At 45.4% G+C, this 72,089-nt stretch overlaps 1 protein-coding gene and 1 pseudogene across 1 annotated transcript; one reads left to right on the top strand and one right to left on the bottom strand.

Annotated features, from left to right (window-relative positions):
* The first annotated feature begins 12,399 nt into the window (after positions 1–12,399).
* On the top strand, positions 12,400–40,657 carry LOC146202269 (kinesin-like protein KIF18B). The gene is made up of 6 exons (XM_084600551.1): positions 12,400–13,109; positions 13,205–13,414; positions 14,805–14,914; positions 16,113–16,203; positions 37,910–38,053; positions 40,639–40,657. Exons 1-6 carry the CDS (start codon positions 12,400–12,402, stop codon positions 40,655–40,657), a joined length of 1,284 nt encoding a protein of 427 aa, XP_084456677.1.
* A 161-nt stretch (positions 40,658–40,818) lies between these two features.
* On the bottom strand, positions 40,819–41,749 carry LOC146202268 (protein roadkill pseudogene; annotated as a pseudogene).
* Between the last annotated feature and the right edge of the window lie 30,340 nt (positions 41,750–72,089).

The raw sequence follows: 72,089 nt of genomic DNA, 5'->3' as shown, positions 1-72,089 counted from the left end.
TTTTTTCTTCAAGTAATGTCTCAAATCGCGCGAGAACCAGCAAGCAAATCTACACTTCTTCGATTTACGGCGTGGTATACATGTTTTCATTATACCCTGTACAACTGATGTAAGTAGCTCGACGCCTGTGTTTACATCATCAATCTCAAGCAATTCAGACCAGTCGTAGGCCTGAAGATCATTGTACAGCTTCAGGCAATTGCCATACGCGTATCTAAATTTTTCTGGCACCATCTCACGCACTGGACGAAAAGACAAAAAGAATGACTAGGTAAACGGGCAATGATATTTGTCTATCAGAACAAGAGGATCGCGCACTGCTTGCACGCCGAAAAGAGGCACATTAGATAGAATTAGGTCTAAAATGTTTCCAGCACAGTTCTTCATTGCATTGCAGTGATGTAAACCATGGAAATTACTAAAATCAATTAAACATTCGGCTTTTTCTCGAGTTGCTGTGCAGTACTAGTGACCAAACCAGTGGACCAATCGACCTTAGGAAGATTAAAGTCTCCGTAAATGTGAACCTTGTTTTTTGAAAAATCGATTTTTTCCCCAATATCTAAGAAATGATCGGTAAAAACGTTAGGAGCAGAATTTGGTGGAAAGTAGTAACAGCCAACTAGATATGCAATTTGTCACACGTTGGAATTTCCAACCACACACATTCTTCGTATGTCTCCAGGTCTGGTCTCCTAAATGCATTTATAGTTTATAGCTTTATAATTTTCTTACGATGCAGATTTCAATACAGCCACGTGTTATACGCGCACCTATGCAGCAGTTACGATTCAAAGGACCGTATTACCCCGCTCCTATAAGGACTAAAAATCTCAGTTAGCTGGCTCGCGCAGCGTAGAACCTACCAATATCACCTTCACGAGTCCACGCCTGTACTTACCTCTTCTTTCTAGACCTTTATCCCTTAAGCTACCAGTCACCTTTTTGTAACATGAAAAAGACACCCAGTTCCCAGTGTAGCTGCAGCCCTTCCATATAACCGTGTCTTTAATAGCAATCTCAGGTGAATATTACGTGGAACCAATGAGCCGAAAAGGAAACACAAGCGATTCGTTTCCCGCATATCATCAGTAATTCCATTCGCTATTTTCTATGCCTCTTCTTCGGTAAATTGCGGAACGATTTCCATTCCAAGTTTGTTTTGCAGTTGACAATCAAATGTTTTCAGCGCTCGCCGCAATCCGCCTTTTTCACAAAATGTGGCGCCCTCTGGGAGTGTTTGAAAATTCGTCTGCTATTGGTTGAAAACGTCCTTGGGAGATGCAGCTGCCAGCGAAATGACGGTGTATGCTCTTGACAGCTACCGCCATCTATCGTATACACCTGTCACTAATATTAACTACACATGGCCTCCGAGATAAGCTACGGACGCGCCGAACACGGAGGCTTAGAACAGCGCATGCACAGCTTGGGTTGGTGGTTTGTTTTCAACCAGGGAAGATTGCGGATAGGCTAATGTCCTTCCGCATTTACTAAATGAGCAGTCAGTAATTGAGATGTCTAATGCAGGGGGCTACCCAAAGTTTCAAGCTCGTCTACCAAGCAGGACGGCGACTGCGACGGCGATTGCGACGGTGATTGCGACTGCGACTGAGACTGCGACTGCGACTGAGACTGCGACTGCGACTGAGACTGCGACGGCTACTGTGACGGCGACCAGCGGTCATGTAGCACCCAGACAGAGAAGGACGCTGAAATCAACCTCGGCACTAAGTGTGTTCGCAGCTTTCGGACCGATGAGCCGCTGTTCGAATACGAGTATGTTGTTCATTCCTCCTTTTCCTCTGAAAATCTTTGTACTTGCAGACATAAAGTTCTACAAATTGGAACATAGCGGGTACAAAGATCCAGCACTTCGTATGTGCACTGCCCCTTGAAAAATCTCTACACTGAGATAATTAGGCATCACAACGTTAAAAAGTCTGTCCGCGCTTCACAAGCGCAGAATGGCAGCTACCCTACCATGAATTAGGATCTATCGGGCACGAAAATTAATTTGGTACACGCATCATTTACGGTGGAAATAAAGATGACTCAGTTTTGTTTTATAAAAAAAGACTGTGTGGACACCCACACCACACATTTTATTGGATGCAGACTAAAGCGTACTCGTATGACGATTTCATGCAAGTGTGTGGAGAGACTTAGCGCGCTGCTGAGCACGATGTACAGATACTGGCGAAGACAGTATGATGCCCTGCAGCGAAAAGACATGGGTGAGAAGATGCGAGATCCATTCAAAGCGTGCAACTCGCAGCATCTATGGGCGATCCCAGGATGTGTTACGTCGGTTCTGTATCGCAGTTCGTGCTCAGACCTGTACATAACGGTGACAGCGTCTGCTTTTTATTTCTTCCCATGGTGTTGCCAATTAATCCCGCTGTCGTCTTCTGGTACCTTCTTCTGCGCATAAAATTGGAAATGGAAGAAATCGGCCCACGTTGACATTTTCATGATGCAGCTAAGTCACGATGCAAGAATTCAGGACTTTTCTTTCGACGCTCGCTCTGTTACGAAAGGGCACTTCAATAATGCAATTGCAAGCGCAAATGTTTCCCCCGCATAAGTTACGTGTACTCTTTGTTAAAAGTCAAAAGTTACAGCAGAGCCCAGAGGGTCTGCTTCTGAGCCACTTCGGGCTGCTCGTAATGCATTTCCAATGTTCCAAATCTGTTGATGGTAACAATATCTTTTGTCGTATACCCCTGCAATAGGAAGAACCTCCAGTAATGCTAAATCAGCGCCACTTCAAGGCTTAGAAACAAACGCCCGGGCTCTACACTTTTGGCAAAGGCTCTACACGGGCTAAATCCACATGGCCTAGCTACTTCACTGAAATAATTTAAAAGCATGGCATTGGACAATAACGCCATCTGAAAATTAAATACAATGCAGACAGACATAAGAATAATATCTACCAATTGACTTAGCTATGCTTGCTTGAAACAAAGGGTAACAAAACTATGCTTACAAATTGCTTTTTGCACACGGCTGATACGAAGATCTCTATAACGCTGCCTATCGCCTCATTTTACCTCGAAAGTATTAACGGACCGTCAAGGTGTTATTTGTCCATCATGGGGCTTGGTTTTTCACTACCCAAAGTATTTCCCTGCTAAGTTGCATCGATGATACCAGCTAAGCAGGTTACTCACTATAACTGCACCTTACTTTCATACTGAGCAATAGTTGGGCTCGCAGTTGTCCATCTGGCGGCTCCTAGACGTCCACTGAAGAGGTCCTTCCTGGCATCCCTATGACTGCTTTCTACCATTGTACTCTCCGTGGCCGTAGTAGCAACCCCCTTGGCAACATGTAAGCAGTCTCATGGTGACTGCTTCTGAGAAGAAAAAACTTGCTCTGTCCTTCGGGAAAATAGGTTTGAATTGATTGGCCTCATCGGCAAACCCGCATTTCCTCGGAAGTTTGACCCAAATTTCCAAATTCCCAAGAATGGGGGTGACAGGCTCACCACTTCTACACTGCATTGCTCTGCATCACGAGCTGACACCGCAAATAATGCTATCGCAAAACATTGGGTATTCATGACACTAACAAGCTGAGTAGCCCTATTGATGTTGTGTCAGAATGTGTACGTACTCCTCTTTTTACGTGTTGAGTATGGGCATTTTTATTAGGTTAAGTTACCACGAAACAGGACTTTGGTCATGAAACCTGTTTATGCTGTTTTCAGATAAACCAGCCAGGCTGATGTGCTCCTGTTGTGGATATAGCCGACAAACTTGAAATGAGGACCTCTTAGCGCATATCGAACGAGGAGGCTTTCGTGAAAATTATTGCATATGTCCTGCTTTATTAATAATACTCTAAAATCGTATGTACCAGCTTTTCCAAAAGCAATGGATCAGCCCCGCCGGCTGGGGGAGGAGGCGTGGGGCCGTGCTGTGGCGCGGTGGTCGCCTTCGGTGGCTGCTGCGCACTGGCGACGAGTGTAAGCACCTGACGTAATTCAGCTCCCCCGATATCTTTCTTGGGACGATAAAATGTAAGCGAGTAACATGTGACCCCTGATTTCGCACCTTCAGACAGCAGTGCTACTAAGAAAAGGCGCTGCTAGCAGCAAAACGCCCTCAACGATCTTTTTGAACTGGTGCCGTGAACCATGCGCTCTTTGTTGGAACACCTTGCGCATTTAATATCAGTACGCAGCTCCTGTAGTTGCAGAACACCTGCTGTTCTCCTTTTAGGAGTGCTGGCAGAGTAAGACAGAGTACGGTTCTCAAAAACATCGATGTGGTTCTTCTCACGATTCTATTATCTTCAGCTGTCACGCTCCAGTGATCTTGAGGAGAGAGAATATCTAGGCATTTTTTTCCCTTAGTTCCAAGTCCCGCAATTGCTACATAACTAACGAATCGAATCCGCCATTGACGCATTTGCAGCCGCTTGCAAACGCACAGGAGTACTGTCTTGACGATTGTAATGTCAAACCGAATGCAGGAAGGTTGAGTAGAGAGTATGCCTGCCTCAAACATATTAGGCATGTAGCCAATCCGTGATGTAAACGTAAATGTACCCAAACATAAGATCCCTAAGAATGCATGAAAAAAATTGTTCTTCTAGTTGGCTTGAAGCTCCCGCTGAACTCGAGCATGCTGCGGCAGAAGACTTCAGCAAGGGTGAGAATTCAGGTATCGAAAATGATTTGGTGCGGCACTTTAAGGTTGCATCCAGCGTTATTTTAGATGAGTTACACATGTTACCATTCTGCTAGCGAGCACTGCGCCATCAGTCAAGTGTCTCAGTAATAAGGAGTAATACTAAACTAGTTCGCAGTCCTTGTCCGGTTTCCTATGATCTCCGGAACATATTGCTAACAGGCTCGGAATATGTTTCCGTAAAGAAATGGCCGCACGTGTTGTGAAATTCAGTGATGTAAGATTGAGGCGCGAGAATGACATTGTTTTTCGCATTATGAAAATGAGTGGTGAAAATGAAAGCAAGATTGCTAACCCAAAGTACATTGCGCTCTTTTCTGCGTATCAACAGGGGAACGAAAAATGACTGGAAATCATGCCTCAATTCTTGTCACCTCCAGCGTAACGTGTGTTAAGAAAAGGAACGTCGACGAAAGGTTGTTCTTAATAATACGAAGACGTTTCGGCGTTCATACGGAAGCCTTAATCACACAGCGGAAAGCCCAATGCACGAAGTTTAAGTGCGTCGTAGTAATCTGCTCCCAATAACCTAGTAGATGAATCTACCACTCGACCAAACGCATTTTCGTCAAACATTAGATTTCTCTTCTCCAGCATTACGAAGCGACACAACAAAGCCGGTCATGTGCAAAGAAGTATTGGAACCGCCGGAAACGGTGCCGCGAATTTTGGAGATCCCTTATTCGCAGTTACTTTCCCGATATTCCAATTCTAATTAAGAGCGCAGCTTCACAGCGCCAGCGTAAAAGGAGCGTTGAGCGAGTTATACGCTATGCGGACGCTCTTCCTCAGAAGCGCAACGCTTCGTAGGCGCCAAATCAGACGCTGCACACGATTACGCGCTTACTTTTAATCACCCCACGAATGAGAGCGAGGAGGCAAGCTTACGTCAGCTAGCTTACGCTCGCTGCCAGAGCGCTGCGTCCAGCGACAGAGACTGTGACGCCGCGACTCTGTCCTGCTCCCGTGCCAAACCCCAACGGCCGTCGGGGCTGCTCGGTTACGCTTGTACCGCGTCTTCAGCGAGTGTGGCAAAGCTAAACAAATTGGGGTCATCGGCAGCGCCCTACATGTCTGAGAGAGAATCAAACTCAGCGGAGAGCATTAATTGTTGTCGCCACAGAGCCCATATCACAAGTACTCAGTACAAGCTGTGTACCGTGTCTTCAGCGAGTATGGCAACGTAAAACAATTCGGGGTCATTGGCAGCACCTGCTTAGTGCTATAGGGGTCTGTCCCATGCTGACGATTAAATGAAGAATCTTGCAGTAGTCCACGCTTAGACATCGAGAGCTTATATTGGGACATAACATATGCATCAAACTCGAGCTGTTTGAGGGCGTGAATGGGCTGAGGTCTTCTTCGAGCAGTACTGTGCATGTCTGACGACAGCGTGGCTTAATGTTTTTTATTCAACCGTACGTAGAAATGACAAGAGACGGCATCGAATTGAGAGCTCACTCACATGGCCGGTATCGCATAAAAATAGCCATGTAATTTACCACTGTCTACGACTGGTCCGGCCCCGAATAATGAAAGAGAATGAGACGATAGCTAGAGTGCCGTCAGTAATGAATTCAGTTTAGCTGTGCTTAGATTTTTCTTTGTTGTCTCGGGCTTGAGCGTGCTTTCTAAGTATTCGCGTGATTCTGTGATTGCTCCTAATACAGCGCCTCCCTTACAAAAATGAGTTTTGAAACTCTATTGTTGGACTATTGACCGCCTTTTGAATTTATTGAATTTCGATAGACATTCAACCCCAGCTGAATGCAATCTTTACAGGGCCAACAGAATTTTCATTGTGTTCTACCCAATAGACTTTTTGTGCAATTTTTTCTATGTGCTTTTTGTTGTCAGTTTTCAACGTTCACGAACAATTAGCGTGTACTGTTCATGCTGACCCATGTTTTTTAGTAGCTTTAGGCACAAATGATAAGAGCATGATGTGACAATTTCGTTATGAATTTTTGGTCTCACTTGTAATCAACTATTGGCCACATTCTGCAAAGGGAAATATAAGAGCAGCATGCAGTTGCGTGCTCGTTCATGTTATATAAAAGTACATATTAACGGTGCACACTTAGCTCAAGCTTCGCAACACAGTGAAAATATGTCCTAAAAACTTCATGATGGCAAAGCCTCCACTAATAATGCAAATACATCGTTGAATGTCAATCAGAATCCGTAATGGATCAGCTTCTGTATGTCGCAGAAGGTAACTTTAGTGGTAGGACATATTTTATATTTATCATAAAACAAGTTCAGTGAGTCATCATACTAACAAACAGGATCCTAGATTGAACCTACCATGTAGGGCAGGACAGAGCTTTTTTAAACCAGTTCCAAAGTTCACTATATATATGCTTCAGGGTCTGACATTCTGCCCAAGCATAGGTATTTTTCCCGTAGCTTATTGCCGCAAAATGAGGTGCAGTCTGTATTGGAATCCTCCACCGCTCTATGTCTTTGGAGAGTTTTACTGTATTTTTTTTCTTTTCTTTCCTTTCTTAAAGTGGACACCATGCTAAAATGAAGTCACTTTAAACATTGAGGGGTTCTAATAATCACCGATTGATCCCACGGATACTATAGAGTTAACACGCATAGCAAAAACATTCGCGTATGAAAAAAAAAAGAAGAAAAAAACAAGATTGCATGCGTCTTCTAACGGCGACTCTTCTTTTCAAGGACGCATTCGGCCTCCGCCTTGCTTCTGTCCGCATCCCACTTCCCCCGTGCCCCGCGAACGGCGCCAGCATGTCCGGAGAGGTCGAGGGTCGCTTCCTGTCGGCTGGGGGGAAAAAGGGGGGAGGGAGGAGGGGTTGCTCCCGCTTGGTCTGCGCTCTGTGCCTTCTCCGTGGTTTGTTTTCACGGAGATGACCTTGGCTTCAGCAGTCGCGCAGTGGGGGTGGCGGCTTTTCACCGAAGCTGTTCTTCTGCGCCCCGTTTTCTTTGCACGCAGACGCGGGTACGCTGAGTGCGGCGATGTGCCAGTTCAGTTGGCGTTTTCCCGCCACCGTGGTCGCATTTTGCACTGTGAACGAAGCACCGTATGTAGGTTTTTCGCTGGTGATTATCACGAAGATCGTTTTGTCCAAATTGGAGCGCGAACGTACGAATTTAAGTCTTCGGAGGACTCCGCTCTTGGGCGGCAGCTTCTGCGCAAGGAGGACGTGTTTAAGAAGTTCAACAGTCGCAGGCATTTTGGATTCTAAGCGAAAAGCCGGCGCGGGCGGAGGGAGCGTCTGCACTTTGGTGAGTGTTTTACTTTTTCCTGTTCGTGTTTGTGCCAGTCTTGTACAGTGTGTGTTACAAGGTGAAGCCCGCATGTAAATATTTCTATCAGACAAACCAGCCTCGTCGGAAAAAAAAGGAGGGGGAGAGAGAGAGAACGAGGCTTGTCTCTACGCGGACGCTGGGGCCGATGGAACGCCAGCTGGAATGGCGACATTTTCTTTCTTTTTTTTAACCGGTGACCGTTTTTGACGGATTGTTCGGCACAGTGCTGTACTCTTTCGATACGCTACTCGCGCTGAGACGGACACATTATCGAGATCATAATATGCCTCTTTCACACATTGTGGATTATTGAATCTGTGCAGCTCCGCCATTTTTGCAGTGTTTGTTTTTGTTTCCACTCATTTTAGTGCCTATAGTTGGTAATTTTGCTTCAAGTTTTCTGGGTAGTAATGCTTGTGACCTGCGCTTTGCTATTTATATTCACAATGGGATCTTTGACGGCAGCATATATTGTTTATCAGGGAGAAATGAACGATGTGGTAGTGCTGCCGAGCTGTGGAGGCGGCGGTCGATGCCGTCTAAGCAGTGAAAGACAGTGACAACTCATTTTAGACAAGAAATTTCTTGAGCTATGACGTGGAGCAGCGCACAAATGCCTTTGCTCTATTTTTAGGTTAGTATATACCGCAGCTTAATTATGATTTATATTGTTTATTTCAGCATCACATGCGAGGAGTTCCCGGACGTATCAGCGTTTTACGCAAAGAACAGCCTGGCGTCATACCTTGCACATGAATTGAAATAAAGCAAATAAACAACCCAGCTCATGTTATGGGTTCACCAAAGATGCATATTTTTACTTTCTCATTAACGCGCATTTTTTATTTTGTGTTCCCTTTCCGCTGCGGATTAACAGAAAATGCTGCGTGATCAACTGTTAGCCAGGAGCAGGCACGAGGTGGTTTACATTAATGCAAAAGTAGCACAGCACATATCCTTGCTGCGGTCAGTCAACACATTCTATGTTCTGCTCGACCAATCAACAATTTAGTCAGTTTAGTGTAGGTTAATGAGTGAGTAAGTATAATGGGGCTTAAAAGATCAAGATCTGTTTTGTTCTTTTATGCCTCACTATGCTTATCATTAACCAGCACTGATCAGACAGGATTGTTGATTGGTCGGACAGAACATAGAATGTGGTGACTTATCGCAGCTAGGAAGATGTACTGTACTATTTTTGCATTAATGAAAATCACCTCGTGTCTGCTCCTGGCAAACCGATGGTCGTGTACTATTTTCTGTTGTTCAGGAGTGGAAAGGTAGCAGAAAATCAAAAAGCGTCACTTGCAGAGTTTCTGAAGCATTTGAGCCTGAAATCAACAGAATTTCAGTCGCGCGAATTCCAAAAGCGCTCTTAAGAAACACATGGGCCACTATTTCATAAGCGCTCAACAAGAGGTCAACACTGCATCATCCAAGATGTTGCCGATTATCGACAGACTTTCAACAGCGTGTATTGACACAACGCTTTCGAATTTCTATAGAAACCCTACATGCATTTTTGTAAGGGCTACAAATCAGGGGGGGTCTGAAAAAGCCGATATGAAGAAAGGTGATTAACCGCGTAAATGCAGTTCAATGTAAAAAAGAAACCAGCGCCACATAAGTTGACCGTAATCGCTACGCAGGTCACAAGACGGTGACTGATCTTCGATCGCGGGGTGACGCGCACGGACGCATCTACCGTAGAGCAGATCGTGAGGCCCGAAGGAAGACTAGAGATCCGCGCCGGTCCCCAAAGAAGATGAACTATCACAGTGCGCTCCCTTCACCGGAAGCCAGCTCACACACGAAGAGTGGGAGCCAGTCGCCGGCACTTTCCACCGTCTGGCGGCGAAGTATGTACTATAGTGTCTTAAACTGAAACGTGTGCCGACTGCCAGCGGCGAGCTGGTCGTTCCAGCGTATCCTCGGGAGCGCAATGAGTGCCGAGCAGACAGCTGGGTGAACTGTCTCCGCCACCGCTAGTTCTGCGGATCCCGAAGACGCACAACATATTTTTGTATAGCTTTAGCTCCTACACGCTTGACTAAATGCGTTAAATCGATTCTGTGCATGAATAAAAGACCTAGTTCCGTATAAACGAGGCCGTCGTCGGGGAAAATGTGTATTTGCGGCAGTTAAGACACATACATCCAATGCAAGATATATGCAGATTGCCAATTTCCAGAGCGTATTGGGTAATATATTTCTTGAACCTTAACGACGGGTCCAATGTCTAACATATCTTTATTACCACAAATATTATTGGACGCGCTAGTTTATGCAGGCTACACTGAAGTCCATCATCGACGCTCGATTGGGATCTTGGTCTGGGCTAGTTGGTCAAAGCTTTCAAAAAAATGAACACACCACAAAGAAACCGGACACCTGAAGAAGACAAAACACAAGACGTGACGGGCGCTGACTATAAACTTTATTTCACGTACAGCCGAAGCAGATTTTATAGCTACTACAATGAACCACGTGGGCACAATCACCTACTGCATAGTCAGAGTGAACACTTTCAGAACACGTTTTGTTTCTCAACTTAGACATTAACATGATGACGGGTACACTCAAATCATAAATATACAATCAAAACATAAATCTGAAAAAACGTTTGCAAGAGAAGCTGCAATCAGACGTACTCCCCGAAGTGCATAAGATGACATCGGAAAGGCGTGTGTTTAACAGTGCGCATTCGAAGCTGGTTAAGCGGGCAGTTGTAACCGACATGCTTCAGGCTGCCCTGACGAATTGTTGTGAGCACTTGGCTGATTCTAGCCTTAATCGCCAGATTGAAAGTCTTTATTCGGCTGCCTATTCGCCTTCTCCTATACCAGGCTTGTGTGAAGTGCTTTAACAGAAGGTGAAGCAAAGTGCAGTAAGTCATCAACCTAAGGAAAAGAAACCTGTGGTAGTTGTTCCATACATACATGAACTGTCACATAATATCAAGAGAGTAGTGGGAAGGTACGATGTGTATGTTGTGTTTTTCGCCCTTTATAAGTTAGAAAGAATAGTCCCGGTGGTGAACCGGCAGAGAAGGGCGAGTTGCGACGTGAAGCATTTGACGCCGTACATCGAATGCCGGCTAGGAGTGGTGTACCAGATCCGACTAAGGACATTGGCCAGACGGAGTGATGTTTTAACCCAAGAGCTGGAGAGCACTGAACGTAATAAGACTGTGAGCCACATGGCACAGCATTGTAATCAAGCCGACCATAAATGTCGGCCTTTATTATCCGACGAAAAATTTTTCGCAACAGCAAAAAGCAAAATAGAAAGAGAAGTAATTGAAGGTTTTAACATTGAAGATACTGCAGACGCGTGCATCAGCACCCTTCAATTTCTCTTTAAGAGAACGAAGTGGCCTTTTTGGAGAGTGCTAGGGTCTTGCATTTTAACTTCAGCTAGGCATTTTGGTGTACGCGTATGGCCATTTTTTTTTTTGCGTGCGCTTGTCGCTTAATTGTTCCCGTTTGTGTAGATTTTTTTTTGTGGTGTTTTGGAAGCATGGTTTGGTCGTGCGTGTTTTCTGTCACCCGTCTGTCTTTTTTTCATCTGTTAATGATTTTCACTGTTTAGCCGTGTTAAATGTTTGGCGTTGGTTACTGTCTTGTTTGTTTTTAGCGGTTTCATTCACTCGGTACGTTGTCGCCTTTCGCATTTATTTTATGCGCCTCGGGGAGTACGTATGCAACTTCTCTTTCAAACGTTTTTTTTTTTGTTTTTCAGATTTATGTTTTGATTCTATCTTACATGATTTGAGCGTATCCGTTATCATGTTAATGTCTAGGTTGATAAACAAAGCGTGTTCCGAAAGTGTTCACTCTAACTATGCAAGTAGGTGATTGTGTCCACGTCGTCCATTGTAGTAGCCATAATACGTGCTTCGGCTGTATGTCAAATAAAGTTGGTAGTCAGCGCCCGTGCCGTCTTGTGTATTGTCTCCTTCCTGTGTCCGGTTACTTGGTGCTGTGTTATGTTTTGAAATCCACGCTCGCTCGCACTGAAAACACAACGGAGCGTGTTTCAGGCTAGGCTAGCACGAATATTTTTGCCAACTTATTTTTTTTTCGGTAAACGAAAGAAATCAACTGCCCGCAAGTGTAGTCAATGTCCCATCCATCATTTTTTCATCAGCCCTGATTGAGTTATCTCTGAGTTTCGTAACTATTTTCACTTTTTTTTGTGTGAATTTCATTGTATATTGGAAGCATTATTTTTTATTATTGATATTTTGGTGATTGGTGTTTTTTTTCCTTCGCTGACTTCATACTTATGAGCCACAATGTTTGTAATCCCCCAAAAATAATGCCCCACGCGAGCGATGTAGGTATATGCGTAAATAAATAAATAAATAAATAAAACCACGAACGAAATCGTAATAACGCTCCTGGATGGCTGGCTGCAAATGTTCAGTGCGTACGGGGCTACCGGTGCAGGCACGACGTTCTTTATGGTCGACATGGAACACTGCCCTGGTGTGGTGTCCCTCATCGTGAGCCACTTGTACGACCACGTAGATCAGCTGCGCTTTGAGGGCCAGTCGTGCGACGTTGCCGTGGCCTACCTCGAGGTGTACAATGAGGTGGTGCGTGACCTGCTCTCTGCCGGTGGAGCACCGCTCGTTGTGCGCGAGGACCCCGCCAAGGGCATCGCCATCTCCAACCTCTCCATCCACAAGGTGAAAGAGGCTGATGCTCTTCTAGATTTGCTGCTGAAAAGAAACAAGAATCGAACTCAGCACGCCACTGACGCCAACGCTGAATCGTCACGGTCACATGCCATCTTCCAGGTGTATGTGCTGCAGACCGAGACTGTGACAAGCACCAGCAAGGGTATCCGCGCTTCAAAGATGAGCTTCATCGATCTCGTCAGCTCAGAGCGCGCTGCAGCGCGGTCAACAGGAACATCGGGGCTAGGCTACGCGAGGGCACCAAGACAAAGCCTGTCCCTCCTGGCATTCCGCAAATGCGTAGATGCCCTTTCCAAGAATGGGACGCAGCGGGCTTTGTACCGAGGCTCGAAGCTGACGCACATACTGAAGGACTCTCTGGGTGGGACGTACCGGACGCTGATGATCGCCGCTGTGACGCCGTCCAAGCTCAGCTACACAGACACGTACAACACGCTCAAGCATGCTAAGCGCGCAATGAATATTGAAATGCAGACCAAGAACAACATCCTGAATGTGTCGTGCACATGTCGAAATACAGCGCACTCATTGAAGAGTACAAGCAGAAGCTCGACTACCTCCAGAATAAGGTCGACAGCGCAGAGCCGGAAAAGGCTGTGCTGGCGGCCAAGGTGCAGGCGCTCGAAAGGAGCCTGGAGTTGGCGCTTGGCAAGTGTGACGCCTTGCCGCCACCTGCCTCTCCCGCAATCCGCAGCACTGAGAAAACGAGGCCGGTCACAACCGTCATGTGGTGAGATGATTTAATTATCCGCGGCTGGCCTTGCGCGAGCGCTCGTCCGTAACAATATGAACAGTTGTATGCAAAACGAAATAGATCAGTGAGAGCTCATTCGACGACGCTACATAGCGTCGTCGACGCTACATAGCGGACAATTTCAAAAACCAGCAGGATTAAAAAATTGTGCCTTATATGAATATAAATAAATAGTTCTAGCATATGGTTTGGTTTTAGAGGGTTAACGTCCCTAAGCGTATCAGGCTATGATAGACGCCGTAGTGAAGGGCTCCGGAAATGTTGACTACCTGTGGTTCTTTAAATTGCACTGACAACGCACAGTACATGGGCTCGTGGTTAGCAGGGACAACGCCGACGTCGACGCGAAACACAGGAACCGGCGCCATGGCGCTGCGCTCTAAAAAAATTTGAAAGACCCCTCCAGCGTATCTATGAGCTAATTAGCTCCGAAGACGGATAAAGAAAGCCCTCGCGGTAGATGTCTGAAATGAATATATTTTCTTCGTTTTGTGCCGCGCAGATTTACTCGAAATGAGATACGCAGAGTACTAAATTCTAATTTGCACATGAACTTTCCAGCCACATACAATGCAATATAAGCTCTGCGACTGTTAGAAGTGTGCCCAGTGACGTAGTTATGATCATCTGGAGGACGGGCATTCAAAGTAGCTTCGACGCCTCTAGCCTTCCCTCATCATCAAGCTTATCATTCGGACTTGAAAGAAGCAGGTTAATTTCCTCGCATGAACGGCTAACGTCATTGCCCGAGCGTATTTCGAGAATAGAAGAGCTCGAATGGGGAAGACCGGGAAAAGAGCGCGCAATGAACAAAAAAAAAGCGTTCAGGAAAGGGGGGGGGGGGGCGAGAAGGCCCAGCCCGCGCTTTGTGGAGACATGTGTTTCCCTCTTTGATCAGTAATCAACAACACACCATACCCGATGCATTGGAACCGACGCAGGACACGGACAGCAGAAGCAGACGCCCCGAACAGCGACACTACGCTTTTCATTGCTCCGGCGACCACCTCGCTCTCATTGCCGCGCGCTGAAGGCGGCACACTTCTCAATTCTAGAACACTATATATGTACCACTTACACCCATCACTAGGACATTACTCTCATGACGGTGTTGCTAGCGCTGCCTTGATTTAACCGGCCACAGAACGGTGAAAAAAAAACAAAAAAAAAAAACACCATCCCTGAGCTCCTGAACAATACGCAAAGGATTGCAACCTCAGTGATGAATTCACGTTTCAATAATGACTGCGTTTGGGTGAATTCGTTAGCCGTGTTGATCGTGAAAACGCATATAAAACACGCCAACAGAAAAAAGCGCTCGTGTGTCTGTCTTTTGCGGTTGTCCGTGTTTTGTATGCGCTTTCAGGATCTACATTAAAAGCATCACAGCAGCGAAGGCATCCAGCTATGAATTAAAGGATCAGCCTTCTCCTTTTCTTGGCAACTTGCACAACGTATACCACTCAATGCTTGGCTGTACCTATAGGCGGCAAAGAAATTGACGTTTTTCGAGTATAGCATTGGCCTACCAGATTCCAATCCATGGGACGCTCGCATGCCTATATTTACGTTGCCTGTGCATAAAAGTTAAAAATCTACATCTACGCCTTATAATGTCTTACACTGGCAGAGGAAAGGAATGAAATATGGAGAGCAAAGGGGAAGGCGCGCAATCGCGGTTAAGTTCGGAACGGCGTAGTCATTTGTGTCATTCAAACATCCGTGCTGGGGACGCAGCGGGTAAATCGGGCGCGCCTTTGCGTAATTTGCACTGGCGACGACATCCTCGAAAACTCATTGCAAAGTTCCGTTCGAATACTTGAAGCTCAACCCTTCGGGCGACCACTAAGCGAAGCACCTGAGGACTTCTCTTTGTGAAGTGAAAGTTATAAAGGAGCACCTAGATGACCTTTAGTACTGTGCTTTCACCTGGTCGTGATTTAAAGTGTTGCCAGCCGTAAGCAGTGGCTGCTCATTTTTCAGATACTTAAGAATACTGAAAATCACTGTAAACAGAGGCTCTTTTTACGCCTTGTGTCCATTAGCATATAAGGACTGGTGAGGGAGTCTTGTTCTCTACGAATGTCAAGAGGTCCATACAATCAGCAGGACCTGAGCAAGCACACTGCCTTGTGCATGAGAGGGAGACAAGGGAAACGAAAATATGTACATTCCAGCATCCTCAAGAAGGGGTTTTGTTTATAGAGTAAAGCGTACCAACAGACTTAGGCTATAAAAGACGCCGTATTGAAGGAAGGGCGGAGTAAACGGGTGCCTTGCGCCTCGTCTTCACTGTAAGTCGCCACCGCGACTGGGACCGAACCCAGACGTATAGAGCTTAGTTATCGAGTGCCCTAACCCATGAGTCAGAGCGGTTAGGTGGCCAAGTAGTCGTTTAGAGCGATTAAGGATCCTGAGTCACGTGGAGCTCAGCAGCAAGAAGGCGTGTGACACACCTTCACTGACACGCACTGAGACGGCCACTGATCTTATCACCGCAAAATATTTCGTAGCAGTCATACCTTAAACCATCTCACTTCCGTTCAAGGCCTGTGCTTGTAAGGTTTGTAAGTTAAGGACTCCCTTTGCCTGATGGTACACGATGCGTTGAACAGCCCTGTAGAGAAGTGAATTAGTGCCAAGTGTAACAGAGAACTCTTTCAATTCGTTCCAGCTGCGGACGCTTTGGCAGTATACGGTATCGGACCACTCGGACTTGAACGGCATCAGGTGATCAGGAAGAAGCCCGGCCTTGTCATCATCAGGTAAGACTGGACTTTGATTGCACTTCTCTTGCCTTGACGAGTAAGCATCATAGGTGCATATATCAGGAGTAGGGGAGGAAGCGATGGAGGTGATGAAGGGTTGCAATGATCCCGCACCCTCCCCTCTGCCAGGAATTTCTCATAGATAGAGCGTGTTCAACCAAGCTTTGTATGCAAGGAACGTCTTTGAAATACATGGTTCATATGCGACCACCCTTGTCACTGGTCTCTTCTAAGCGCCACCCATAAATACGCCTCTAGGAAAAAGTGCACATATTCTATAAGGCATGTGCGCCATGCGGTTTGCGGTAAGCGACGTTCAGGGTTATTCTGATCGTAGTCTTTCTTGTCGTGCTTTTATATTTACGAACTGAGAACTATGGCGTTGGGTAACGATCAAGTGCCTAATTCTCAATATCATGTTGTCACGTAGTGGTGACAAGGCCGTACACGCCGAAAGAAAACACAGACGTGATGGTACTGAAATAACTCTTTATTGGGGCTGACTTGCGCCCGAAAAAGAACTAAGCAACTCGGCGGCGGCGATAGCAACAAACGTGCTCGTCGGTCGTCGAGCAAAGAATGCACGTCACACTCGGCAACGCTCAATTTAAAGGCTGCACAGAACAATCTAGATAACGTCGCAAACAGCTACCAGTACGGGCTGGAACATTGTGGAAAGACACCCGAGTGGCCGGAACCTTTGAGACAGATCTCGGTGCATCTTGCGCTACAACAAAACTGATAAAGGTGTGACTCGCGACATCGAGCATTACCAAAGATTATGGAACTGATACGCGGTCCAGAATCAGAGTGATAAGCCTGTATGCCGGTGGCTGTTAAAAAACAACAAATACTGGTTTGAAGGTTTAACGGCATTACTCCCCCCTTAAAAAAACATCGCCTCGATGTTCCAAAACAAAGAAACTTAAACATAAACACTGCGAAGTTTAAACACCACAGATTCTTTAACGCGAGTAATATGGCTTCAGTCGTACAACATGTACAATTTCTGGGCGTGCGCGTCGCCGTTGTGATGCTGACGTTCCATCGGGAATGACTTCAAAGCCCAGTGGTCCGACGCGGCGAAGGATTTTGTATGGCCCAAAGTATCGACGCAACAACTTTTCACTTAACCCGCGACGGCGAATTGGTGTCCAAACCCACACTTGGTCTCCTGGATTGTACTCTGCGTGGCGTCGTCGTAAATTGTATCGTCGGCTGTCGGTGCGCAGTTAGTCTTTAATACGCAGCCGTACGAGTCGTCGGGCTTCCTCTGCACGCTGCAGGTAGGCGGCGACGTCAAGGTTGTCTTCGCTGGTTACGTGCGGCAGCATTGCGTCGAGCGTCGTCGTGGGCTCCCTGCCGTACACAAGCTTAAACGGGGTCGCTCTGGTCGTCTCCTGGACTGCCGTGTTATACGCGAAGATCACGTACGGCAGGCGTCCCAGGTCTTGTGTTCAGCGTCGACGTACACAGCGATCATGTCCGCGATCGTTTTGTTCAGGCGTTCCTAGGGCCATTGGTCTGAGGATGGTACGCAGCTGTTCCTCGATGGCTTGTGTGAGTATTCCAGGATGGCTTGCGTCAACTCTGCCGTAAACGCCGTTCCCTTGTCCGTGATGAGCACTTCTGGGGCGCCGTGTCGCAAGAGAATTTGTTCGACAAAAAATTTGGCGACTTCTGCCGCGGTACCATTTGGTAGTGCTCTTGCTTCGGCGTAACGGGTAAGGTAGTCAGTGGCCACGATGATCCACTTGTTGCCCATAGACGAAGATGGAAAGGGGCCGAGGAGATCCATCCCAATTTGTTGAAAGGGCAGGATTGGGGGCGGAATCAGGTTTAGTAGTCCTGCTGGTCTAATCGGCGGCGTCTTGCGTCGTTGGCACTCCCGACACGTCTTCACGTAGTGGGCAACTTCGGCAGGCAGTCGCGGCCAGTAATACTTCTCCTGGATTCGACGCAACGTGCGCGCAAATCCGAGGTGGCCTGCTGTGGGCTCATCGTGCAATGCCTGCAGAATTTCTTGCCGATGGGGTTTAGGCACTACGAGAAGCTGCGCGGTCTTGTTGGGTGCGAGGTTCTTCTTCACGAGGAGGCCATTGCTTAAAGTGAAGGATGATAAATGTCGCCTGAACACACCAGGAGGGGAAGCGGTCTTTCCTTCCAAGAAGTCGGCTAGCGCTTTCAGCTCAGGGTCTGATCGCTGTTGTTCTGCGAAACTGCTGGCGCTTACCGGTCCCAAAAAGGCGTCGTCGTCATCGTCCTTCGGGGGAGCATCGACGGGAGCGCGGGATAAGCAGTCTGCGTCGGAATGCTTCCGGCCCGACTTATCGACTACAGTCATGTCAAATTCTTAGTCGTAGGCTCCATCTGGCAAGGCGGCCGGAAGGATGTTTCAAATTAGTCAGCCAGCAGAGCGCGTGATGGTCGCTTACCACCTTGAATGGTGGGCCGTATAGGTATGCACGAAACTTAGAAGTCGCCCAGATGATTGCAAGGCACTCCTTCTCGGTCGTCGAGTAATTGACTTCGGCTTTTGTGAGGGACCTGCTGGCGTAGGCGATTACTTTCTCCTGTCCGGCACTCTTCTGGACGAGAACGGCTCCTGGGCCCACACTGCTCGCGTCGGTGTGAATTTCGGTCTCCGCGTTTTCATCAAAGTGGCCAAGTACAGGAGGGCATTGCAGGCGGCGCTTAAGTTCCTCGAAGGCTTCTCCTTGCGGTGCTTCCCATTTAAAAGGAACGTCAGCCTTTGTAAGCTGCGTCAACGGTTCGGCGATCCGCGAAACGTTTCTGACAAATCGTCGATAATAAGCGCACAGCCCAAGGAATCGGCGCACAGCTTTCTTGTCGGCAGGCGGTGGAAATTGTGCGATTTCAGCTGTTTTCTGCGGGTCTGGGCGAATACCGTCCTTGCTAACGATGTGACCTAGGAACCGGAGTTCTTCGTAGGCGAAGTGACACTTCTCTGCTTTTAGCGTTAGTCCCGATGACTTGATGGCTTCCAGCACTGTCTGCAGTCGTTTTAGGTGGTCTTCAAAGTTTGACGAGAAGACAACAACGTCGCCCAAATATAACAAACAAATTTGCCACTTCAAGCCTGCCAGGACTGTGTCCATCTCGTTGAAACGTGGCTGGTGCGGAGCAGAGGCGAAATGGCATCACCTTGAACTCATAACGGCCGTCCGGTGTGATGAATGCGGTCTTCTCGCGATCTCTTTCGTCGACCTCAATTTGCCAATATCCGCTCTTCAGGTCCATCGATGAGAAGTACCTTGCATTGCAGAGCCGGTCGAGAGTGTCGTCGATGCGGGGAAGCGGGTAGACATCCTTCTTCGTTATGCCATTGAAGCGGCGGTAATCAACGCAGGAGCGAAGTGTGCTGTGTTTCTACTTGACCAAAACGACTGGTGCCGCCCAGGGGCTGTTCGATGGCTGGATTACGTCATCACGCAGCATTTCCTCAACTTGATCGCGAATGGCCTGCCGTTCTCACGGCGATACACGATAAGGGCTTTGGCGCAGAGGTCGGTCGTGTTTGTCCGTTACAATGCGGTGCTTGGCCAGTGGTGTTTGTCGTACCTTCGTTGATGACGAGAAGCACTCCCTGTAGTCTCGAAGAATACTGCGAATCTGGTTTTTCCTGCTGTGGGTCAATACTGGGTTGATGTCAAATGTGGGCTGACGGCATTGGTCCGGTGCGTCTTCCAGTGGTTGGTCGTGGAGGGCGAATACGTCTTTGAGGTCCGCTAATTCGTCGAGAAAAGCGATGGTCGTGCCCTTGTTGAGATGCCGGTATTCTTCAGTGAAGTTTGTTACCAGCACCTGAGCTTGTACTCTCCTGAATTTCGCGATGTGTCTTGCGATGCCGATACCTCGTTCCATGAACAATTGGATATTTCCTTCGACGATGCCTTCAGCGGTTTCGATGTCTGTGCTACCTACGCTGACGGCGACGCTTGATCGGGGCGGCACGGTCAATTCTCCGTCGAGGACGTTTAGAGCGACGTGTTGCGTCGAAGTCGTCGTAGCAGGTATGGCTTTGTCTGCAGAGAGCTTGATGAGCTTGGATCGGAGGTCGATGATAGCCCTATTTTCATTTAAGAAGTCCATGCCTAAAATCACGTCGCGGGAGCACTGCTGCAAGACCACAAAGCTGGTTGGTTAGTACACCCATTTACAGTTATTCCTGCAGTGCATCGTCTTGATGGAGTAATCAGGTTGCCACCTGCTTTGCGAATCGGCGGGCCATCCCAAGCGGTGGTAACATTTCTGAGCTGAGAGGCTAACGGTCCACTAATGACTGAATAGTCAGCTCCGGTGTCTACTAGGGCAGTGACTCTGCGACCGTCGATATCAACTTCAAGGTCACTTGTTCGCATCCTCGCATTGCACGCGGGCCTTAGTGTCCGATCTCGGCTCCGTCGTTTCTTCAGGTCATGGCCGGGGCATACCGTTGTTACTTCGCTGGGCGGCCGTGTCTGCTTGCACTCTGGTCGTGTTGTCGTCGATGACGTCGTGTGGAGCGGCAATGAAATAGCTGCGTCATCGTTAGTGGTCGTCGGCGGCGGAGGATGTTCGTCGTTTCGCCGTTGAGCAACCTCACCTCCAAAGGTTGCTTTGTTTAGTTTCCCCTGCGCGGGCTTGGGGACCTTCCGCGCACACTATCATCATAGTTACATCCTGGCGACGCGAAGCGGGCCCTATACGGCGATGGAGACCTGGATCGACGGTTTGGTGGCGCAATCTCATCGCTACGCAGATAGTTGTCGATTTCTTGCGGTCGTTCACCTGGGCGTGGTCGTGGAGTGTCGACTGCAAATGCGCGGAGACCGATTCGTCGGAACGGGCAGTGCCGCAAAATGTGGCCGGCCTCACCGCAGTGGAAGCATAATGGCCGGTTGTTCGCTGTCCTCCATGCGTCGCACTTCCTGGGGCTTGTTCGTCGTTTGTAGGCTTGGCGGGCGGGGGCCAAGGGGTGGTTTTCAGGAACAGGACGGTAGCGGCGAGGGCTTGGAAAGTCATCACGTTGGGGCGAAGGGCGACGTAATGCAGCAGCGTAGTTCATCGCTGTTGCCTCTTGGGCTGGAACTGTCTCAGCCATCGCTTTAGGAACGCCCAGCGCCTGCTGAACGTCTTCAGTACGTTGTCCGCGAGCGTCGCCACCTGGGGTTGTTGCGATGATGGCATCAATCAGCGGAGCTCCTCTCGCACGATCTCCCGGATGAGGTCCCGAAGGTTCTCACCGCTTGCAGATGCGCTGGGGTAGTGGCTTGAGTAGTCTGGCTGAAGTGGTCGCTCGTAGTGGCGCATCCGGGTGTTCAACGTCTTCTTGGTGGCAGACGCTTCCGTATCGAATTCCGCCACGGTTTTTGGCGGATTTCGGACAAGATTTGCAAAAAGCGATTCTTTAACGCCTCGCATTAAAAATTTGACTCTCTCACCTTCAGTCATGTTAGGGTCGGCGCGGCGAAAGAGGCGCTTCATCTCCTCAACGTACGCCAGGACAGGCTCGTTAGGAAGTTGAAGTCTTGACTGAAGGAGGGCCTGGGCTCTTTATTTTCGGACGACGCTTGAAAAGGCAGTCAAAAACGCTTCCTTGAAAATCTTCCAATCCTTCATAGCTGCCTCATGATTTTCGAACCAAACTCGGGCATGTCCTTGAAGAACAAAATAAACCTGCCTGAGTTTCGCAGCGTCGTTCCAGCCGTTGAATTCTGCCACACGATCGAAAAGGCCCGTGCAGTCTCCCGCATCTTCATCCGGTCGTGCATGGAAGCAGGGGGGCTCATGGGGTTGGACGAAAACAACGGTGCTGTAGACTGCGCCATTGTCAGCGTCGATGCCTCTCGAGATCGAATAGGGTCAGGCAGCAGACCGTGTTCGGGGTGTAGGCCTTGGAGTCGGCAGCTCGCTCGGCGACCTGTAGGCTAGTCTTCCAGGGCAACGGGAATAAGGCTGCGGTCTTCGCTTGAAGGATCAAAGACAGCACCTCCACCAGATGTCACGTAGTGGAGACAAGGCCGTACACGCCAAAAGAAAACACAGGCGTGATGGTACTGAAATAACTCTTTATTGTGGCTGACTTGCGCCCGAAAACGAACTGAGCAACTCGGCGGCGTCGATAGCAACAAACGTGCTCGTCGGTCGTCGAACAAAGAATGCCCGTCACACTCGTCGACGCTCAATTTAAAGGCTGCACAGAACAATCTAGATAACGTCGCAAACAGCTACCAGCACGGGCTGGAACATTGTGGAAAGACACCCGAGTGGCCGGAACCTTCGAGACAGATCTCGGTGCATCTTGCGCTACAACAAAACTGATAAAGGTGTGACTCGCGACATCGAGCATTAACAAACAAAGATTACGGAACTGATACGCGGTCCGGAATCAGAGTGATAAGCCTGTATGCCGGCGGCTGTTAAAAAGCAACAAATACTGTTTTGAAGGTTTCGCGGCAATATTGCCCCGCTTACTTCTAAGAGTTTGGGATGTGATATGCTAGAGCCAAATTGTAGAACCGGCCATCGCAGTGCAGTCACTTGCTCCCTATTACTAAGCTGTACGTTGTTTGCGGAATGGTTTATTCATGTTGATTTCATGCTGCTTGCTTTGTGTTTCCACCCGTTAAGGTTAACAAGTTAAGAATTTGATTCGCTTCTGACGCCACTCTCCCTGTCGTTACCCATGTTCAACGACATGGTGATGGATGATGAGAAGGTCATGGTGATAGAGTGGTGGAAGAGGGTGTGTTTAGTCTTGACGAGCCGGTATACGCGCGATACATTGTTGTCCAAAGGATGTCTGACGAAACACGCACTGTCAGCCGACTGCACTCGTGACATTGTGACGCAAGTATTGTGTGCCTCCAGAAATGCTAAAATTCCCCATGTGCGTTACCTAATAGCTTATAGGGCGAGCTGTATTTTTCAAGGATTATATTCTCCAAACTCAGCGGTCAACCAGTGTGAATCTCACAGCCCATGTGACGCTAGTAATGCTATTGCGAGGGTATTGCGCAATGTCCGCCTGCTAGGCTTCGAAACTGTGCTAAGGTTGAAAACCCCTTCTCGTTCTTTCTTTAGTTTTGAAATAAGCCCTCCAAAAGTGCTCAGGTAAGGCCCATGTGCAGCGGCTTACCATGAAAGATGCGCTGATAATGATGAATTGGAAGGGCGATTCCTATAGGCAGTTATTAAATGCATGGTACCTTAACCGATGATCAGTTCAATCTTTCAGTCGTGCCCGACTCTTCGTGACCCTATGGACCATGTCACGCCATGCTTTCCGGTCTCTCACTATCTTCCTAACATCACATAACTTCATCTGCAGCGTCTCGAGGATGCCATCTAACCATCGCGTTCGCTGCCTACCCTTTCTCCGGCGACCCTCAACCTTTCCCAACATCAAATCTTTCTCCAGCGACTCATTTCTTCTCATCAGATGACCAGCGTAGCTGAGCTTTAACTTTAGAATTTGACGCTCCAATGAGTAGTCAGGGTTTATGGTCGACAATATCGACTGATTTCATCTTCTGGCAGTCCAAGGAACTCTCAAGAGTCTCCGCCAGCACCACAATTCAAACGCGTCAATTCTTCGGCGGTCAGCCTTCTTCACAGTCCAACTCTCGCATCCATACACAACAACTGGAAAGACCATAGCACGAGTTATACGGATTTTGGTTGGCAGACTAATGTCTCTGCTCTTTACTAGGCGGTCAAGGCTAACCATAGCTCTCTTTCCCAGAAGCAGGCGTCTCCTAATTTCATGGCTGCAGTCTCCTTCCGGGGTAATCTTGGAGCCCAAGAAGAGAAAATCTGTCGCAGCTTCCACTTCTTCTCCCTTGATGCTCAAGGACTTGATAGGGCAAGACGCCATGATCTTTGTCTTTTTAATGTTCAGTTGAAGCCCAAACTTCTCACTCTCTTCTTGTACGCGCATCAGAAGTCTCATGAGGTCCACTTCACTTTCTGCCATTAAAGTGGTATCATCCGTATATCTAAGGTTGTTAGTACGTTTTCCAGCAATCTTCGCTCCAGCTGAAGACTCGACCAGACCGGCCTTCCTCATGATGCACTCTGCATATAGGCTAAATAGGCAGCTCGACAGTATGCAGCCTTGCCTCACTCCTTTCTCAATCGGAAACCAATCAGTAAGACCATGACCAGTTCTGACTGTGGCCTCTTGCCCTTCATACAGGTTCCTGAGGAGACAGATGAGGTGAATTGGAACTCCCATCTCTTGGAGAGCTTGCCACAATCTGCTGTGATCTACGCAGTCAAATGCTTTCGCATAATCAATAAAGCAGAAGCAGATGGGTTTCTGGAACTCTCTTGCTTTTTCCATGATCCCGCGAAGGTTGGCAATTTGGTCTCTAGTTCCTCTACTCTTGCGAAACCCAGCTTGCACGTCCGGAAGCTCCCGATCCACATACTGCTGCAGCCTACCTTGCAGGATTTTCAACATCACCTTGCTAGTATGTGAAATAAGCGCGATCGTGTGGTAGTTCGAACAATCTTTGGCACTGCCTTTCTTTGGAATGGGGATGTAAACTGACCTCCTCCAATCCTGTGGCCACTGCAGGGTTGTCCAAATCTTCTGACATAATGTATGCAGAATGTTAACAGCGTCATGGTTGAGATTTTGAAGCAACCCAGCTGGAATGCCATCAATTCTGCTGGCTTTGTTCTTAGCAAGGCTGGCTAAGGCCCATTCAGCTTCACTCTTCAGGATGCCCGGCTCGAAATCAGTAATCACAACCATCTTATGTTGGGTTTGCACATCCGGGTTCTTCTTGCACAGTTCTTCTGTGTATTCCTGCCACCTCTTCTTTATCTCTGAAGCTTCAGTGAAGTCCTTGCTTCGTTTGTCTTTTATCACGCCCAGCTTAGCGCAGAAGCTTCCTTTGATATATTTGATTGTCTTATACAGTGCTCTTGTGTTCCTTAATTGGCTGTTGTCCTCAACTACTTGGCACTGTATGTTCAGGAAGGCATTCTTATCTCTCCTTGCTATTTTCTGAAAATCCGCATTGAGCACCTTGTATCTTTCTCTTTCCCCCATAACTTTTGCCATCTTCCCTTCCTCAGCTATTTGCAAAGCCTCTTCAGAAAACCAGTTTGCTTTCTTGCATTTCTTTTGCTTTGGAACTACCTTAGTAGCAACTTCTTGTATTTTATCAGGAACATCGGTCCACATCTCTTCAGGCTCTCTGTCTTCTAGATCTAATTCTTGAAATCGATTCCTCACTTCCACAGCATATTCTGAGGGAATTTCATCCAGATCATACCTGAAAGGCCTTCTAGTTTTCTGCGTTTTCCTCCATCGAAGCTTAATTTTGGCAACACGAAGCTGATGATCGGTGCCACAATCGGTCCCAGGTCTTGTTTTTACTGCTTGTATAGCACTTCTCCATCTCTGCCGGCAAAGAATATAATCAATCTGATTCCTGTACAGACCGTCCGGTGAAGTCCATGTGTACAGGCGCCTATTGTGCTGTTGAAAATGAATACTCGCTATGGTCAGGTTGTTTTCTTGACAAAACTCTACTAGCCTCTGCCCAGCTTCATTTGGCTCACCAAGACCGAGCTTGCCTGTAATTCCGGATATTTCTTTACTCCCGACCTTAGCATTCCAGTCTCCTATGAGAAAAACGGCGTCTGATGATGGAGTGCTGTCTAAAAGGCATTGCAGGTCCGCATAAAATCTCTCAACGTCAGCTTCTTCAGCAGTAGTGGTTGGTGCATAGACTTGAATGACTGTTATGTTGAAAGGGTGATCTTGGATCCGAAGTGAAATCATTCGGTCGTTTTTGGGGTTGTACCCTAGCACTGCTTTGCCCATTCTTCTGTTTACTATGAAAGTGACCCCATTCCTTCTCTTGGATATCGTGGCCACAATAAAAGACATAATGGTCGCCGGAATTAAATTCTTCCATTCCGGTCCACTAGAGCTCGCTGATACCCAAGATATCAATGTTCAATCTGTCCATTTCTCGCTTGACTACATCCAGTTTACCTTGCGTCATAGATCTTACATTCCACGTTGCTAAGTGATATATCTCCTTGCAGCATCGGACTTTCCGGTCGCTTCCCTACACATCCACAACTGAGCGTCCTTTTGGCTTTAGCCCAGCCGCTTCATTCGTCCTGGAGCTTCTAGGAATCGCCCTTTGTTCATCCCCAGTAACATGTGCGACGCCTTCTAACATGGGGGGCTCATCTTCCGGCGCCATATCATTAATGCTATTGTGACTGGCCATAGGGTTTTCTTGGCAGGAAATACTGAAGTGGGTTGCCATTACCTTCTCCAGTGAATCACATTTTGTCAGAACTCTCTGCCGTGACCTGTCTATCTTGGGGGGGCCCTACACAGCAGAGCTCACGACTTCATCGAGTTTCGCAAGCCCCTCCGCCACGACAAGGCAAACCTATGATACAATTAACGGAAAAAAGCGGAACAATTTTTCATCGCATCAAGATACCCCCGAACTGAAGGAAGCGATTGCATTTAGGAGCAGATTTATTTTTACGTGTTAAGCATATGACATGACCACAGACAGCTGCGAATATTGTGTTGTCGACCTTCAGGCCGTCGTAATTTTGACTGGAGTCAAATTAAGCTTCCGTAAATCATGCAGTGCAATATTATCTACGATATCAGGGCTGCGCGCGCTGGGGCGCTAATTCAGTGTAACTGAGGTCTTCTGATTTTCTGTTTCTTTCCTGCCAGTGCCAATAACCTTACGGCCCCAGCGATGGCTCATAACGTCCTGGCTGGCGGAAGACGCAAGACCTGAAACATCACCCACACACCTGTCTGCAACAACGGAAACGATATCAGGAAGGACGCGCGTTTTGTATATGTGCGCACGCACTGCGTCCCATTATAGGCAGACTTCCGTGTTGAGAGCGCAGGATTAAATAAATGTTTTGAATGCTTCCTTGTATGTATGCTTTGACAGGAATGTGAACTGTTGCGAACCTCTCACACATTTTTGATGTGCCTCCATCTTCGCCGCACGGGTAGGTTTGATAGTGCTATATTATAGCGATGAGCTCCTGGCCCGTGTTCGCACTGGCACATTACACCCCCTGTGTTATCACTGCCTGAGTTAGCGACCAAAAGCACAGCTGTCGCTTCGCTGTCGGCCAGAGCATGAAAAGGGGAGGGAGTGAGGTCATGGTGAAAAACAGCGAACTAAATGCGCTCTTTCATGGCGGTAGGAATCGTTCTTAATGGGACATAATATGCTTACATTCGCTATAATTGCGTTTCTATATACGCTTTGTAATCTGTTTAATACTTGTTTCCCTCCCCATCATTGCGCGTCGGGAGAGCGCCGGATGAGCGATGGGGTAAATGGCTTTCGTATACGGGAAAATGGAAGTAGCGATAGGAATTCCTCCTCGGAGCCTACTAGGCATGATGTGGAGGGACGAGAAGGTCCTTTGGATCCGGCCAGCGACGTGAGCGACCGTGACCACATGCATTCAGATTCCCTCCGCAGGCGTACGGGAAAACTGTTTGGACACTGCCAACTAGTGTTCTGGTTCAGGGCAGCAAAGTGCCTTGAAGCATGTGCGATGGTGTTGCCTGAAGAATGCTGCGCGTATTGGAAAGCTTGGGACACACTGCCGCTACTCCCAGTGCTGGGAGCTGTTAGCAAAGTCGCACTTATACCCCAGCCGGTAAGCCTGAGACCCTTGTTTCGCAGTTTTGCCTGTCGCAGGGATAATTACCTACCTACGCTACCTGCCTACACACTTACCGCCCTACGTACCTACTTACCCTACCTACTTACCAAGCCCATCTAACTATCACTAACTATCATCTTTGCCAAAAGTAACCCAGCAGCCCCCATAGAGTAACATAACCGACAAGAAGGGACACTAGCATAGGCCATCTGCGGCGGCTGATTTTTGCTCACTGCGCACCTAAGGGAGGCGGTGAAGCGCACCAGCCTACAGAACCCTAAGAGATAGCCGCGCTTGTCGCCAAATATCTGAGGCCAATTATAAGCACCGGCCTCTGGACGAGGCTTAAAACGCCTAGCCGGGGTATGAAAGGGCCCAAAAGGTATTTTTATGCAAGAGGCCAGCTGTGTTAGTGCAGTGGTTAGGGCGCTCGATAACTATACCCAATGATGCGGGTTCGAATCATGGCCTCGGCGGCCGCTGTTCGGTTGAGGGGGTCTGAAATTCTGGAGCCCTCCGCCATGGCGCCTCTCATAGCCTGAGTTTGTTTGCGAGTATAAACCCCATAAACCAAACCATCTTATAGGTTATGTTACTCGATGGAGCCCCACCCGCCGGTACAGCAGGCACAATGTAGAGCGGTTGCGCAGTGGTCGCCGTTGGTGGCCGCTGTAGGAGGGGTAGAAAGCTCGGTTGTACAAAAAGGTTATCCCTAGAGTTACGTAAATTTTACCACCATGGTCAAACTAATCACTGTGATCATAATACGTTTTGCTCATTAAGTCAGAAATTATCAAGGTTTGGGCGGGATAATTGAGAAATCGCACTAGATAACATAACATTTCCAAATGTATACGATTTTTTTTTTTCAAGCTTCAAAACACTTTTGTGATCTTTCAGGAACTGTCTTCGACATATGGAATTGATTTAGGGCGATTGTGAACTATATTTGTGAGCAGGTGCTCTATGATTTTCGGTTTGAAATTTCAATTTGCTCTTGTCACTTCAGCTTGCAGGTGCAAAGTCGAAACGCTTTAAATAAGAAGCCGTTTGTAACAAAAACGCCGTTTGCGCTCTCATGAATGGCTATGGAACCTTCGTGAATTGTACGCAAAGCAGGAGCTCCAAAAGGATCCCACCTATCGCCGCTGAGAGTAAAAGTACCGCGTTGCAATTCCTTTGGCAAACTTAATGACAGGTTTTACTTTCCACATCGAGAGCTATGCGTGAACTACGGACTGCAATGCGTGTGAACGAAAAGCCTCCGGAGGCAATGACACCAAACGAACTCAACATTATTTTTCGCTGATTTCTTTACGGGAATAGGGAACAGCTGGTGAAGTAATTCATCGCTACACCGTCTCAGAACACGCTGTTCTGATCGCAGATTTTTAAACGTCGCTTATGAATTTACACAGGGCAAATAAAGCGAACGTAAACACACACGCATGCACGAAAACGGAACAACCAACGCGAAAAGCATTACGCACTTTTATGCGTTGCCATAGGGCGTGAAATAAAGTATGTAGAACAGGCGCATATGGATACATTGCCTCATTTTTCTCCTTTCTCCAGGTGAACAAAGCGTCACAGCAAAGCCAGTAGTGGTCACCCAAGAAAACTAGCAACTGCAGGAAAGGAGAGTCGAGTTTTTGAAATCCGTTCCTCGTCTTGCTTTGCTGACATTGCAAGCGAAAACAAATGTTTGCCGTATTGTTGAAGATACGGGAACTGCGTGCTGGTATAAACGTGCAACGTATTGTAATAAAGCGCGCCACCGAAAAAAAGAACGAGCGTTGTGCGAATAATACTATATGCAGGGCGGCCTTCCTACGTCACGAAAAATACCGAAGGCGCGAAATCGGACGCCGCACGTGATGCTCGCTTACGTATTACATCCCACGAAAGAGAGCGAGGGAGCGTTCTTTCGGCAGCCAGCTTGCACTCGCAGCCGGAGAGCAGCGACTAGCCATGGTGGTCTATCGGATTTGGAAGATCGTAGTCGAAGAAATAACTTAGTTGTGTTTGGCATTAACGAACAGGATGATGAAACTGAAGATGACCTGCGACGGAAGGTAATTGATGAGGTCTTTAATCAAAAATTGGGTGTTGATTGCTTGTCTGTAGCACGCATTCACAGAATGGGGCGAGGAGCCTCTATTCGCCCAGTTATTCTCTACTTCCAGAACTACCTTGAAAAGCAAATGGTTTGGCGTAACGTACGGAAGCTAAAAGATTCTGGTATTTCTATTCAAAATGACTTCTCGCCAGAAACTTTAAGAAAGCGCAAATTACTTTGGCAAAGCGGAAAAGCAGAGAAGGACGCTGGCAAAAAAGTAAATCTAGTTGGAGATAAACTACGTGTTGATAAAGCCTTTTACGTTTGGGATGATTCGTGCAACATGCGAATGCCGGCTCGACGGACCGTTCAATCAGATAGATAGCGATCACAGACTCTGCAGCGTCAACTACGCATGCTCTCGCTCAACGTCAGGAGTATCGTGAATAAAACTGATAGCCTGGAATGCCTGCTTCTTTCATATGACCCTCATATAGTCATCCTTACAGAAACTTGGTTACATGATGGCATCTCTAGCGATAAAATTGTTCCAACTGGTTACAAAGTATACAAGCGTGACCGGTGTTCTCGTGGTGGAGGGGTTGCCGTTATAGTGAAGTCTTCTGTTGCCGTTACGGTATTAGACCAAATACCTGACCACGAAAGCTTATTTTTGAATGTATCTCTTTGGGGCACTTCCTTTCTACTATGTTCAGTTTATCGTCCACCCAACTCTGCAAATTCGTACCTTCAAAAACTGTATGATCACCTGCTGGCAAAGCGTTATTGTAATACCATATTAACTGGCGATTTCAACCTGCCTAGCGTGAATTGGCCATGTCTGGCTTATGGACAATGTGATGACAATAATACTATCTTGGATATCATGTTAGCTCTGAATTTAGATCAAATGGTTAGAGAACCCACCCGTGACAGTGCCCTTCTTGATTTGTTTTTTGTCAGTGAAATTTTTTCCAATGGCTTTTTGAGTGTTGAGCGTGGCATTTCAGATCATGACTTGTTATCGTTTTGTTGGTCTTGTAACTATGAACGGTCGTCCGAGAATGTACCACCTGTACGTATTCGAGACTTTAATCGATCAGGCGACACTGCCATAATAGACTACCTAGAAACGTCTTTAGTTATTAATGAGAGCGATGATATTCATGTTTTCTGGAATAGGTTTAAAAAATCAATACTTTCTGCTATTGAAACTTTTGTTCCTCTGAAAAAAATAAAACCTAATCGAAGGAATCCTTGGGTCACCCGGGAAATTATACACCTGAAACGCAAAATAAAACGACATCGTAGGCAACTTTAGGCCCCTACTGCAACCTTTCAAGAATTAAAGCACGCGTTAGCACGTAAGTTAATGATGGCAAAGAACCATTACTACCAAGTTATTCTTCCTTCATATTTAAATACTTATCCTAGCAGATTTTGGAGACATCTAAGTAAGAGAAAGGAAGTGATAGATAGAGTGAAAACGGATGAAACTGTTACTTGATAGCCAGAAAATTGCGGATTCTTTTAATCATTACTTTCAAAGTGTTTTCACATTGAAACCTGTCCTTACTAAACCGAAAGAATGTATAGATCCTAGTAGTATTCCTTCCATCTCAACAGAAGGCGTATTATCATTGCTACGCCAACTTGACACAAAGAAAGGCTGTGGAGTGGACGGCATTCCAAACACTTTTTTAAAACGCTATGCTTCACAGATTGCTGAGTATTTAGCCAATATGTTTTCAGTTTCCTTCCGTACAAGCGATTTACCTTTTGACTGGAAAGTAGCACGTGTAGTGCCTATTCACAAATCAGGTGATCGATCAATACTATCCAATTACTGTCCTATATCAATAACTAGCAGCTGTTGCAAAATTATAGAACAAATTCTGGCGGGTATCGTTAGGGATTTTCTCAGTGACAAAAACATTTTATCACCTTTCCAACATGGATTCCGAAAAGGAATGTCAACAGTTACCCAACTTGTGTCAACTGTTCATGAATTATCCTCTGCCCTTGACAATTCCGGCCAAATGGACATATTGTTCTTGGATTTTGCCAAGGCCTTCAAAACGGTCCCACACAATAAACTTATTCGTAAATTAGAGCTAATATGTCTTCCACAATATATAGTTCAATGGCTAGAGGCATACTTGGAAAAGAGAAGTCAGTTTGTTGAGGTGAATGGTGCCATTTCCAAATCACTGTGTGTCACTTCGGGTGTACCGCAGGGAAGCGTGTTGGGTCCATTACTGTTTCTTATATATATAAATGATTTGCTTGATGTTATTCCAAATTCTGTATCCATACGATTATTTGCAGATGATTGCATAGTGTTTAAGCAGATAAGGAAAACTTCTGATTATGGTATTCTTCAAGCCTCTTTGACAGCTATTGATAAATGGTGTGTGGAATGCAGCATGAAACTTAATGTCAAGAAATCTGTACTCCTACGTGTAACAAGGAAAAAACATTTTAGCCCATTTACTTATTCCCTACAAGGCTCCGATATTAAAGAAGTAGCAAGCCATAAGTATTTAGGGCTGACACTTACCAATCAATTGGACTGGTCACCGCATATCTCACAAATTTGTTCTTCGGCATTCTCGACACTCTGCTTCCTAAAACGCAAACTTAATCGCGCCCCCTCTAATATCAAACTTTTGGCATACAACACATTCATCCGAACTAAGCTCGAGTACGCCTCTATCATTTGGGACCCTCACACAAAAAAGAACATCACTGCTCTTGAAATGATACAAAGGAAAGCAGTCAGGTTTATTTTCCACAAGTACAGCAGATCTGATTCTCCCACACAGCTGATGGTAGAAAATGACATCCCGCTCCTTTCAGTCCGCCGCAAAATGAACAGAATTTTGTTTCTTCGTAAGATTCTGTCGCAGGAAGTTAATATTCCATTACCTAACTTTGTCCAACCTTCTACTGCCAGACGAACACGACACACTAGGGAACATATGCTGCAACCTGTCTTTGCCCGAACAAATTCATTTAAGTACAGTTTTTTCACACGGACCATCTCTGATTGGAATTTGCTTCCAGAATTTCTTTTCCAAAGCAGTAATTTTAACAAGGCACTGGAAGGTCATTTGTTTGGTTAGGCTGCTCAACTTTTCAGTACTTTATATCTGTTTCCTTTGTTCATGCCGAAATGTGCTGTGTGTTATTGCCTATTTTTATTTGTTAGACTGTCAAATTGTTTAATAATTACTATTACTATCATGATTCCTTTTTTCTCGCCGAATTGTAGTGTGTATTGTATTTTTTGTTTTTTCTGTGTGTGATTGTTACCTGGTATGCCCCTCCTGCTTGGGCCATAAGGCCTGCAGTATTATGAAATAAATAAATAAATAAATAAATAAATAAATAAATAAATAAATAAATAAATAAATAAATAAATAAATAAATAAAGCCACCGCTCTTCATCGTGCCTGCTCCGTCGAATGGAGGCTGCTCGGTTATTTTTAACAAAGATGGCACCTATCTACCTACCTACTCACCGGCCTATGTATCTACCACCCGCCTGACTACCTAGCTAACTTTCCTACCTTACCTACATACCTATACCTGCCTACTTTACCGCACCTTATCTAACCTAACCTTGCCTATATGAAAGAACACGGAACAAGAGTAGAGGAAGGAGGGGGTGGGAGCCTCAGTTCGCAGGTCGAGCCAACTTTCCACAAGTGGACTTGTCTTCGTCTGGGCAGAGCAATCATCACTGGCAGAGGTTTAAATACGCTTTTGCTGCCGAAGAAGATAAAACTGGGAAGGGGGAGGGAGGGTGAGAAGAAGGTTGGTCGAAGAATAAAAAACATTTTTCTTCAGTGTACATTTCTGAGCCTGGAACCGGTGATCATGTGGCCAGAAAAAGAAATAAAAAGGGCAGCAGCAGGAAACGCTACAATGCGGGGTGGATGATTAGTCAGCGCCTAAAACAGGTTCGGTGCAGACACACCTTTCTCGAAAAGGGACAGGATTTCGGCCTTACCTTACCTACTTAGCCTTACCTACCTACTTACCTTCCTCTGGAGGGCAATTTTCATGGATAGTGAACTCTCAAGTGGCTTGGTCGGTGAACCTGAAAATGAGTGGTTGAATTGATTTGCACATCTTGTTCTTTGCATTTTCTCCTTACAATGCACGATAAAGATCTTATGCAACGTAAAAACTCTAAATTTGGTGAAAATGTTCACCTAAAATGTCTGCCTGTTTCTCTATACTTGTTTACATGCAAGGGGCTGTTGGAAATTGAATTAAGAAAGGGAAGAAGATGCCTTCGAATACAAGAATTCTCTCCCACATTTCCTTCATGCGAAATGTAGTAACACAGAAATTTGAGCTAGTTGGTTCATCTTCGTTATTTTACCGGCGCTGCGACAGGGGACGATGAACAAGAAGAAACGACAAGACAAGCGCTCGGACTAACTGAAGGTTTAATGAAGCATACAAGAAAGTATATTCTCACATGACAACCAGAAGCGCATGCATGCGCTATCCCTTCCCACCAAAAAAAAAAAAAAAAAAAAAAAACATACAGCTATGGATCCAAATATGACAGTTCACAATCATTGATGATTACTGATGGTGTGCTAACGCACGTGTCACTATTTTTATGGATGTGATAAGCTTCACTGAGTTCCCTGGTCAATTTGTTTTGATTCCTGAAAATAATCTTAGCTTTATCAAGGCTCAAACAAGTTGGCAGTATATATGGGGTTAAAGTGTTGTTTTCGGCTCCCAATAGGCTGGGAAAATTTTTTGCTATGGTATACATAGGAGACGCAAAGAACAAAAACAATAAACTAGCAAAGGATGTCAAGTAAAACATGAGCAGCGTTTTGTGCCATGCGCAGAAGGAGTAGTCTATGATATTCCTAGTGAACATGGCGCCTAGTGAACATGTTGGGGCAAGTATAATTTACTATTGTTTGTTTCGTTTTAGTTTGGTTTGTGGGGTTAAAGTCCCAAAGCCACTCAGGCTATAAGAGACTCCATAATGGAGGACTCCGAAAATTTTTACCACCTGCGGTTCTTTGACGTGCCCTTACCTCGCACAGCACACGGGCGCCGTGTTTTTCGCCTACATCAAAAAGTGGCTGCCACGGCCGGGATTTGATCCCGCATCCTTGGGCACAGCGGTCGAGCGCCCTAACCACTACACCGCCATGGCGACGCTAACGTGCGTTCGGGTTGCGTACTGAGGTCACATGAATAACAATCGTAAAATGCAACCAGGGAGCGTCGTGGCTCCATCAGTTACTGATGATGGCAGACCTCGGCTGAAGCATTGCATGAAATATAGATCAAATCTCGAATGCACTTGGACTACACCTACTACGTTGTTCAAAAACAAACTCTCGTCCCTTCGAAGCCCTAACGTGGTGATGCAGTGGCAAGACGACCGACTACTGTGCCGGAATACCTGGGTTCGATCCCGACCGTGGCGGCTGCATTTTGATGGAGGCGAAATGAACCGACGTCCGTGTGCTGTGCGATGTCAGCGCACGTTAAAGATACCCAAGTGGTCGAAATTACTCCGTAGCCTTCCTCTACGGCTCCTCTTTCTTTCTATCCACTTTCGCTACAACCCTCCTCCCTTTCCTTACGGCTCGGTTCAGGTGTCCACAGAAACAAGACTGACAGATGCTGCGCCTTTCCCTTCCCGGGAAGCAATTAATTATCCCTTTGAAGTGACAGCGTCCGAATATTGCCTGTCTGATTTGCAACAAACACATCGTAAGGAAGACTGATGATTTTAGAAATATTTGCAGCGAAATTTCGGGCCCACAAAAATGAATGTTTTCGTGTTCTCGCACGTAAGCAGCCAATTATGTCTAACGAATATTTTTTTTTTATGCGACTGAACTGTTTATAGATGACACTTAATTTTCCAAGGAACCCTCTCTGATATTGTCACAGACACGGTGCTTAATCTTCTGCCTGTGTGAAGTTTACGTTATTGTTGCGGTTGTCCTTGTGTATGTGCGAAACATTCCTACAGCTTTAATTTTGTTTTTGTTTTTCTTTGCATTCCCCCGAATACAAAGCATTATTACATTTTGGCACAACTCCTGAGGCCTCCAGATTAGCTCTAGGTGTCCTGAAGCAATCATCAAGGCCGTAAACTGTTCGTTTAGCACATCTACGCTGAAATGTTATCCGAGAATCTTTGTTTTTTTTTTTCAAATCTAGCTTAAGAATTGAATAAGGGCCAATAAGGTCAGGGAAGTTCCCCCCTCCTGGGTTTACTTAGGGTGATGAATGGTGAAGATGTTAAATAATTATAACCGGAAAATGATCCCTTCTACATGGACTATAGCGGACAGCCAAATAAATGTCAGTAAAAACTGATCTCGAACTAAAACACAAATCGAGACACTTCATTTTTGCAGTGCCTGTAGAGTAGTACGTGTGCTTTCCGGCATTGAGGAAGGAGATGTCGTAGCACAGAGTCAAATCTTCTATAATGTGGCCTCGTTCATCGGTTAGTTCATTTAAAAAACACTGAAGCGCGCAATAAAATCCCCAAATACCAGATGAGGATCTGACTGCTGTTTTAGATGTGCTTCTATGTAATTACTTTTAAAGCTAAATGTGGTACTAGGTCTATGTAACATATTGCTACTCTTTTAAAAGCAAGAATGCCGACATCAAAAGCTTTATATAATTGGTTTAAGGTCGGCTTCACGAGTTGCAGCACCACTTTGAACTACGACAGCAACACCTCCAGAAAGCCTACCAGATTGCTCTCTATCGCATTGAATTGTTTTAGATAGTTTTTAGAACGTTTCTGTGATTAAGTCCTGCGTGAATTTTCTGTCCACATGAACTTATCGGATAAAGTGAATTTAACAAAGTTCGAGCACACTTTGGCGACTAATGTGATGAAAGGCGAAAGTGCTGCATTCTGCTACGCGACTGTTGTGCATGTAGCGATGAATGCAGCTACGAGTAAAGCGAGCGACTACTCTTTAACATTCGGCAAGTGCATTTATTCAGTGAATTCTGCTTGGCAGCGACGAGATCACGCTCCTTGTATCTTCTACGTTTACTGCTGTGTGGTTGATTTGACAGGGTGCGCGGTATTAACTAGTAACTAATTATTTCGCAGCGGTAAGTAATTAGTAGTTGTTATTTAACTAGCCAATTATGAGTAATACTGAATTATTTATGATAAAGTACTTAGTTAATATTATAATTTCATTTTATAAATAATTACTAATTAATTAACCACTGATCATTGATTGCCATATGGCCATATAAGGCACGCATTCGCGCATACTGTGGTGGCACTCTGTGATTGCTCGAGACCTCCATGACGTCATCGCGTCTCCACCAATTAGAGCCGCCGCAAAAGCTTGACACCTTTGCTGACGACAACGATGAGGCAATAAAGGCTTTCGCTTTAAAATATCAGTTACATCGGTATAGTTTCCAATAAGTTTACGGCAGTTCCAATACATTGGAAATGCCAAGCTTAGCCACGTGTGAGGACGTCACTAAATCTCAAATTTGTGGTTTTTCCGTTGCCGTTATTAAATTTCGCGCTTTTTTTTTTTCGTTCAGAAGAGTTATGCCGCCGCTGCAGAGGTGGAGGTGGAAGGATTGCATCCATCCCATGCTCAGAGGCTGCGGAAGTTCACAGACGAGCTGCGGGTGCTGAGGTATTGGGAATGTTCGACGGACCCTGTTTCACAAATGCGAGGGTGAATTTTGTTTTCCCAGCCTGGAGAGGACGTGCTCCTGCCTAAGTCTTTGCCTGGGCAGGGGCCAGGTTCCAGTGTGGTGTGCCGTTCCCCACACACCCCATTGGCGTAGTTTGTTTTAGCTGGGAATGTGAAGATGCTCTTATTCCAGTGTAGTCGTTTTCGTATCCTTCCTTAAGACTGTTCTCTTTTGTTTGGGTTTTTTGTTTTTCAGGATTGACACGACCTGGAGTAAACGGAATGATCCCCCTCACATTCGAACGCGGCACAGCATCATGGTTGTCGGATATGTGATCATTTTTGGCCCTGAACCTGGACCTGATCATTCCAATGAAGACGCCTCGGAACTACTGAAGCAGTTGGTCACAGCACATACTAAGTTAACGACCGAGATTGTAGCCCTCAGAACACAGAAAAGGAATTTGGGAAATACAATATCTGACTTGAGTACGCGCTTTGCTGATTTCGAAAAACAAACTGAGCGAATTGATCACATGGAACGCGCTATTCAAGAATTAAAATCAAAACTGGTTCATATGGAAGATTACAGTAGGCGTTCCAACTTGGTCGTTTTCGGAGTATGTGAGGAGCCAAATGAGACAGACTCTGACCTAAAACAGAAGGTCCTGGCTGAAATCTTCTCTGAAACGCTTGATGTCCATTGCTGTTGTGTGGGAAGAATTCATCGTTTAGGAAAAAGCACTGACAACAGGCCTGTAGTAATATTTTTTCAAAACTATAACGAAAACCAGGCAGTACTTAAAAACGCATACAAGCTGAAAGGAAAGAATGTGCCTATTCAAAACGACTATTCCAAAGAAATCCTCAAGAAACGAAAACTTTTATGGGAGAGTGTCAATTAGCAGAAAGGGACAAGAAAATGAAAGTTAAATTAGTGAGTGATAAGTTGGTCGTATGATGGAAGTAGGCGGTAGGATAGTTAAAGAGGATACTCGTAAGCTGTCTAAGAAGACGAAAGATTTGATTAAGAAACGCAGAGTATGAAAGCTTCCAATCGAACAGACTAGATAGAATTGGCCGAGATATCAAGGCTAACCAATAAGCGCAAGATGGCCGATATAAGGAAGTATAACATGGAGAAAATTGAGCATGCTGTAAAAAACGGGGGAAGCTTTAAAGCGGTAAAGAAGAAATTGGGTATAGGCAAAAACCAGATATATTCGCTAAGGGACAAGGCGGGCAACGTCATCACGAATATGAATAAGATAGTCAAAGTAGCCGAGGCGTCCTATACAGATCTCTACAGTAGCCAAAGTAGTCAGGACCGTAATGAGTGGCGGTAGGGAAAAAGTCACACGTTCCACCAGTGACGAAGGACGAGGTCAAGAATGCATTAGAAACTATGAAAAGGCGGAAAGCAGCTGGAGAGGATCGATAACTATAGATTTGTTGAAGGACGGGGCGGATATAGTGCTGGAAAAACTCGCCACCCTACGATAACTATAGATTTGTTGAAGGACGGGGCGGATATAGTGCTAGAAAAACTGGCCACCCTACGCAGTGCCGGGTGTCATCGACGGTACCGGTACAATGGAAGAATGCAAACATTATCCTCATTCATAAGAAAGGGGACGCTAATGATCTTACAGATTATAGACCATTCAGCTTACTCTCAGTTAAGTATAAGATATTTACTACCTAAGGTAATCGGTAATAGAATCAGGACAACCTTAGACTGCAATCAAGCAAAGGATCCAGCAGGTTTTCGGAAACGGTACTCTACTATTGATCACATCCATACCATCAACTAGGTAAAAGAAAAATGCTCGAAATACAACCATCCCTTATACATAGCACTCATTGATTACGAAAATGACTCAGTAGAAACCTCGACGGTAATGGAGGCATTGCGAAATCAGGGGCAGACGTGAAAGTGCTGGAAGATATATATAGTGACTGCACAGCAACCATAGTTTTGCGAAAATAAAGTAACAAAATTCCCACAAAGAAAGGTGTTAGGCAAGGAGACACGATATCCCCAGTACTATTCACAGCTTGTTTAGATGAAGTGTTCAGAGACTTGGAATGGGAGCAGTTAGTGATAAGGGTAGGTGGAGAATACCTCAGTAATCTGCGATTTGCTGATGACATTGCCTTGCTAAGTAACTCGGGGGATGAACTGCAAATATTTATTGATGACCCATACAAGAAAAGTAGAAAGGTAGGCTTGAAAATCAATATGCAGAGGACTGAGATACTTTTCAACAGCCTAAGGAAGGAACAGCAGTTTACGTTAGGTAGCGAAGCACTGGAAGTAGTAGGCGAATATGTCTACTTAGGAGAGGTAGTAACCGCAAATCCGGATCATGAAAAGGAAATAAGTAGAATAAGATTGGGATGGAGCGCATTTGGCAAGCACTCGCAGATTATGACTAGCACCTTACCAGTATCGCTCAAGAGCAAAGTATAGAACAGTTGCATCTTACCTGTGCTCACCTATGGGGTTGAAACGTGGAGGCTAACCAAGAGGGTTCTACTTAAGATGAAGACAACGCAGAGGGCTATGGAAAGAAAAATGGTATAGGGTTAACCTTAAGAGATAGGAAGCGTGCAGATTGGGACAGAGAAATAACTCAAGTTACTGACATTCTAGTGGAAATAAAGAAGAAGAAATGGGCATGGACGGGACATGTAGTGCGAAGAGAGGATAACCAATGGTCGCTTAGGGTAACAAGTTGGATTCCAAGGGAAGGAAAGCGTAGCATGGGGCGGTAGAAAGTTAGATGGGCGGATGAGGTTAAGTTCGCTGGGGTCTAGTGAATGCGGCTAGCATAGAACCGGGTTAATTGGAGAAATATGGGAGAGCTAGGCCTTCGCCCTGCAGTGGGTATTTCAGGCTGATGATGATGATGAAGTTGGTCGTGGCGGGCCAAATGTTTTCATGGGATGACATTACAAACAGAATCACATTTTTCTTGGCAGAATCACATCTTTTCGTTGATATTTACTAAAAATAATTAAGAAATCGTCAACGTATCTGAACACTTTTAAAACAGGAAGGTGAGAGAGGTTGGCTTGAATGCGCTTGTCAACAGCGGATAAAAATATGTTGCATACCACAGGTGCAACCGATACAAATGCCTTTTTAATATAAAAATGGCCTTATGAAATGATAGCTATGGATGCAAGGTAGAATTCCAACAGGGTAAGGAACGAATCGCTGTTGGTTCCCACGCCGTTTTGGTAGGCTGTTTCCCCGCTTTCAGAAATTGTATCACGGAGCACCATGAAGAATTCCCGGAATAACTAGTGGTCCATGTCAGCGATATCCACTCTATTCAGCTGCACTTCCAGCTCGTGTTCGAACATGGCCGCAAATACAGGAGAGCGAGCGGCAAGGATAGCTTTGTGGGCGTAGAGCTCTCGCCCATTGACACTCAGGACGACATGGCTGAACTTCTGGCTTTCAAACAAGTGACTAAAGTCATCAGACAGGCTGCACTGAGGGACCATGAACTCTTTTGTGTTCTTCTGCCCCGAAATGTTCACTAAGTCCGAAACAACGCTCACTTCGCAATATAGTGTGAGCTTGTCGTCAAGGAGGAGTTCGTATTTTCTAGAAGACATCTCTCCGAATGAACTTCTTGAAGCCCCTGTCCTTGCCGTAGAAAAAGTGGTATGCCATTTTACTCGCCATAACTTTTGTCTCTTCCCGCTTGGCGTTGAAGAGGAAAAATCTGAACATGGCGTGTACCTTACTTTTATTGCTGGACCACAGCAGCAGGTACAGGGATAGGTAATCCTTACTCTTCTCGTCTAGGCCCTTGGGGTTCATCCTTAGGCAAGATTTCAGGCTGTCGTTGGCCGCTGCAGAAAATGATGACCTTTTGATAATTTCTCCCACTTTCTCTCGGCGGAAACTGAAGTTGTTGATCGTCCACATGAAGGATATATTGATGACGTTCACATGTGTGTAGCACCAGTCCTCTGCTCCGGGCCTGTTGACCACACTCAGCGGCAGGCAGGGAATGGCCATGCTTCTATACGACTCCGGCAGGATCTCATCGCGCGCAACGGCGGTGGCACCAGCTGCGGCAGCCAGAAGCCCCGACCTAGCCGCACTGCCACAACGCTGAGCAGGCCGCCTTGAAAGGGCTCTTCCTCCCAGTGGGTGCCCTGACGTAGTGCACACATATACCCTTTCCGAAGGATTGAACTCCTTAGCGAAGACGGACGTAGTGACGGTGTAAGCTGGTCCCAAGGCGGCCCCATGAGTCGCGAACGGAGTGATATCGGTTATAGCAGCCGCCGAACGGTGTTCTTGCCTGGACACAGCCGCATCGCCAAAACGTCTGCCTGGCCTCCTTGAGAGTACCTCGAAGCTCCCTTCTCCCAATGGCGGCCTTCGCGCAGTGCCAGCAGATACTCTTTCCTCAGAATGAAGCTCCTTGGCTAAAAATGGCGTAGTGACGGCGTACGCTGGTCCCACGGTGTCGCCATGAGCCGCGAGCGGAGTGACATTGGGTACTGCAGCAGCCTGACCTTGGTCGTGCTTTGAAAAAGCTGCATGGATACCAAGTAGAGCAGTCTTCCTGCCGGCCCTTGCGACTTTAGGCCTGTATGACATGCGCCAGCATCCGTGTCGGCGCATTAGTACAGCCGATAACCGGTTGACGAGGAAAATGGGAATCCGAAGTCCGAAGGGAATGACTAATATTTGATAACCGCCTTCTTTTTCACCTAGCGGCACAAGTGAGTGCCACGAGACTGCAAAAGGACATTCGTTTTCTTTCTTCTCTTGTATTCGTGGCGAGAGAGCAATAACGGCAGTATGAGAAATTCTCTGTGATGATCATATTCAGCGTATGCTTTGGATCTGATATTTACCGTCGCGTAAAAAAACTAGATCTATCTTTAAAATATAAAAGTAACATTTCATCTGGACATTTGATATTGCCGCAACAAGTACTCCTTCGCCCAAACATACCTCATGAACATTGCCTAACATGTTCATCATCATCATCAGTCCGACTATACCAACTGCAGAGCGAAGGCATCTCCCATATTCCTCCAATTAGCCCGGTCCTGTGTTAACTGCATGCACTGGACGCCTGCGAACTTTTTAACCTCATCTGCCCACCTAACTTTCTGCCGTCCCCTGCTACGCTTTCCTTCACTTGGAATTCGGTTTGTTACCCTAAGTGGCCATCGGTTATCCTCTCTTTGTACAACATTCCCTGCCCATGCCCATTTCTTTTTCTTGTTTTTCGCTAGAATGTCAGTGACTTGAGTTATTTCTCTGACCCACTTTGCACGCTTCCTATCTCTTAATGTCACCCCTACCATTTGTCTTTCCATAGCCCTCTGAGTAGTACTCAACTTAAGTAGAACCCTCTTGGTTCCTCCACGTTTCCGCCCATTAGTTGAGTACAGGTAAGATGCAACTGTTGTATACTTTCCTCTTGAGCGATACCGGTAAGCTGCCAGTCATAATCTGCGAGTGCTAGCCAAATGCGCTCCATCCCAATCTTATTATCCTTGTTATTTCCCTTTTGATGGTCCGGATCTGCGGTTGCTACCTGTCCTAAGTAGACATATTCGCTTACTACATCCAGTTCTTCGCTACCTTACGTAAGCTGCTGTTCCTTCCTTAGGCTGTTGAACAGTATCTCAGTCTTCTGCATACTGATTTTCAAGCCTACCTTTCTACTTTTCCTGTCTAGGTCGTCAATCATTCTTTGCAGCTCATCTCCTGAGTTACTTAGCAAGACAATGTTACCCGCAAATTGCAGATTACTGAGGTATTCGCCACCTACCCCTATTCCTAACTCCTCCCATTCGAAGTCTCTGAATACTTCCTCCAAGCACGTTATGAATAGTACTGAGAAGATCGTGTGTTCTTGCCTAACACCTTTCTTTATCGGAATTTTGTTACTTCCTTTATGCAGAACTATGGTTGCTGTGCAGTCACTATATATATATATATCCCAGCACTTTCACGTACCGCTCGTCTACGCCCTGGTTTCGCAATGCCTACATTACCGCCGAGGTTTCAACTGAGTCAAATGCTTTTTCGTAATCAATGACTGTCATGTATAAGGGCAGGTTATATTCCGTGCTTATATATATCAGCTGGTTGAATGTATCGATATGATTGACTGTAAAGTGCCTTTTCCGAAAGCCTACTTGTTCTTTTGCTTAGTTGCAGTCTAAAGTTGTCTTGATTCTATTAGCGATTACCTTGGTAAATACCTTATATGTAACAGACAGTAGGCTGATTGGTCTGTAATTTTTCAATTCTTGAGTGTCCCCTTTCTTATGAATTAAGATAATGTTTGCGTTCTTCCGTGGTTCCGGTGCCGTCGATGACACCAGGCACTGCGTGTACAAGGTGGCCAGTTTTTCTAGCATATCCCCCCTCCCCCCCTCCCCCCCGTCCTTCAACAAATCAATAGTTACCTGATCCTCTCCAGCAGCTTTCCCCCTTTTCATAGTTTCTAATGCTTTCATACATCCTTCGTCACTGGCGGAACGTCTGACTGCATTTCCCCTACCTCCTATTTCATTATTGTCCTAACTTCTTTGGCTACTCTAAAGATCAGTAATGAACTCCTCGGCTACTTCGACTATCTTGTCCATATTCGTGATGACATTGCCCGCCCTGTCCCTTAGCGCATATATCTGATTTTTGCCTATGCCCAATTTCTTCTTCCCCCGTTCTTTACAGAATGCTCAATTTTCTCCATGTTATACTTCCTTGTATCGGCCACTTTGCGCTTATTGATTACCTTTGATATCTCTGCCAATTCTATTTGGTCTGTTAGATTGGAAGCTTTCATACTTTGGCGTTTCATAATCAAATCTTTCGTCTCCCTAGCTTACAGGTATCCTCTCTAACTATTCTACCACCTACCTCTACAGCGCTCTCAGTAATGATATCTCTGAAATTATTGTTCATTGCTTCTAGGCTAATGTCCTCCCATGATTAGCACTACACAGCCTCGGCCTTCAATTAATCACCACCGGCGGCGGAGCAGCTGACCACGGTGGCGGTCAGACCTGTGACGCAGCGGGGTGTGCAAAGAATTTCTGGCTCTGCTGGACAGGCCGCCATTGGAAACTGAACCTGGCAACGTTAAACTCTAGAACCCCAGTATAGTGAAGCTGGTTTAGCAGTGCTATTGAATTAACTAGAGGTTATATGAATTCGGATGTAATATGGCTCAGTGAGGTTGGGAGGCGAATGAGGCATATACTCTACTGAAGGACGGGCATGTACTGTGTTATCGAGATTTAAGTGACAGCTAGGAGTAGGTTTTCTGAACAAAAAGTATACAACTAGTAATATAGATGAATTCTATAGCATTATGGAGAGGGTGGCAGGCCTCGTAATTGAGCTTAACAAGCGGTATAAATTGAAGGTCGTACAGGACTACGCATCTACATGTAGTCTTGAGGACCAGGCAGTTGAAAACTTGTATGAAGACGTATAATTGGCAATTCGGAAAAGAAAGACGCAGTATACTGTATCAATGGGCGAGTCCAATGCCAATGTAGGGAAAACGCGGGAGACCAGGCAGTAGGTGACTATGGCATTGGTTCTAGGAATCGCAGGGGAGAGTTACTAGTTGAGTTTGCAGAGCGCAATAACTTAAGAATCATGAACACCTTTTTCAGCATATGGGAGAACCGGAACTGGACATGGAAAAGTGCTAACGGGGAGACAAAATTAAATTGACTACATAATGTGTTCTAATCCCTCCATTATGCAGGGTGTAGAGGTAATCAGGAAGGTGCGATGCAGTGACCACAGGATGGTGATGTCTCAAAGTCTAAATCTGAAGAGGTAACGAAAGATATTAGTAAGAAAGAAGTTAATCAACCAATTAACGGTGAGGGGGAGAGGGAGGGAAGAAGAGTTCAGGATCTCGCTACAGCATAGATAGTTAGCTCTAACTGAGGATGACGACATTAGCCTAATGCATTATTTCGAATCTAATTAACTCTTGTTTGATGCAATGTTCTTTTTTACAATGTACCCAAATCCATCATGTCGATGAAATTTTCGTTAGAGACAAAAAAACTGTCCAAGTGGGAGAATGCAAAAAGAAATTCCAAATTTGTGTGGCCTGAATTTCCTTGGAACATTTCTGAATTGATTAACATTCATTGTTATATTGTGTTTGTGTGTTTGTTGCACAGGAAACCGGCGATATTCTCTCCTTCTCGCTACAAAGCGACGGGAGTTTCTTAGTTTGCACAGTCCGGACGTAGTCAAAATCAATTCGAGGTTTCATCTACAGTTAGTTCGCGCTTTGCTTCAGTGCGTTCAGTTCGGTAAATATCAATTGCTGCGGCACAGAGATAGCGGAGGTAAGAAATGGCTTGCGCAACTCATTAGAGGGATTGGTTAGTTGATGGGGGGAGGGGGGGGGGAGAAAAAGGGAAGTACAGGAGACTCATCACACGTGAGATCCTGAAAAAGGCAAAATGAGACGTCACAGGCGATTCAACGGAATCTATATCATATCTAAAAACTTACGTTCTTTTTTACGGATCTTGCTCGAAGCCGTGCTAACGTGGGGACTCCCACTCTTGTAGTCCTCCAACAATTACTCTCGCGGACATTGCTGGTTTCTTGAAGCTTGCTTCTTCTTTTCTTCTTTCAAGCATTCCTTGTTGTGAAGCAGCCGACTTGAACCAGTTCTATCGCTCAAGTGCAATTGTGCTCTCCGAAACCTTCATTGATACAATGTCTCGTTTGTCCAACGTAAATTTTTCCGCACGCTAGTGGGTTGCTATAAACAACCCCAAAGCACATTCCCCAAATGGGTCCGCATATTTCGTTTGAAACACTTTTTTAGCTTTTCCAGAATTTATCATTCGGCACAATGATGCGAGCTTCCTGCGGGCAACAAAACTCGACGGGAACGTTGTACTTGGCCGCCACATGCTTTAGAATATGCGCAACTTTCTGGGACTACGGAATTGCCACTGGCTGAGTTCTCTTTTACGGCGCTTTGCTTTCAACCTTGTTGTTTTTTTTCTTCACGTTTCTTAGTAACTGCTCAGTGACAGAGCTTAAAACCGTAGGAAATCAACCTGTTCTATCGCCTCCGAATCGGGCCCTCAAAGTTTTTCTGTACTTTGTGACTGCACGATACTCAAAGAGGATTCTTTATCTATGTCTATATTCCATGTCTATATCTTATAACTGCAAAGAGTGTTCCCTAGGCCGGCCTTTAGCGCTCTTGGCGTGGCCCAGGACTGATCGCCCGGGTCGGTACTGGCGAGAACAAGTTCCCATTTTTCAATCGAGGGTGATTTGACCATATCTACTGGAGGCGGATCCTCCGCGCAGTCCGAGAATGTATGGTATAATGTGGCAGGCTCGTCGCACAATTTGCAGAACGGGGTTGCTAGGTCAGGAAAGATATTCGAGTAAGTCCAGGGGTATGGCTGCAAACGCGTTCAGGGGCACCGCCACGTGGTAGCCTGTTCTCAGCTGAGCAAAACGTGAGGAGGAGGCAGGGTTGCTCTAGCTCCTTTTATTAGTTGGTAATGGCCTGGTACGTATACAGCGCTTCACCTGTATGGCACCCGCTTTCTAGACCCCCAACCGACTCTGCTGACAAAATTTCGAGCATAATGGTGAAAGTCCCGTTATCCAGGACGCCGCAATGGAATGGGACTCATAACAGATCCACGCCCGCGCTTCTGTCTTTAGTCGAGCTGTATACTGATGTAGAGGTTTTGTTCCCCCCTTTTTCCTGAGAACTTCTACTAGGGTGTAATCTCTCTTGGCTCCATATGCTTGATCGCTGTAATGTTCCTGCGAGCTAGCAATGCGGCGAGTAAATCGTGCTTCCTCACCACACGAAACTGATGGTATGCATTATAGTTGGCTAGTGAAACTAGCCCCCTATCATCCTTTAGTGCTATTATGTCAGGTTTCGACTCAGCATTTCGAATGTGCAGGTGTCCCTTATTTCTTCCGAACCCCGGTTCTACTGCTACATGCTGATTCCCAATTTCTAGCAAATTAGCTGCGTAAAGGTCATTGAACCTGCCGTTTATATGCATAATTCACTGATAAATTTTGGTCTGTGGGGTGGTGATCCTGGCCTCCGTAGGTTTGGCTTGATTTGGTTTATTTGGTGTAACGTCCCAAAGAACTCATGCTATCAGGGACGCCGTATGGGAGGGATTAGAATAATTTCGACCACCTGTGGTTCTTTAACGCGCGCTGAATTTGCACACTGCTTCGCCACCTTAGGCTTCGCTTCTATCGAAACGCCGCCGCCGCAACCGGGATGGAACTTGGTTCTCCAGGCTCAGTAATCGAGCCCTCTTAGATCTGAGCCATTGCGGTGTTGGTAACAAAGATACATTTGGAATTATTGCTGTAACTATTTGAGACTTTGGGCCTTACTGAGAGAAGCGCGGATGTTTATTTTATATAGTGAGAATATTTTGTGTCCTCTCCTCTCGATGAAGTGTTTCAATGCATTAGCACTAGGGGTCTAAGTCAGACCACAAGCCGTTGTTTGTGCGTCCGTCTGAAAGCAGCTAGACTTGCCAAAAGGAATAAAAAAAATGGCCACAGACACTTAAGGCAACTTACGCGCGCAAAACATTATATTCTCGCGGATTGAAATATTTTTAAGTGAAGTTTGCGACATACATTCAAGTTCATTTTTGCTGGTATTGTATTCGCTGTACGAGTTTGCGGTTTCGGCGTAGACTACAGTGCACCAAGTGGTGTTTGGAAACTGTAATCGCCGATACATTAGCCTCAAAGCGTACAATCGGTGGGACAGTCTTTCCGAAAACCATACAACCCAGGTAGTTGGCTCCGAATCCATGTATGTAACAGGGCACGTGGCGGCACTCCTAGAATACCTATGGTGAAGAAGCATGAGGAAGGGTTTACTCGTCAGCTGCAAATTTCGGAACGCTGGAGGTGCCCACAAGCCATTTTAATAAGCTTAGAAGCAGGCCCCTTGTGCTGTATTTGTTTTGTGTTTGTGCTTTTGACAAATACTGTACGTGTACCATCAGTTCCAATCCCTCTCCCCCCCTAGAAAATCATACGACACTCCCCGCGGAGCACTTATACTACAAGCTGTTCAGTCACAGTTTTGATAATAAATTCGCAAAATTGCAGCCACATGAAGTTTAGTGGCAAGTATATACCGGTTGTTTGAGCGAACACTTTCGAGAATTCATACAAAAAAGACGTTCACTAAGAACCAAATATATGCAGGAACGAGCTCTCAGCCTCGCCGTACACTATTTTCTGCAAAACTATTTTATTTATACAACAAAATATACAAATATCTAACTCTTTATTAACATACTTCGATTGTTAGCGCCATTAAGACTTTGTTTGAAACCGTGCCCAAGACGATGCCACGTTATTTTTTGAAACGATAAATAAAAGAAAGAGAGAAAACATTTTTCTAAAGCACAGCAGCGCTATGAAATGCACCGCGTTTTTTCCGCACGAAAGCGAAACAGCGCATAGGACGCGCACGATACATCTGTAGATTTGACGTCCGCTGTTGTGTTGCAAGCCAATAGCGCCAAATTTGAACTGCTCCATCTGCCGTGCCGTGTCATGTACTTCATTTCGTACCGTCACTCTCAAAAATAACGACCACGAATTTACGGTGGATTTCATTGGAGCATGGTGCGAAGCTTAAGGCTCTACTTGAGGTGGCACGAGGCCACTTGGAGCTCGAATTGAACGCTGTAGACCCTGCGTCGCGACGCCTATGGACGTCGCATTTCAGGGCTTCAGAAAGTCATTTTTTTTTTATAGAAAGTTTGGAAGCAATATGCGCGCCGTTTCGGGCCCATACAAATGGCCCGCAAATACCGTTTTCAAAGCTCGCGCGCAGGACGCGTATTCTGTCCAATGCACATGTACCCTTGCCGAAAGCATCGTCAATTTCTCTTTCCAGAAGGCATATGCGCTTCCATCGAGAGTGGAGTGAGACGCGGGCAAAAATGAATAAAGATAACATGAAAATCGGAGGACAGCCACCCCTAAGTGGCTAGAATACCAAAACTTGAGAAAGTAGAACGTGACGTTTCATATCTCTCTTCGCGCCACATGAGAGCTCGCTTTTTAAGTTGGTTTAATCACTTTCTCACCACTAAATTCATTAAGGCAAGTCGGAGGAAACTGGCTCTAAACAAAACACAAAAATTAGAGACAATCCACTTAATTCGCACTAACAGCTAGTAGTTTATTTGCAGGAACGCCGACTATCTGCAGCCATGTGACAAACGTGAAAGGTTCACATCATACATGTATCGTAAAAATACACGCGCCGTTCGTGCAATGATCACCAAAAACGATAACTCCTTTGGTGATAACAAAACTGATGTGCTGCTTATGCAACATTTGTCTCAATTTCTGCTTTCAACTGCTTCAAGTATTTCTAGTGCGATTTGATTTTGAGCCCTTTCAATACACAATATTAGGACTCGTGCCGTCTGTCATTTACACATTTTCCCGTCTGCCCATGTGTGTTTTTTCCAATTTGTCCTTTATCGGCGACAGTTTCCTCAGTCAGGTTGAACCAACTTGTCGATAACACGTTATCTGTGCGATGTCAGCGCACGTTAAAGAACTCCAGGTGGTCGAAATTTCCGACGTCCTCCACTACGGCGTCTCTCATAGCCTGAATACGTTCTGGTTTAATTAGGTGGTGCGTGTGTGGGCTCCGGACTGGCCATGCATATTCTACACCAGAGCGTATGTTAGTGATATAGAATGCTTATTTGAGGTTAAGAAGTGCAGTTTTGAAGAATTTCGCTTAAATAAATTCAATAGAGTACTAGCTTTGTTAGCCAAGTAGTCTACATGTTTGTTCCATGAACAGTCGGACGAGAAGTATACGCCTAAATGCTTGAAATTACCAACACGGTAAAGGGAGCTGCTATTGTTGTTGTATTTTGACGGGAAGGACTCTTGTTTTCGCGTGAACTAAACATAACATTTTTTTGATATTGAGGCGCGTTTCCCACACATCAAAGCGTGATGCCACATAGTTCAAATCACTTTCCAGAATGCCTCCATTTCCTTCCTCCTATACCAAAACCTCTCCCTCTAATTTTCTACCTTAATTGTTCTCAATTGAGCACGCCGCAGGCATCGAAGACATGCGTCTGAAACATCCGTTTCTATTCCTTGTGCAGACGAGAGACGATCGTCTAGTTCACTGTTATAAAAGTAGCGATATGCATCTTGCTTGCTCCGTGCCCACGGCGTGTTTTCCCTGTTTTCCTCCCCATACCACTTTTTAATCGATCTGATGGCTTCATGTGGTGATGTTGAGTCTCGTCCCCGCCCAAACACAGCAAAGATGATTAAGACAATTATGGAAGACATGAAGGAACTCAAGGAAACAGTAAACCGTCATCGAAATGAAACGGTGGAAAAGCTTAATTGTATTGATAGCAAACTTGATCTTTCATCTACCGTTCTCAACTACTCAACGAAGTTTGACAAGCTGCAAGAACAAGTAGACCACCTTCTCTTAAATATAGATGATCTAGAGAATCGCATCAGAAGGGACAATCTAATTGTTTACGGCATCAAACAGGGCACTGGCGACACCCGAATAGTTTCTAACGACATTTTGAAGCACAAGTTGAAAGTTTCCAACGTTCCCATAGAGCGTAACTATCCCCTCGGAAAAACTGCAGGAAACAAATGCCGCCCTGTTATATTCAAATTGCAGGATGGAAGAGACAAGGAGAAAATAATAATTGTGACAGACGGAAATACGCATATTACAGCATATCGGAGGCTTCTTCATCTCGAGTTCAGGCCATAAGAAAAAAACTGTGGACGAGCACGAAAAAAAAAAAACAGACAAGGGTCATAAGGTTTTCTCTACGTTTATTATCGTTAAAATAAATGACATATATTCCGAATGGAATGATGCTCGGAACGTGCTGGTACCTCTGTATAGGGAATAACCAACTATACCTGCAGGTTACGCTGAAGTTCACAAAAGGACGTTGCGGAGAGGGCAGTGGCAGCTGACCCTGGCATGAACAATTCTGTGTGATGGTCATTAATGCTAGCAGTTTGCGAACAAAACAGATGATCTTCGATGGTTATTTATTGCATATGATCCAGATGTCACCATTCTTTCCGAAACATGGCTGCATGACGGTATTCCTGATGAAGTAGTACCCAAATCACACGAAATAATTCACCGCAATCGTAATTCAAGAGGCGGTGGTATCGCAATTGTACGAAGGAAAGACATCAAATACGCATTGATACCACATATATCACCAATGTTGAAATGCTGTGGATACTTGATCATTTATGTACTCGCAGTATTTGAATTGGCGCCGTGTACAGGCCCCCAAATGCTATTTTTTCTGTATTGAAATCGTTGCATAATTTCATACTGGCGCACTGCAAGCGTGGCTCCCATATTTTGTGTGGTTATTTCAATATACCCAAAATTAACTGGAGCGCGTTTCAAGCGCCTTGTCGTCATTCTCAACTGACGCTAGATGTCGCATTTTCTCTCAGTTGAATAAACGCTGTCGAAACATCCTCACGCACGACTTCCAACACGAGCTCAATCCTTCTTGATCTCGTTTTCATTTCCGACCAAATGTCTGAATTGGGCTACTCAATAACTACTATAGCTGGAATATCGGATAATAAAACTGTTCTTTTCGCCAGCTGATGAAGCGATCTGCGACCCGAAAGACTTCCAAGTTATTTTGTTTTTTAATTTCAAAAACACCCAAGATGAAAGCATTCTCGACTTCCATAGAAGGAAACTTCGATACTTCTGAGCAGAACCAAACAGCTGAAACTGCGATTGTTAATCAGTTGGGGCTTTTTTTAGACCACCGTACATGAGTGCATCGAAAGATATGTACCTAAGAAACAAACAAAACATACAAGGCACAACCCGTGGATCACGGCTGAAATCCTCAGCGTAAAACGTCTGCCGCGCTCGGGCAATAAAAACGGCAGCGATAATATTCAGCACCTGCGCAGTAAATGGCGCTCGAAGGTTATAAGCTGTATAAATACTCTTTTTTTTTTTTTAAACGTCCCTATGCACAATTTGCTCAAAACTGACCCCAAACAGTTTTGAAGGTATTTTCTTAGAAATGGATCATGTATCTAAACTAAGAATTACCGACTCTGTACAAAATGACAACTATTTTATATCTGTTGCCTTTAACGCCTACTTTTCGTTCATGTATCTTCCTCGCAATCCCAACGTCAATGTATTTGTTCGGACGGGATCTGAAATACCCAGTCTTACAATCACCGAGGAAGGTGTATTTTCAGCCCTACTTAAAGGGGTCATGATAGCTAAAATTTGAGCATAAACTGGTTATTGCGTTTCACTCCACACACCCTAAATTATCAATCCTCGAAATTTGAACTCAGTCGGTGCAGTAGATAGTTTTAAAATGAATTTTTTTATTAATATCGAAATCAGCTTTCTGGTGTAGTAACCATTAGCTGCTGACGTCACGACGACATCTTATCCCCGTGTCGTCTGCTATTCGCGGTGTCGGCTGCGCTCTTGCATGCATGCGTGCCGTGGGCTGTGGACACTGAGAGCTTTTTTTTTCTTCAGCAAAAATATTTTATCCGCATATTCTTTTTTTCTTTTACAAGCCTTCACTATAATCTGCGACCTTAGTGACCCTAAGACTTGTTTTAGGCTTCGTCTAGAGATTTTTTTTTTTTTTTTTTGGGGGGGGGCCGAAATCAGTAGCCTCGCGCTGTATTATTTCAACATACAATCAGAAGCACATTATTGTTCTTACGTTATGAGAGTTAGCTTGTTCACCAACAACAAGCTCCCGCCTATAAAAAAGGCGCATATTCAACGTTTCCTTCCGCCTTGTGCGCATCGAAAGGGGGGGAGGGGTTAGTGTTGTGTTGCTCATTGCTGAGCTAAGCCCGTCGCTCTTTCGGTCCAAAACTAAGAGGAAATCCCAAACAAGAATACTTTGACGCGAGAGCATACCTTACGACAATGGAGAAGCAGACAAAACTTTTGAACGAAGCGGTACGCCTTGAGATGCTGTTATATGCGTCCGTTAGTGAAACGTAATTATTTTCGGCTGGTAAAGAATTTTTTTTTTGCAAAACTATATGTTAAATCTGGACACAGCTAGCGCACGAAAGCATGCACCGCCACCGCCGCTTCAGTACCATCGTCGCAAAACCCTACGCGATTCAAATGTGCTTCACTGCCCGCACGGAACAGGAGCCTCCCATCTGCCGCCATCTCCGCGTCTCGCCTCCCCCGCAGCCGTGCGCGCGACTGCGACCGACACTCGGTCCAAATGACGCCTCGTGAGTGCTTCAACGTAAACACAGTAAGCATACACCATTTAGTATTCAGTGTGTGAGTCCTAAACTCTCGCAGGAATGTGCCGACTCGCGGATTAAGACTGCGCCCCCAGCGTGTTTGTTTATCCACAAGCGGCGCCATAGACAGGGTCACATAGACGCTTCCCGTTCAATGTGCACGCGTTTTGTGATGTAAGCAGTTGTGGATTTGGGGTCACTATTGCCAGAACTACACTCCATGACCGTATGCAACCGCTGAAGCTTGTGAATGTGCGCCCCGTAATCGCCAAAACTCTAGACCTGAACCCCGCGTACTCGCGCTAGGCTTACTCGTCTCGGAACGGGCCGGTAGTTCGGCGCCGACTAATATTTCTGGCCAAGATCATTGCTGATGACAGGAGGGAACCTATGAAGAGGAACCGCTTGTTTTCCTTTTTCCAACACAGTTAAGCTACAGACAAGCGCAGCCGTTCAAGCCGTTAACTCATCGGATATGTCAAGTTCTCGCCGATCTCCGATCGCGGTCCGACCAAAACAGATCGGGCGACCGCCCGCTGATCAGTTCCGTCGGCATCGCGGGGCCGAAAACCGCACACTACGGTGACAGGCAACCGTTGATCATGGTGGCGTCCCTGCCGGTGTACGTATCGTGCGTAAAAAGTTTTCAGGCTCAAATGGCATACTGAATATTTTCCTTTACCGATACGCAGAGTGGTGCGTGAAGTATCTTTTTTGTTTTATTTAACGGAAGTATGCGATAAGCAGAAATTCCCACAGATTGGAAAACCGTTAAAATAGTACCTATTCAGAAATCAGGCGACAAACTCAGTGTAACAAATTATATACCGGTCTTCTTATTATGCTGTTGTAGCAAAGTTATGTAACATATTCTTTTCAAGCACTTATCTTCATTTCTGGAAGCCAATGACTTCCTTTCTAACGCTCAGCATGAGTTTTGCCTCGGCCTGTCGACGATAGCACAACTTATTCATACCACAAATGAACTGATGGAGCTACTGATAAAGGTAGGCAAATTGACATGTTTTTGTTCGACTTCAAGAAAGCTTTTGACCGAGTATCACAAAGGAACGTATTATCAAAGCTTCGCAGTCTCCTAAAAATGACCAAATCACGAACTGGGTCCAAGCGTATCTCGCACAACTCCACCAATATGCTTAGTTAAATAATAACCTTCGCATCTAGTATTAGTTATTTCCGGGGTTCCTCAACGATCGATACTTGGCCTGCTTCTCTTTCTTACCTACCTTAATGACCTGCAGTTTAATTCACATGTCCGCTGTCGATGTTTTGCCGACGATTGCCTAGCTAGTGTAACTAAGGATACAAACTTCTCCTGAACAACTCGTCCTGAATGATTTCTTGAACTTAACCCTTACAAAAATGCATGTAGGGTTTCTATAGAAATTCGAAAGCGTTGTGTCAATACACGCTGTTGAAAGTCTGTTGATAATCGGCAACATCTTGGATGCTGCAGTGTTGACCTCTTGTTGAGCGCTTATGAAATAGTGGCCCATGTGTTTCTTAAGAGCGCTTTTGGAATTCGCGCAACTGAAATTCTGTTGATTTCAGGCTCAAATGCTTCAGAAACTCTGCAAGTGACGCTTTTTGATTTTCTGCTACCTTTCCACTCCTGAACAACAGAAAATAGTACACGACCATCGGTTTGCCAGGAGCAGACACGGGGTGATTTTCATTAATGCAAAAGTAGTACAGTACATCTCCTAGCTGCGATAAGTCACCACATTCTATGTTCTGCCCGACCAATCAACAATCCTGTCTGATCAGTGCTGGTTAATGATAAGCATAGTGAGGCATAAACGAACAAAACAGATCTTGATCTTTTAAGCCCCATTATACTTACTCACTCATTAACCTACACTAAACTGACTAAATTGTTGATTGGTCGAGCAGAACATAGAATGTGTTGACTGACCGCAGCAAGGATATGTGCTGTGCTACTTTTGCATTAATGTAAACCACCTCGTGCCTGCTCCTGGCTAACCGTTGATCACGCAGCATTTTCTGTTAATCCGCAGCGGAAAGGGAACACAGAATAAAAAATGCGCGTTAATGAGAAAGAAAAAATATGCATCTTTGGTGAACCCATAACATGAGCTGGGTTGTTTATTTGCTTTATTTCAATTCATGTGCAAGGTATGACGCCAGGCTGTTCTTTGCATAAAACGCTGATACGTCCGGGAACTCCTCGCATGTGATGCTGAAATAAACAATATAAATCATAATTAAGCTGCGGTATATACTAACCTAAAAATAGAGCAAAGACATTTGTGCGCTGCTCCACGTCATAGCTCAAGAAATTTCTTGTCTAAAATGAGTTGTCACTGTCTTTCACTGCTTAGACGGCATCGACCGACGCCTCCACAGCTCGGCAGCACTACCACATCGTTCATTTCTCCCTGATAAACAATATATGCTGCCGTCAAAGATCCTATTGTGAATATAAATAGCAAAGTGCAAGTCACAAGCATTACTACCCAGAAAACCTGAAGCAAAATTACCAACTATAGGCACTAAAATAAGTGGAAACAAAAACAAACACTGCAAAAATGGTGGAGCTGCACAGATTCAATAATCCACAATGTGTGACAGAGGCATATTATGATCTCGATAATGTGTCCGTCTCAGCGCGAGTAGCGTATCGAAAGAGTACAGCACTGTGCCGAACAATCCGTCAAAAACGGTCACCGGCTAAAAAAAAAGAAAGAAAATGTCGCCATTCCAGCTGGCGTTCCATCGGCCCCAGCGTCCGCGTAGAGACAAGCCTCGTTCTCTCTCTCTCTCCCCCTCCTTTTTTTTTCTCGATGAGGCTGGTTTGCCTGCTAGAAATATTTACATGCGTGCTTCACCTCGTAGCACACACTGTACAAGACTGGCACAAACACGAATAGGAAAAAGTAAAACACTCACCAAAGTGCACTCCGCCCGCGCCGGCTTTTCGCCCAGAATCCAAAACGCCTGCGACTGTTGAACTTCTTAAACACGTCCTCCTTGCGCAGAAGCTGCCACCCAAGAGCGGATTCCTCCGAAGACTTAAATGCGTACGTTGGCGCTCCAATTTGAACAAAACGATCTTCGTGATAATCACCAGCGAAAAACCTACATACGGTGCTTCGCTCACAGTGCAAGATGCGACCACGGTGGCGGGAAAACGCCAACTGAACTGGCACATCGCCGCACTCAGCCTACCCGCGTCTGCGTGCAAAGAAAACGGGGCGCAGAAGAACAGCTTCGGTGAAAAGGGGGAGCCGCCGCCCCCGCTGCGCGACTCCAGCTATGCTGCAGCCAAGGTCATCTCCGTGAAGACAAACCACGGAGAAGGCAGAGAGCAGAGACCCAGAGGGAGCAACCCCTCCCCCCCCTCCCCCTTTTTCCCCCCAGCCGACAGGAAGTAACCCTCGACCCTCTGGACATGCTGGCGCCGTTCGCGGCACGGGGGAAAGATGGGAGTGGACAGTAGCAAGGCAGTGGCCGAATGCTTCTTTGAAAAGACGAGTCGCCGATAGAAGACGCGTGTAATCCTATTTTTTTTTCTTTTTATTTCATACGCGAATGTTTTTGCTATGCGTGTTAACTCTATAGTATGCGTGGGATCAATCCGTCATTATTAGAACCCCTCAATGTTTCAAGTGACTTCATTTTAGCACGGTGTCCACTTTAAGAAAGGAAGGAAAAGAAAAAAATAACAGTTAAATTCTCCAAAGACATACAGCGGTGGAGGATTCCAATACAGACTGCACCTCATTTTGCGGCAAAAGCTACGGGCAAAAATACCTAGGCTTGGGCAGAATGTCAGACCCTGAAGCATATATATAGTGAACTTTGCAACTGGTTTAAAAAAGCTCTGTCCTGCCCTACATGGTAGGTTCAATCTAGGATCCTGTTTGTTAGTATGATGACTCACTGAACTTGTTTTATGATAATTATAAAATATGTCCTACCACTAAAGTTACCTTCTGCGACATACAGAAGCTGATTCATTACGGGTTCTGATTGACATTCAACGATGTATTTGCATTATTAGTGGAGGCTTTGCCATCATGAAGTTTTTAGGGCATATTTTCACTGTGTTGCGAAGCTTGAGCTAAGTGTGCACCGTTAATATGTACTTTTATATAACATGAACGAGCACGCAACTGCATGCTGCTCTTATATTTCCCTCTGCAGAATGTGGCCAATAGTTGATTACAAGTGAGACCAAAAATTTATAACGAAATTGTCACATCATGTTCTTATCATTTGTGCCTAAAACTGCTTAAAAACATGGGTCAGCATGAACAGTACACGCTAATTGTTCGTGAACGTTGAAAACTGACAACAAAAAGCACATAGAAAAAATAGCACAAAAAGTCTATTGGGTAGAGCACAATGAAAATTCTGTTGGCCCTGTAAAGATTGCACTCAGCTGGGGTTGAATGTCTATCGAAATTCAATAAATTCAAAAGGCGAACAATAGTCCAACAATAGAGTTTCAAAACTCATTTTTGTAAGGGAACAGTTGGTGTTATACGTTGTACATGAAACTAAATACTTCTAAATGCACTCAAATGACCATAACTCGCAAAACGAACAAGCTAGCCTATAGTTACAAAATAAGCCATGATCCACTTAAAGCTGCCACTGAGTTCACATACCTGGGAATACACATTACCTCAACTCTAAACTGAAGTAGTGACATTAAGCATATTGTTTCGGTGGCTTCTAAGAAGCTCTGGCTCTTGAAATGTCGCCTGCAACATTGCACATCTGACACCAAGGTATTAGCATGCACATCACTGATAATACGTTTATTGGAATATGGCGATATTATCTGGGACTCCTCACAAATACTGCGCTGATTAGTTTTACACGAACAAAGGAACTGGACAAACGCTGAAGTTAAGCGCAATAAGTGAGGTTGCGCTTAACCTCAGCGTTTGTCCAGTTCCTTTGTTCGTGTAAAACTAATCAGCGCAGCATTTGTGAGAATATGTTCCAACTAGCTCAATCTCAAGCACTTCTTGTCTGCGACCCACACACTAAATCAAACATTAATTCCGTTGAAAGTGTCCGGAGAAGAACCATAAGATTCATTTACAAAGCTTGTGGGAGGCATATATTGGTTAGTAATCTGAAGGGAAAGAAGCGGCATTCGAACACTGGAAACGGGACGTAAGATCCATCGGTAGCAGATGCTCCGCATCATAATCAACATTAGAACAAAACTGGATGTTAATACCTGCATACAGTTTAACAGAACCCGACCAACCAGAGGAAATCTGATATAACAATAGTTCTGCCACTAACTAGAATCAAAGCGCACCGCTTCTTCTTTCCGCGAACCATAGCAGAATGGAATGCACTTCCACCTGAAATTGTGAACATTCCATCAATAGGCTCATTTTTAACTGGTCTACAAAATCATGTCAGATAACGCGCTTTATCACTGCCTTATTATTCGCGCACACCAGTATCACTGAAAGTGCTCCTTCCGATAACTGCGCAAAGCGATGCGTGGCATTCGATTATACTTCTTTTTTTTTTCCTTTTTGAATGTGTGCTTGCTTGTGCATGTGCTTTCTTCGTGCTTTATCACAATTATTGCTGCTCAGATTTGCTGGCAGATCTACCATGTGCTGCTTAACTTATTTTGATGTTATTCTGATGATGAATATTGTTCATTTTGAAATTTGATATGAACGCCAAAAGTGTATTTTTATTGTATTTTGCTTGTACCCAATCCTGCATTGGCCGCTGAAGGGCAGCCGGTAGAATTTAATGAATAAATAAATATAATAAAGACGTATGTGTTGTCCCTCGTTTCATCAAACACCTTATCAAACATGAAGGCCTGATCATTGTTCGGCCTGACAAGGCCCCCGCACGACCTCTGCCTATGCACGGCCGGTCTCGAGGGAGAGGGCGCGCGCTCTTACGGCCTTCTCAATCGCTGCGGGAACAATGGGAACTTTTCTCCTTGAGCTACGCTCTCCGCCACCGCAAGGGGCGCGACCTGCTCACTGTTCGCTCCGCGTCTGCTTCAGAGGCGGCGGGTGGGTTTTGGCTGATTTCGTGTTGTCGCTCGCGAGTTTCGTGGTGAGTGCAGCCCCGAAATTAAAAAGCACAGAAGGTAGATGCTGCAGCGGCATGTCGTCAACGTACCACACTTGAACGGATATAAAAAACACTGTCGTTCAGCAAACGTTCGACAAGCATGGCATACATTGCGGCATGGTAGCTACTTTTGTTCATTTTAATCGGAATTTTTCCCAAGCCTGTACACGAATGGGAACAAAAAGAAAACTGAATGAGCAGTGATCACATCGAAGCTTCTTCAAGCCTAACAACTCGTCTGCAACAGCAAAACCGTCTTTCAGCGCTAGATGCGAAACCATTCAGGTAGCACCGAAGATGAAAATAATTTCATAAAAATGTAATGTAAATTGCAAAATGCTTGCATGATATAAAGTATTAGTATAACAGTCGAAGTAAACGTTGTAGGGTTGAGTTTTAAGTGTTATTACAATTCATATACTTGGCAATGTGTGGTATTATAAACATTATTTTAATTTTGCAAATAAACATTGTTTTAATGAACTTTTTACATGATATTATGCTTAATATGAAAACAAAAAATGGTTGATATTCATGACACCACTTGTGCTCGAAGTGGTAAAAAAAGGCCAATAAATGATGAAGGTAATACTCGATGCAGTGACTTACAAATGAGTTCCCCTGCTATATCGAAAGTATGCAAGAAACTTCTAAAGCGTTAAAGAAGGACACTCTCACTGAAGACTCATGTCAAGCCTTATATAGCGACCCATTGAGGCTCTCTTCGGGAAAGTAAGCTTAACGTGAGGAAGGGAATGACATATGCCAGATTCGAGGGCCGTAACAGCTAGCGGCACATGACTATACATGACTACATTGTTAAGACGGACGTTTCATCTGAGAACAAAATTAAGGCACGGAAGGAAGTGATGGCATCTCCTACCATCCCATTTTCCACTGTCACATATTCCGGTTCACCTTACGTCGCTGGATATATCGTTTAGTTAATCAGCTTCGCGTCTGACGCTTGCGCTATTCTTGAAACTAGCGAAAGAAGCAGCCCCATGTAGTACGCTCTTCTACGAGGACAATGTTCTAGTGGACTGCATTATCCGAAACCAGAGCTTGTTGCTCTATTGGAAAAACATTTTTTTTTTTTCGAAAAAGCTGCCGTGCACCTACTACACACAAATGTTCTCGAAGTACTTAAGATCCTGATTCAGTCAGCATTTCAGAACTCAACACTGAGTTGCCAGAAAGGAATTGACACAGGTATGTTATTAGGTCCGTTTCTTTGATATTTGAAAAATTTCTCAAAATTCTTCTCAATTAATTATACCAGGAAAGTGACAGAGAAGACCGAAATGCCAACTCCTTATGTGCACAAGCCGTGCAAGAAGATTTTGAGCCTGAATTTTCTTGACGCAGGTCGCATTTTGATGAATTGATGAATATATAGTGCAATGTGTAACTTTGAAGGAAAATTTTTTTTATTGTTTGCTGCTCTTTTCGATTCTGCTTAACTGTTTATGCCCATTTCATTGATTAAAAGTAGTCGCGAGACTACATATGCATCTTCGGTCTTTCAACCGACTGATACGTTTTGAACGAAGCTAGAACAGCCCAGTCCACTAGACAAGTGACATTTTTACTAGATGGGTAAATTTTTGTTATTTACTCTGAATCTGAGACGCGCCATGAATTTTTGCCGGTGCCTTCTGATCTAAACGAAAACGGTAGCGGTTGACAGAATCTGCACCCAACAGTTCACCATGCACTCACGTCAGGTTGCGCTCATCATCATCATCATCATCATCATCATCATCATCATCATCATCATCAGCCTGATTATACCCACTGCAGGGCGAAGGCCTCTCCCATATTTCTCCACTTAACCCGGTTCTGTGCTAGCTGCATCCACTTGACCCCTGCGAACTTCTTAATCTCATCCGCCCACCTAACCTTCTGCCGCCCCCTGCTACGCTTTCCTTCCCTTGGAATCCAGTTTGTTACCCTCAGCGACCATCGGCTATCCTCGCACTACATGTCCTGCCCATGTCCATTTCTTCTGCTTAATTTCTACTAGAATGTCGGTAACTTGAGTTATTTCTCTGACCCACTCTGCACGCTTTCTATCTCATAATGTTACCCCTACCATTTTTTGTTCCATAGCCCTCTGGGTTGTCCTCAACTTAAGTAGAACTCTCTTGGTTAGCCTCCACGTTTCAGCCCCATAGGTGAGTACAGGCAAGATGCAACTGTTGTATACTTTCCTCTTGAGCGATACCGGTAAGCTGCTAGTCATAATCTGCGAGTGCTTGCCAAATGCGCTCCATCCCAATCGTATTCTTCTCGTTATTTCCTTTTCGTGGTCCGGATCTGCGGTTACTACCTGTCCTAAGTAGACATATTCGCCTACTACTTCCAGTATTTCGCTACCTAATGTAAACTGCTGTTCCTTCCCGAGGCTGCTGAACATTACCTTAGTCTTCTGTATATTGATTTTCAAGCCTACCTTTCTACTTTTCCTGTCTAGGTCATCAATCATTATTTGCAGTTCATCCCCCGAGTTGCTTAGCAAGGCAATGTCATCAGCAAATCGCAGATTACTGAGGTATTCTCCATCTACCCTTATCCCTAACTGCTCCCATTCCAAGTCTCTGAATACTTCCTCTAAACAAGCTGTGAATAGTACTGGGGAGATTGTGTCTCCTTGCCTAACACCTTTCTTTATGGGAATTTTGTTACTTTCTTTATGCAGAACTATGGTTGCTGTACAGCCGCTATATATATCTTCCAGCACTTTCACGTATGGCTCGTCTACCCCCTGATTTCGCAATGCCTGCATCACCGCCGAGGTTTCAACTGAGTCAAATGCTTTTTCGTAATCAATGAATGCTATGTATAAAGGCTGGTTATATTCCGAGCATTTTTCTATCACCTGATTGATGGTATGGATATGATCGATAGTAGAGTACCGTTTCCGAAACCCTGCTTGATCCTTTGCTTGATTGCGTCTAAGGTTGTCCTGATTCTATTAGCGATTACCTTAGTAAATACCTTATACGTAACAGACAGTAAGCTGATTGGTCTGTAATTTTTAAGGTCCTTAGAGTCCCCTTTCTTGTGAATGAGGATAATGTTTGCATTCTTCCATGGTTCCGGTACCGTCGATGACACCAGGCACTGCGTATACAGGGTGGCCAGGTTTTCTAGTACGATATCCACCCCGTCCTTCAGCAAATCTGTAGTTATCTGATCCTCTCCAGCTGATTTCCCCCTTTTCATAGTTTCTAGTGCTTTCTTGACCTCGTCCTTCGTCACTGATGGAACGTCTGACTGTTTTTCCCTACCGCCAATCTCATTACGGTCCTGACTACTTTGGCTACTGTAGAGATCTGTATAGAACTCCTCGGCTACTTTGACTATCTTTTCCATATTAGTGATGACGTTGCCCGCCTTGTCCCTTATCGCATACATCTGGTTTTTGCCTATGCCCAATTTCTTCTTTACCGCTTTAAGGCTTCCCCCGTTCTTTACAGCATGCTCAATTTTCTCCATGTTATACTTCCTTATATCGGCCACCTTGCGCTTATTGATTTGCTTTGATATCTCGGCCAATTCGATCTGGTCTGTTGGATTGGAAGCTTTCATACTCTGGCGTTTCTTAATCAAATCTTTCGTCTCCTTAGACAGCTTACCGGTATCCTCTCTAACTATCCTACCGCCTACTTCTACCGCGCACTCAGTAATGATATCTCTGAAATTATTGTTCCTTGCCTCTAGGGTAAGGTCGCCATCCTCAGTTAGAGCTGAAAACCTATTCTGTAGCGAGATCCTGAACTCTTCTGCCCTCCCCCTCACCGCTAATTCGTTGATGGGATTCTTTCTTACAAATCTGTTGCGTTCTTTCTTCAGATTTAGGCTAATTCGGGACCTCACCATCCTGTGGTCACTGCATCGCACTTGCGTTACACCTGCTTAAAACATTCAAAGGCAGATTGCATAGCCTGGTAAATTTATTTTTGTACAAAACTTAGAGGTAAAAATGTTGAAGTGCACCCGAAGCTTCATTCGACCGTGCACGGCCGCACTGACGAAGGAGGGCGCGCGTGAACGGATTGTTGACTGTATTTTATTCCTCGTACACGATATATGTTCGATGTTGATGACGGACATTGTATAAACCATAAGGGGCGAAATGTCAGGACCTGCCAGTTGCAACTGACGCGGGCGAAGCTAAAAGCGAGCGCGCGTTTCCCTTGCGCGTGAACGGCTGTAGCGGAGGAGCAGCAGTGGGGCGGTGGCGACCCCACCGAGGCGCGGCGGGCGGTTGAAACAGACCCCATTGGAGAAGCCGTAAGAGAAGAGAAGCGCTCTCTCCCTCGAGACCGGCCGCCGCCTATGGAAGTAGAAGGGCCCGCTTCGACCTTGGGGTCAAAGACTCCTTCACCGTTCATCCACCACGCGCATTACACTGGCGGTCTCGGACTCGCGCTCATGTAGAGGGCGCACGCTGACTGCAACGTTCACCCGCCCGCTTGCTGATGTTTGGGCGCCCGACCTGCGGCGCTTGGGAGTCGTGGTGTTCGGGGCGGGCTCGTTGGATCGCCTCTTCTGGGGGAGGGCGAGAAATTGTGGTGGGGGTGGGCGCCATCTTTGATGTCATCCGTGCGAGGAGAGTGTCTCCCTCTACTGCTCTTGTGGTGGTCGCCACTCGCCCACTCTGTAGCCCGTGTACATGGTATCAGCCAGCTGCGTGTCACTGCCTGCAGTGGTCCTTCGTTGTGAATCGGCCAGTGATGGTGCGGCGGTAGCTTGGTCGCAGCTGCATACCACCAGCAAATTCTTGGTATCGGGGTACATCCGGGCATGGACTTCACGCTGACAGCATCACCAGCCCAAAATATTTATTCGCCCGCATTGCAATAAAGTATTCAATAGCCCCTGACATAATTTCTATCTCCAAGCAATGTGCTCATGCCTCTCTTAATTTATGTGACGCAAACAAGGTACGCTAGCCTAGCATAAAACATCCTCCGTCGTGTTTTCAGTGCGAGCGAGCGTCGATGATGCACTTAAGCGTAGCCCGCCTAAAAAAGGCGTATCCGATAATATTTATTCTCATAAAAATATGTTAGACATTCGCAAGTGGAACTGAGGTTAACGATTGAGAAATAAAGTGCCCAATACGTTGAGGAAATCAGCAATCTTTATATATCTTGCATTGGCTATATGTGTCTTAATTGCCGCTTATACACATTTTGCCCGATGACGGCCGGTTTTATACGAAGCTGGTTCTTCTATGCATACACAGAATCGGTTTAATGCATTTAGTCAAGCATGTGGGAGCTAAAGCGACGCAGTTGCTTGTTCCGCGCCTTCGCGGTCCGAAGAACTACCGGTGGCGGTTCACCCAGCCTTCTGCTCGGCACTCATTGCGCTCCTCGTACACACATGCGAAATTCAGAAATTCCCACAGATTGGATGCTCTAGGCAGCATCAGAGCGTCGAGCGCTCTGATGCCGCCCAGAACGGTCATCGCTGATACGACCAGCTCGCAGCGACAGACGGCACGCTTTTCAATTCTTGAACACTATGGTACATACTTAGGCGCCGGACGGTGGACAGTGTCCCCCACTCTGCTGGAGTGAGCTGGCCTGGCTCCCGGAGAGGGGAGTGCACTGTGCTCCTTTGCCTTCGTCTTTAGGTGCCGACACCACCAACGTTACTAGATTCTTGTAACTTTGGACACCACGACGGCTCGGCGAGACGTCAGCGCGTGACGATAATTGGAATCAACCAATGATCGCCAGGGTGCCGCCCCGGGCCGCTTATTTTCGCGGCAAGAGGTTTATTCGCACGTCAAGAAGCTGTTTGCTAACTTTTTTTACCGATGTAGCGTGTGAATAAATAACTAAAGATTTAGGTTTTCAAGAAATCGCATTTCAAGTTCACAATCATCCAAAAAAATTAAGAAGCAGCTATAGTTTTAAATTAAACGCGCTCCAGGCTAACTTCTGTTGCCGTGATCGAGGGCGCGCTGGCAGAGGTAAACAAACCTTACAAATGGTGCCCTTCGGTAAAACAGCTGATTCCACGTTTAGTACCCGCCGGGGTGGCGCAGTGGTTACGGCGCTCGACTACTGTTCCCAAAGACGCGGGATCGAATCCCGGCCTCGGCGGCCGCTTTTCGATGGAGGCGAAAAGCAAGGCGCCCGTGTGCTGTGCGATGTCAGTGCACGTTAAAGAACCCCAGGTGGTCGAAATTTCCGGAGTCCTCCACTACGGCGTCTCTCATAGCCTGAGTCGCTTTGGGACGTTAAACCCCACAAACCAACCAACCATCCACGTTTAGTGCCGGCTTTGGCGCATCGTCTGAAGTAAAGGTGCTGTACCATGTCCCTAAATGCGCGGAGAAATCAGATCTCAAAGCAGTGTAATCGGCCTTTGTTGTTTTTTCTTTTAGAAACAGAAACGAAAGGAAGATCGACCGCGGAGCACGCTCCGGTGGGCAAAATAAACTTTTATGTCCGCACGAAAGTCTCACACACAAGTGCTTCATTTAGAACGAGCACGGGGAAAAGCAACGTGGTTGAGCGTACACTAACAGCCTCGCTCGTTTTCATTCGTTTTGTACTGTATGTCGCCTCCGCCTTTTGCTTTGGGTGCACCGCCGAGCCCAACCATTCCTCAGCGCCAACTTTGCAGCAGTTGAGTTCAGCCATTTGACGCACGTATGAACCTGACCGTTAGTGCCTAAAATATCTATTCTTTGAAAGGTGCTCATTTTATCTGCTTCTTGCTGACCACCAGACTCAGCACCGGATTTATTGAAAAACTTGCAGGCTCACATGACTGGTTCTTGCAGGCACAAAATAATTTTTATGCATTTTAGTCTTCCCGGTATTGATAAGGAAAATTTTTAATCGGGTTCTGAGTCGTTCAGAGACGGGAGTATCACCTTTGATTTAATGCTTGATCACGATCTTGTGCAAATTGTCCGAAATACGACGTTTGTTTCCAGCCAATTTTCTGATATCCTTGATCTGGCTTTCTTTCCCCAATCCCATGCTGAGTGGAAAGATTCTATCGACGATGGATTATGTGACCTCCAATATGGTTGCCGTTCCTTTCCGTTATCTGCTAGACATTCCGATAGATAACCTGCCTTGAAAATGGTCAAAGATTATGCACACGCTGATTATATCGGCATTCTAGATTTCCTCGATGCTCAGTTGGAAGAATTCAACAGTGATAATGTAGGCTTATTGTGAGGTATGTTCGAAAATATATGCTATTTTTTGTCTCTAGAACTTTATTTCGAATCGTGTTAGGAAAACCAGTAAATCAACACCGTGGATGACCAGAGATATTATACACCTAAAGCGAAAGGCAAAGCGGTTGAATAAGAAGGGTTCTGCGACCAATGCATTTACCGCAGCTTGTCTTGCTTTATCTCAAGCCATGGCTCGAGCCAAGCACATTATGTTTTAACACCACTCTCCCAAACTTCATAAAAGACAACCCTCAATTTGTTTTTTTCAATTTCTATGGAGAATAAAATAAGCCAGTTGGCCAAATAGTTCACTATGGCGTGCTTCTAAATATTCCATAGCAAATACCACACCAGGTTTTAAATATCATTTTCACAGTGTTTCCCTCTTTCCACTCATTCGCCTGATGTAAACACCCTTGTTAACATGTTTCTCAGGTTAAATGTTAAATCTTCACCCGGCCCAGACAAAATACCCAAAGCATCCTTTGACGATATGCAGAGGTGCTAGCTCAATTCCTCGTGGCTATTTCCAGGTGTCACTGCGATCTGCGACGTTGCCAGAGGACAGGAAGTCTGCACGGATTTTACATATCCTAAAGATAGGCGACCCTCATTCCGTCTATAACTACCGCCCAATTTCTATGTTATTTTTATCTTGCAAAAGGTTAGAACACCCAGTTTCGAACTACATCCCTGACTACTTAAAAGAACCTACATATATTATCATCCTTCCAGCATGCTTTTAGAAAAGGATTTTTCACTGTCACTCAGCTGTAAAATGTTGTTCAGTTACTCAGCTCTGCGCTTGACATATCCGGTCAGGTGTCTTTAGATTTTAGTGAAGCCTTCGACCGTGTGCCTCACGATAACTGGTTACGAAACTACAAGCAAATTGTCTTCCTGATTTTATAATTACCTCTAATCTTTCCCATCGTACTCAGCATATAACCATTCACAATTGCAGCTCGCCTAGTCTTCCAGTTATATCAACTGTACCACAGAGAAGTGTCTTAGGGCCTCTTCTGTTCCTAATATTTTGTAACAATATGGTAGACGTTATAAACTAGTACTTAAAAATTCGGTTGTTTGCAGATGATTGTACCCTTTTTAGCAAAATCAACTCAGAAAACGACCAGCTTGCAATAAACTCGGCCCTGAATTCTTTAAGCGACTGGAAGACTAACTGGGGCATCGAATATACCTTCACTAAATCGGTATTTCTTCGCGTCTTAAGGAAGAAACGTCCACAGCGATTTGCGTATGCTATCCAGGACAATCATCTCGCTGAAGCATTGAATTTAACAAAAATAAATGAACTGAACTGGAAAACACAGATTAAAAATATTCCCCCTTATCCTTCTGCAAACTCTGCTAATCTTAAAGGCGTCAGGCTACAGGTAAAACACCTAGCACATGCACCTCTCATCCGTCCGAAACTAGAATATGCTTGCGTCATTTGGGACACATTTACTAAAAACAACGTCGGCGCAATAGAAAGAATTCAGCGCCGAGCTGTCCCGTTTATTCATTCTGTGTACGGTCGTACAGATTTCATATATCCTCTGATGGCGTCCAACAACATTCACGAGCTCTATTCAAGGCCGAAGTTCTTGCGCATAAATTTTTTTGCAGTTGCTATTGAATGGCAAATAGGCCTAAGACCCCAAAGCACATTTAACTCAACTCAGTACCCGGCAGACCCATCATAATCATTCGCTTCCCTTAACACCTTATTTTGCGAGAGCCACTTCATTCCAGAACTCATTTCCCCCGCATACTATATCGGATTGGATCAAGCTACTCAATAACTGCATTCAATATTTGAGTATAATTGAAGCATACATCCTGAACAGCTCATAGTTGTCATGTAATCTCTTTTTTTTTTTTTGTTTTAGCCTGCTTGTAATTTGCAGTTTCTGTCATAGCGTTTTCCAGCTCGTCATGGGCACTTCCCCGTGTCATAACTACTATTTAAGTTCTGCGTGCTCCATATTTCATTCGAGAGCAAAGGTTTTATATACGTGTTTGTTTCGAAAATTGGCCTATCTTAAGGCAATAAAATTCACAATGAAGGTTGCTAGACCATTTGAAACGCAGAATTCGCAGTGTATGTCGTAAAAAATATCCAAGCAATTCTCTATATTTCCAGGCGACACTCAAGGATACTGCGAATGTCTGCGCAAGCCGGTTGTTTACATCGCCTATCTGTGCCTTCACTACCGAATGAGGCGGTTAGAGTGACCATCTCAAGGAAGCTCACACCACCGTTAAGAGCCTGTCGCTCGAGGAACACGAAAAAGGGTGGCGCTGAAGCGGCGCTCAGACACGTCTCTTGCATCGGGGGACTTCATCTGTGCAAAACGCATACTTCCTGATGCCAGGGCTGCTATCCCATCTCGGCATCACATCTGCTATCACATCTCACAATCCTTACGCTGTTGCTACATTCTCTGGACTTCCCAAGCGCACCCCTCTGCGTTTTGCTTGTGAAGCATCTTTACGGACTCATAGCGAGAGTTCGCGTTCGTGGAGCCATTCGCTGCTTATATATAGAAGCGGTGTACATGTACGTAAATGCAGCATGTTGCGAACACTTCAGTGTTTGCACAATATGACAAAATTGCTTCGAAAATCGCAGGACATTACATATGCAGGTCTAATAGGCTGCAAGGCTGTACATATAATAGTGTATAAAATTGCCGGAAAATATTACACAAAGAAGGCGACTGGGAACGGCCCTATACCCATTTTAAGTTCTGAGAAATGTTTTATACTAAACAAAAAATAAAAAGAGAGAGAGAGAGAGAGAGAGAGAGAGAGAGAGAGAGAGAGAGAGAGAGAGAGAGAGAGAGAGAGAGAGAGGGGGGCGGCAGCTTTTTGAAATGCTATATTATCATATTTTGTCCGTAGTAAAAGTTCATTGTAAACGCCCTAGCTGTGTTGACATATCTATGGCAGCAAACGATGTAAAAAATTGAATTTAAAATTTTCCAGCTTCTATATTCCAATTCGCGTCATCAACACCTACAGGGACGCCATGGGACTCTTTCGGAAGATAACAGTGTTTATGGATAGGCTAAGAAAGTCGCACCGAAAACGTTCTGGGTGCCCTGTAGTTAGCTTGTGAGAACGGCCAGTGATGGTGAAAATTTCGTGGAATTTTTGGACTATTCCTACAGCTTATTCTAAGCATCATCAGCACCGCCATGAGCCAATTATGTCCACTGCGGAACAAAGGCCTCTTCCACGTCTCTCCTGGGAAGCCTGCCCAGTGCCAACTGAAGCCACCTGATCTACGCGAACATCCCGATATTATTCGCCAAACTAAGCTTCTGTCGTCCCTGTGCCTCTTGTCTTTTTCTGGAATCCTGTTCGTCCCCCTTAACGAAGATCGGTTCTCTTGCCTACGCAGTAAAGGCACTACACTTGCCCACTTCGTTTCCTGGTTATCATGTAATTAAATGAACTTTGTCCCCTGGTTCACTCTGCCTCTCTTCCCGCCTCTAAACAACACCTATCACTTTCAGTTGTTGTTGTTGTGCCCTCAGATAATAGCACATACGCACGAGGGATATTGGCCACACGTGAAACTAATAGTAAGGGAGCTATGTAGTTAGATATGAGAATAAAAAAAAAAACTAATATATAGTAATATGCAATACGACAGTGCAATACAGTTCCGTAGCCCGCTGCGTTGTCATTAATTTGACACGACTTCGTTCACCTCCATGCTTCTGGCCCATTCATGAGCACCGGAAATATGCTTTTCCAATCAACGTGCCACTTTCTCAGTGAACGCAGCATCCTAGTTACTTGCAAGCAATGCTCTATTCGTAAAAAGTAATTTCCATTTATCCTCAGTGTCCTCTAAATTGGAGGGGACGGTAGGAATGAGGCAGTAAACAGAAACTGTCCAAATGAACATTTCGGCCTAGAATTTCTTATTTCGAACATCAATGTTTTTCCTGGATGTTAAATTTATCTATATCGTCCGATAAATACGAAAAAAAAATATATTCCTCGCAGTGCAAGTACTTACGGATATAGAGACATGGTGTCACAGTCGGACATCAGCGCTCAGTGGGTGTAAATGCGAAAGCAATCGCTTTGGTTTCCGCGAGCCACAAAGAAAAGAATGAAAAAATGATAATTCCTAAATCTTGAGGACACGTAAAGCAGTTTATTTACTTGTGTAATCTGTAGTTTACTATATTTAACAAATTCCAAGTTCTACACAGGCTACAAAAAATTCAGTCTCAAATGCAGCCTCGCACTCTCTTGGCCAAAAAGAAGAAACGACGCATTTCCGCGCACATTTGTTTTTTTTTTTCTTGCGATGTTTATTGCCTCGGGGCATAAAAGGAATGATATGAAGGATGAAGGGTCTGGTCAAACAAATGAAAAACAGTTGGCTGATGTAATGAAGTCTAGTAGTGAACGATGGTGCGGTCCCTGCGTCCAAGCGGCATACGACGGCTGATTATGGGGGAGAGGCGCGCTGCCACCAGGTGCCGGATCGGAGTCGGCTTCAGCGCACATTGTATTAATCAGATGCTTAATTTGAGCTAGTTGGAAATTACTTTTCGAAAACATAGCGCAAAAAAGACACGGACGACTCAGAAGTAACGGGACAGGCGGAGGGGCTTGCGAAACTCGATGAAGTCGTGAGCTCTGCTGTGTAGGGCCACCCAAGATAGACAGGTCACGGCAGAGAGT

This window comes from Amblyomma maculatum, chromosome 1 (assembly GCF_055883805.1).
Source record: "Amblyomma maculatum isolate TAMU_Amacu chromosome 1, ASM5588380v1, whole genome shotgun sequence".
Lineage (NCBI taxonomy): Eukaryota > Metazoa > Arthropoda > Arachnida > Ixodida > Ixodidae > Amblyomma > Amblyomma maculatum.
This window is presented reverse-complemented; position numbering and strand designations above follow the sequence as displayed.

What these genes read in the sequence shown, in the direction of transcription:
- LOC146202269 (XM_084600551.1), top strand. Translation starts at nt 12,400, where the DNA reads ATGTTCAGTGCGTACGGGGCTACCGGTGCAGGCACGACGTTCTTTATG. An exon ending in AAGCTCAGCTACACAGACAC is followed by an intron (nt 13,110 to 13,204) that starts GTACAACACGCT and finishes GTCGAAATACAG; the next exon opens with CGCACTCATTGAAGAGTACA. An exon ending in CCGGTCACAACCGTCATGTG is followed by an intron (nt 13,415 to 14,804) that starts GTGAGATGATTT and finishes ATGCGCTTTCAG; the next exon opens with GATCTACATTAAAAGCATCA.